Source organism: Cervus canadensis, chromosome 12, assembly GCF_019320065.1.
Source record: "Cervus canadensis isolate Bull #8, Minnesota chromosome 12, ASM1932006v1, whole genome shotgun sequence".
Lineage (NCBI taxonomy): Eukaryota > Metazoa > Chordata > Mammalia > Artiodactyla > Cervidae > Cervus > Cervus canadensis.
Genome location: NC_057397.1, coordinates 66,762,166 through 66,834,254, shown reverse-complemented (window position 1 = coordinate 66,834,254; position 72,089 = coordinate 66,762,166). Strand labels below are relative to the sequence as shown.

Sequence of the window (72,089 nt, the reverse complement as noted above, 5' to 3'; positions counted from 1 at the left end):
AAAATGTAAATGAGATAAGAGCTTTTAGATAAACTGTTAAGAATACTTATGTTTTGAAAATGTCTGTCTCTCCAGATTTTACTAACTTGAAATTTTAGAGTTGCAAACTAAGTGAAGGAAATTTATTGAAAAGCTGGGTCATTCTCAAAGAAAATAAGACACTGAGACATAAATGACTGTACATTGACTTCCTCTTACAAAGAAACTATATACATTATTAAATAGAATTATTAATGTTTGGTGCCATTCTGAGATGTTCTCAATCAAAAAGCAAGTTTTTTGTGTGTGTTTCTTTTTTAGAAATTAGCACTGATGTTTGTTTACCAATCTACAACATACTAATGTAGATGACAGTTCATAATTGCTTACTTCTTAGTTTTCACAAGAATTTAAGGTTTTAAGAGATGAAGATTCTCACTTAAGCATGTGATTAAAGCTAACAGAAATAATAAAAAGCATTCAGGATAAAGAAGAGAAACCATTCTAACATGGGAGGTACAATTAAGCAGTGTATTCCAACAGATTGGACAGTTGTTAGCCACTATGCATCAGTTTGTGTTCCATGGGTCCCCCCCCCCCCTTTCTGGATGCTCCCTAAAATCTCTTCAAAGCAGGAGACTGGGAACTACAGAAATTATGAAAAAGAGCAATGTGTGAGCAGCAGCTTGAATAAAAATGGGAAAGATTCTATGCTCCTCAAGACTGAGGAGTATCAAACAAAAGGCAGGATTGATGCTGAGCAGGGCCCTGGGGGCCTCCTGGACACGGAGGCCTTTTTGTCCCTCATTTCTTATAGGCAGGGGCTTGCCTGGTGGCTCAGCTGGTAAAGAATCTTCCTGCAATGTGGGAGACCTGGGTTCGATCCCTGGGTTGGGAAGATCCCCTGGCGAAGGGAAAGGCTATCCACTCCAGTATCCTGGCCTAGAGAATTCCATGGACTGTATAGTCCATGGGGTCGCAAAGAGTCAAACACGGCTAAGCGACTTTCACTTCACTTCTTATAGGCAAAACCAAGGCTCCATGACATTCCCTCAGTTCCAAACAGCAGAACAGTTCCTAATCAAAGTAAGAACAGCAACTAGACTACCTGGAGATTAAAAGACCAAAGAGGCTCATCAAGATTAAAAGACCAGCTAAGACCCTGCACACACCCTAATCTCAGCAGCAGAAGAAAACACAAGACTGCTACTGCCTTGTTCCTTATCACATACTCCTGCCTGTCTATATACCCTCTCCCTACTGACCAGAGAGGGGGGACACAGTTCTTGAGGTGCTAGCCTACTGAGTTCCCCCTTTGCCTGCCAAGGTACTAAACCACTCATTCCTTCTCTGTAACTCCACCTCCGTTTTTCTGTTTGGCACTGGTGCACAGAGAGCTGAGATTTTGGCAACACTTTGTTTATCTTTTCATCGCTCCAGTTATTAGTGCTAAACATCTTCAGAAAGCCTCTTTGTAAATACTTTTAAAAGGCCAGAGAAATATTAATGTTACTGCCTTAGATGTTCCAGGTACAAGGCCAGCACCCCAGGGGCTTAATAAGCATGTGCATATATAACGTTATAGACATTTTTGAAGAAGTGCCTTTGTAGAGTTATTCTTTCTACCTTTTGGGGTTTTTTTTGAAACATGAGAATACATAGGACAATTTTGAAAATTGGGAAGCAAGAAGCACAGCTCCAGGCATGCTCTGTGGTGCCTGCTTTGTAAGAACTGGGGAACGACCTTGTGCTATTATTTGCAAATAAACCAGCCCATCACGTTTAATAGTTACATGATACAAGTACAAGTGTATTCAAAGCTTACTGAGAAAGTGTTACTTTAAAGCACTGGTACATAGAGAAAAATATGAGTTTTCAAAATTTCTCTCACTGAAAAATAGCCATTCTCTTTGAGAAAGAAGAGGTAGTTTAACAAGTGAATAAAAGGTCGTTCTCTGAGTGAAAGCCATCATTTACTCGGGCAAATTACTTAGCCTCGCTACACTTCAGTCTCCTCATCTGTAAAATGGGAATATGAGTTCTTTTCTCTTAAGGTTGCCAGAAATGTTGAATGAACAAATATATGTAAATATCTGAGACCATATGACTGACTTGTTTTAAATGTCAAGGCGATCCCACAGACAAGCGGAAAATGTCACCTCAGAGAGTTAGGCCCAAGGACTAGGCAGCATTTACCTTGATTATTTCCAAAACTCCAGGGTTTGGTCCTAGCCTAGCAAGCTCAAGAATCTGAACTTAAAAGCTAACATTTATTGAGGCTTTATTATGTGCCAGCTCTTGTGCATTATCTCATTTTATTCTTATGAATACTTTTGGAGGTAGGTACTATTATTTTTCCTATCCTACAAATAACCGAAACTGAGGCATAAAGGATTGCATAGTTTGCCCAAGGTAACATAGATAGTATAAACCAGGAATTGGACCCTAGTGGTTTGTTTCCAGAGAACACTGCCCTAATTCACACTGGGAGAGGTTCTCTCCTCTGAGGCAGGCTTTCTTTTAAAAGCATACAGAAACAGTGCTCCAAAAGTCCATATTGTCAATATTAATTCACAAGAAGAAACACTAGTGTAGTGAACCTGAGCTCATCCCAGGCTGACCAGCACTTTACGGGCTGTGAACACTCTCTGCGTGCGTGCTGAGTTACGTCAGTCGTGTCCGACTCTTTGCAACACTGTGGACTGTAGCCCCCCAGGCTCCTCTGTCCGTGGGATTCTCCAGGCAAGAATACTGGAGTGGGCTGTCACACCCTCCTCCAGGGGATCTTCCTGACCCTGGGATCGAACCCACATGTCTTATGTCTCCTGCATTGGTTGGCAGATTCTTTACCACTAGCACCATAAACATGCTCTGCGTTAGTTGCTCAGTCGTGTCTGACTCTTCACAACTCCATGGAGTGTAGCCTGTAGCCTGCCAGGCTCCTCAGTCGATAGAATTCTCCAGACAAGAATACTGGAGTAGATAGCCATTCCTTTCTCCAGGGGATCTTTCCGATCCAGTGATGGAACCCAGTCCCCTGCATTGCAGGTGGATTCTTTTCCATCTGAGCCACCAGGGAAGCCCAAAACACTTCTTGTATAAAGTCAAAGGATGAGAGGGTTGTTTATGAAGCAAACAAAAGATGCTGTTTATGAAGCATGAAAATAGAACAGGAGTTACCTAATGTCAAAAAGTGTTTTTCAGTTAAGGGTACCTAAGAAAACCTTCTTAACAAAAGTAATGACTGTCATTTAATGAGCGCTTACTGTAAGGCTCATCTGAACAAGTGTGCTTAGATCAGACTCCTTCCCTTGGAGATGCTTAGGCAGGTATTGCCAGCTGTCTTTGCTTTTCAGAGATGACCATCCCCCTTCTATCCACACAGATTTTCTCCAAACAGAACAGTATAGTAATTGCCTGTCTTTTCTAGTCTGCCTTCTGCCTTTCTCTGATGACTGCACCATTACCATCAAAAGAAGAAAATTCCAGAGAAGGTAATTGAGTTTAATACATGGGACTCTGGTTGCTGAACAGTTCCATGAGCCTTTAGTGTATCAACATGAAAACCTAATCATTTTTGAGAACAGAGAGAACAGTTCTGGAACAACAAAACAGAAGAAATTATACCCTGAAACACGGGAACTGCACTGAGGCATGGCCATTCTGGGGCTCTGCCTCGCCAACTAGTCAGCTTTGCTAAGTCAGCTTTGTTGCCGCCATGACAGCTCTCCCTACCCTCCTGCATGATTTTAGCATCAGATAGTTTTCAATTGTCCCTCCTAGCTCTTCAACATCCACAAGAACAGCATTGCATCACTTGGTCTCAGAGTTCCTCCATCTTCTAAACTCCAAGGACCCTCTTGCAAATCCTGACGTCCATGCAATTCTGCCAGCATTTAGTAAGCATGGACTGTGTGTCAGGAATCTTGCCACGGTTCCTGAAAGACAAAGCTGAATAAATCATAGTTCTCTTTTCTCAAAAAGTTCTTACTGTCACAGGAGAGAGAAGCCCACACAGGCAGCCCATCATCACATACAGGAGGACGTGGAGAACCTAGGACTATCAAGGCCATGGCTCTTGGATGAAGCAGATCCAACTCAAAATCCCAGCTCTGCCTCTTCAAGACTGTGGACAGATTCCTTATTCTTCAGCTTCTCCATTTGTAGAGGAAGCTAATAGTACCTTCCATGCAGGGCCAATATGAAATAATGAATGAAATAATTCCTGTATAGCACTTAAGAACAGTCCTTAACACACAGTAAACTCTAGTACATTTGTCCCTCGGTATCCTCAGGGGATTAGTTCCAGGCCCTAATACAGTGATATTCAAGTTCCTTGTATGAAATGGCCTAGTATTTGCATATAACCTATGCACATCTTTCTATATATTTTAAATCATCTGTTCAGTTCAGTTCAGTCACTCAGTTGTGTCCCACTCTTTGTGACCCCATGGACTGCAGCATGCCAGGCCTCCCTGTCCATCACCAACTCCTGAGCTTACTAAAATTCATGTCCCTTGAGTCAGTGATGCCATCCAACCATCTCATCCTCTGTCATCCTCTTCTCCTCCTGCCTTCAATCTTTCCCAGCATCAGGGTCTTTTCCAATGAGTCTGTTCTTCACATCAGGTGGCCAAAGTATTGGAGTTTCAGCTTCAGCATCAGTCCTTCCAATGAATATTCAGAACTGACTTCCTTTAGGATGGACTGGTTAAATCTCCTTGCAGTCCAAGGGACTCTCAAGAGTCTTCTTCAACACCACAGTTCAAAAGCATCAATTCTTCGGCGTTCAGCTGTTTTTTATAGTCTAACTCTCACATCCATACATGACTACTGGAAAAATTATAGCTTTGACTAGATGGACTTTTGTTAGCAAAGTAATGTATCTGCTTTTTAATATGCTGTCTAGGTTGGTCATAGCTTTTCTTCCAAGGAGCAAGCGTCTTTTAATTTCATGGCTGCATCTGCAGTGATTTTGGAGCCCCCAAAAATAAAGTTTCTCACTGTTTCCATTATTTCCCCATCCATTTGCCATGAAGTGATGGGACCAGATGCCATGATCTTAGTTTTCTGAATGTTGAGCTTTAAGCCAACTTTTTCATTCTCCTCTTTCACTGTCATCAAGAGGCTCTTTAGTTCTTCCCTTTCTGCCATAAGGGTGGTACCATCTGTATATCTGAGGTTATTGATATTTTTTCATAATACTTAATACAGTATAAATGCTATGTAAATAGTTGCCATGCATATGTATTCAGTAGCTCAGTCATGTCCCACTCTTTGTGACCCCATGTCACTGTAGCCCACAAGGCTCCTCTGTCCCTAGAATTCTCCAGGCAAGAATATTGGAGTTGCCATTTCCTCCTCCAGGGGATCTTCCCAACCCAGGCATCAAGTCCGAGTCTCCTGCATCTCCTGCTTTGCTGGTGGATTCTTTACCACTGAACCACCAGGGAAGCTAAATAGTTGTCAATATGTGGCAAATTAAAGTTTTGCTTTTTGGAACTTTCTGAAATTTCTCTCCAATTATTTTCAGGCTGCAGTTGGTTGAATCAATGGATGTGAAACCCATGGATACAAAGGGCCAACTATATAACTTAGATATCAAGAAAGTAGGCTCAGAAATCAGAATACCATAGTTCAAAGCCTAAATCCAGCACTTGCTAACTGTATCATTTAAGTTGCTAAACCTCTCTAGTTTCTTCACCCATCAAATGAAGATGACAGTAGTAGAGTAGTTGTGTAAATAAAAGCACCAAGAAAAGCATATAACATGAGATCTTACATGTCACTCTGGTGGCTTGCATGCTCCTTTCCAGTTTGTCCCCTGCAGTTGTTCTCAGAAGCACGTCTACAAAACCTCTAGGGATCACTGGAGCACTGTTTAGACACTACTGATTCCATAAAGGAACTGGCTCAGTTGTGTGTGACCGAAGTCAGATCCAAAAGACTTAACAGAATCAATGGATGATGTGTGGTCAATCAGATTTGAGGAGGACCCCTGCATTATAACTTGGATAACCTCTTACCTGATATAAATGACAGTCTTATCTCCACTGTAGAAATATGGAGGTGACTGAGTTCTGAATAGTCCATAGATGCTATAGCTTAACTCCAAAAGGAGTCATGCAGAACGGGTACTGGATAAAATCTCTGGGTTTTACTGATGAAGCTTCAACCCTGAATCTCACCGTAGAACCTACTTCTAGTGAATAGGCAAAACCATGTGTGAAACAAGATGTCTCATTCTCCTTAGGCTTTCTTCCCCTGGATTCCATCCAGACCTAAGAATGTAAAGCAAAAGGAAGAAGCAAGAGGAAGATCTAAGAGTCTATACTGAAATTCCAAAGAGAGAACATAAGGGGAAAGCCAAAAAATAAAAGCGAGAGAGAGAATCTAGAAGAACTCGCGTTGGAAAAGGCAGTCTCATGGAGCCCCCACTCAGCTGCATAAGAATGGACCTCAGGTCTGGAACGCTTCCTCATCAACTGCTAAAGAGCCCACACAGACTATGTCTGGTTTATTACCTGTGTGGGAAAATCTTTCCTTGTTATAATCTCAATGAGTACTCTCATCTCTGCTTAAAACACATGTGTCACATGGTACCTGGCCAATCCTAACTGTTATGACATCCTCTGAGGTGAGGGAACAGGGTTCCTTTCACTGCAGCGTGAATGGGTGCAGAGCCTGGCGAATTACCTTGTGTTGGCAGCTGGGAGAGACCCGCTAGCTATGGGGTACAGATGCCCACTATTAAAGCTGATCTCGTTCTGCCTCTTCTCTGTGTAAGTAAAATGCTGTCCCAAATAGGGCTTGACTGCATTGTATCTTTTTTTTTGGAAACTCCAGTCAATACCGAGATGCAATGGGCCGAAGTGTTTGGAGTTTTCCCCTAGGATCGATCATCAGGGCACGGTGCTCTGCTTGACACCATGCCGTGTGGACACCAAAAATTCTGGCCCTAAGGACTGTGACCAGAGGCCTGGTGGTCTAGGTCTAACCCACGTCGGTCCTCTGGCCCCTTCCCAGGGGTGAAAGGCGAGGAGAGAGCACTGAGCTCCCTTTAGAGTTTGGAAGGTGACAATAAACCAGAGACTGAGGAAAAGAAGCGAGTTTTGACCCATTTTCAGTTCAACAAACGTGCTTTAAATGCTTATAATGCATGACAAACAATTCCACGAGACAATGGTGAACAAAAATGGACATGGTCATTGCTCTCATGAAGCCTGTAAGCCCAGGAGAAGAGAGGAAAACAAATGAAAGAATTATTCAGCTAAATGTAAATTTACAACAGGGATAAGAGTTATGAAAGGGAAGTACGTGTTGTTCTAAGAGCATTTCATAAGAAGGGCTGGCCTGGTGGTGGAAGGCAGGGAGAGAGGTGGTAGATGAGCTGGAAGAAAAGGATGAGTTAATACGGGAAAGGGAACTCGCTGGGAAGTGGAGAGGAGGAGGGGTGATGCAGGCAGAGAAGTGCACAGGCTCAGTGGCCACAGAGAACCGAGAGAGACCAGTGTGGGCAGAGTGTCCAGGACAATGAGAGGCTGCAGGAAGAGGTCAGGCCCTGCTAGGGGTTGTGGGTCATGGTAAAGACTTTGAGCTTCCCACTGGAAAACCAGTGAACTATTTTCAGTAGAGAGGTGACACTTTAGATTTGCATTTCAAAAGATGACTCCAGCTGAGTTCTGGAGAATGGATTAGACTGTGGCAAGAGTATGTACATGTAGAGAGAGGTTAACAGGTTATTTTGACTTCCAGTTTAAGGTGACTATTTGAACTGTATTTACTTTCACTCCTTTCAGAAGTCCTAATAAAATGTCAGAAAAGGAAGTTTTACAGGGTTTCTGACAAGAATGAAGGAGATAGGGTAGGAGACAGCAGCAATAAAACTTTGCAAGTGGGAAGCAGATGGATAGATTATCATTTCTTTTGTGAATCCAAGAGGATTCTGAATTGACAGTGGAAAAAGTTAAGACGTGACCTGATATTCAGCAAATAAGTTCTCAGAGGCTTAAGAGGCTTCAATACCTTCTGCTGGGGAAGGAAGTGAAAATAGCTGATTGAACATCAATTTATAAAGCACTGAAGACACACTCTTAAGGTTCTTTCCTACAAGAAACCTGTCTCTCCCAGACTATAGCACTAGATCGAAGGTTTATTCTCTGGAGAGAGTAAGACTAGCGGACAATGAGTATAGGTGAGATCAGGGGCTTGATATAGAAAAAAGGATATCATGTCAATGATGAAATTGAATCATGAAACACTCTATTTCCCCACTAAACCTGGCAGACAGACGTAAATCCTTCAGGGAGATTATTTCTGGGGAATTCGATCAGCACACAGGGGTGAAACTACCAAGTGTGGGGGAAGAGTAAAGATGCTTTCAGACATGCAAGTTCTCTAAAATTTACATGTTATGCACCCTCTCAGGAAGCTGGTGAAGTATGTACTTTGCCCAAACAAGGAAGTGAACCAAAAAAGAGAGGATATATATAACCCACTAAACTTGAGATCTCTCTTTTCCTCTTCCAGCTTAATAGATTGCGTATTCTCTTCAGTCTTGGTTTATTCCCTTAAGGAGGGTTCACATAACACAGTGGTTAGAACATGGGATGCCTGAGACACTAAAAGCAAAAATAAACTAGTGAGGCTACATAAAACTAAAAACTCTTCTGCACAACAAAGGGAACCGTGAATAAAATAAAATGAAAAGGCAACCTACCAAATGCAAATCATATATCTAATAAGCTTGCTTCTTGGAAGAAAAGGTATGACAAACCTAGACAATGTATTAAAAAGCAGAGACATTACTTTGCTGACAAAGGTCCGTCTAGTCAAATCTATGGTTTTTCCAATAGTCATGTATGGATGTGAGAGTTGGACCACAAAGTAGGCTAAATGCCAAAGAACTGATGCTTTTGAACTGTGGTGTTGACTCTTGAGAGTCTTGAGACTCTTGAGAGTCCCTTGGATGGCAAGGAGATCAAACCAGTCAATCCTAAAAGAAATCAGTCCTGAATATTCTTTGGAAGGGCTGACGCTGAAGCAGAAGTTCCAATACTTTGGCCATCTGAAGCGAAGAACTGACTCATTAGAAAAGACCCTGATGCTGGGAAAGATTGAAGGCAGGAGAAGGGGACGACAGAGGATGAGATGGTTGGATGGCATCACCAACTAAATGGGCATGAGTTTGAGCAAGCTCTGGGAGATGGTGAAGGACAGGGAAGCCTGGCGTGCTACAGTCCATGGGGTCTCAGAGTCGGGCAGGACTGAGCAACTGAACAACAACAAATATCTAATAATAGTATCTGAAATATATAAAGCACTCATACAATTCAATAGCAACCCCCCCAAAATAATCTGATTTTAAAATGGGTATAAGATCTGAATAGACATTTTTCCAAAGAAGACATACAGGTGGCCAACAGGCAAGTGAAATGGAGCTCAACATCACTAATTATTCAGGAAATCCAAATCAAAATCACAATGGGATAACATCTAATATCTGTGAGAATGCTTATTATCAAAAATACAAGAAGGAAGCATTATCCAGCATATAGAGAAAAGAGAACCCTTGTGCACTGTTGGTGGAAATGTAAATTGGTGAATCATTATGGAAAACAGCATGGAGGTTCCTAAAAAGTTAAAAATAGAACTGTCATATGATCCAGCAACTCTACTTCTGAGTATTTACCTGAAGAAAATGAAAATACTAGTTCAAAAAGATGTATGCACCCCTATGTGCATTGTAGAACTTACAATAGCTAAGATATAAAAAATGACCTAAGCATCCATCAACAGATGAATGGATAATGAAATTGGGAGATAGATATATATTCATTTATTCAAAATGGAATATCACTCAGCCACCAAAAAGACTGAAACTTTGCCATCTGCAATAACATAAATGAATCTTGAAGGCATTATACTAAATGATAAGTCTGACAGAGAATACCACATGATCATATGATTTCAGTTATGTGTGGGATCTTAAAAAAATAAAAATAAAACAGAGATCATAGATACAAAGAGCAAATTGGTGGTTGCCAGAGGCAGGAGGTGAGAAAACAGGGTGGAAGGCTTCAAAAGGTACAAACTTTCATTATAAAATAACTCATGGGGATATAATGTATAGCATTGTGTGTGTGTGTTAGTCACTCAGTTGTATCCGACTCTTTGTGACCCCATGGACTGCAGCCCACCTAGCTCCTCTGTCCATGGGATTCTCCAGGCAAGAACACTGGAGTGGGTTGCCATTCCCTTCTCCAATAGCATTGTGAATATAATTAATAATACTGTAATGTATATTTGAAAGTTGTTAAAGAGAGTAGATCTTAAAAGTTTTCATCACAAGAAAAAAATTGTACCTTTGTGTGGTGACAGACACCACACCTAATCACACCTAGAGCCAGACATCCTGGAATGTGAAGTCAAGTGGGCCTTAGGAAGCATCACTACGAACAAAGCTAGTGGAGGTGATGGAATTCCAGTTGAGCTATTTCAAATCCTGAAAGATGGTGTTGTGAAAGTGCTGCACTCAATATGCCAGCAAATGTGGAAAACTCAGCAGTGGCCACAGGACTGGAAAAGGTCAGTTTTCATTCCAATCCCAAAGAAAGACAATGCCAAAGAATGCTCAAATTGCTCAAATTTTCAAAAAGAATGCTCAAAGAATGCTCACACAATTGCACTCATCTCACACGCTAGTAAAATGATGCTTAAAACTCTCCAAGCCAGGCTTCAGCAATACGTAAACCGTGAACTTCCAGATGTTCAAGCTGGTTTTAGAAAAGAAAGAGGAACCAGAGATCAAATTGCCAACATCCGCTGGATCATCGAAAAAGCGAGAGTTCCAGAAAAACATCTATTTCTGCTTTATTGACTATGCCAAAGCCTTTGACTGTGTGGATCACAACAAACTGGAAAATTCTTAAAGAGATGGGAATACCAGACCACCTGACCTGCCTCTTGAGAAATCTGTATGCAGGTCAGGAAGCAACAGTTAGAACTGGACATGGAACAACAGACTGGTTCCAAATAGGGAAAGGAGTGTGTCAAGGATGTTTATTGTCACCCTGCTTATTTAACTTATATGCAGAGTACATCACGAGAAACGCCGGGCTGGAAGAAACACAGGCTGGAATCAAGATTGCTGGGAGAAATATCAATAACCTCAGATATGCAGAGGACACCACCCTCATGGCAGAAAGGGAAGAACTAAAGAGCCTATTGAAGAAAGTGAAAGAAGAGAGTGAAAAAGTTGGCTTAAAGCTCAACATTCAGAAAACTAAGATCATGGCATCTGGTCCCACCACTTCATGGCAAATAGATGGAGAAACAGTGGAAACAGTGGCTGACTTTATTTTTCTTGGCTCCAAAATCACTGCAGATGGTAATTGCAGTCATGAAATTAAAAGACGCTTACTCCTTGGACGGAAAGTTATGACCAACCTAGATAGCATATTAAAAAGCAGAGACATTACTTTGCCAGCAAAGGTCCATCTAGTCAAGGCTATGGTTTTCCCAGTGGTCATGTATGGATGTGAGGGTTGGACTGTAAAGAAAGCTGAGCACCAGAGAATTGATGTTTTTGAATTGTGTTGTTGGAGAAGACTCTTGAGAGGCCCTTGGACTGCAAGGAGATCCAACCAGTCCATCCTAAAGGAGATCAGTCCTGGATGTTCATTGGAAGGACTGATGCTGAAGCTGAAACTCCAAGACTTTGGCCACCTGATGTGAAGAGCTGACTCATTGGAAAAGACCCTGATGCTGGGAGGCATTGGGGGCAGGAAGAGAAGGGGACGACAGAGGATGAGATGGTTGGATGGCATCACCGACTCAATGGACATGGGTTTGGGTGGACTCTGGGAGTTGGTGATGGACAGGGAGGTCTGGCGGGCTGCAATTCACGGGGTCACAAAGAGTCAGACACGACTGAGCAATTGAACTGAACAGAACTGTGGTGACAGACGTTAACTAAACTTATGGTGGTGATCATATTGCAATATATACAAATATTGAATCCTTATGTTGTACACCTGAAACTAATCTAAGATTATGTGTCAGTTATACCTCAATAAAAGTAAATAAATAAATAAAATTAAGTATTTTCCTTAAAAAAGAAAAGGAATATAGTTGCCTGGATCCTAATATAAGTTCTTATTGGCTTGCTCTGTTCCTAAATTTCCTCATTTATAAGTTGGGTATAACAAGACCTACTTCAAAGGGCTACTATTAAAGATCAAAACCACTGGAGGAGAATGTGGCACATAGTAAATGTACTGAATATACTTAAAGGAGAATCATAGTTCTAAGGAAGAATTGAGGACTTTTTAATGATAGCACAAGATAATTAAAGAAACAAAGAAAACACTTATTCAAATAAGAGAATGGTAATAATTATGGTATGGTAAGTGAAGTGAAGTCACTTAGTCATGTCCGACTCTTTGTGACCCCATGGACTGTAGCCCACCAGGCTCCTCTGTCATGGGATTGTCCAGGCAAGAGTAATGGAGTGCATTGCCATTTCCTTCTCCAGGGGGTCTTCCTGACCCAGGGATCGAACCTGGGTCTCTTGCATTGCAGGCAGAGGCTTTACTGTCTGAGCCACGAGGGAAGCCCTGGTATGGTACATGACTCAAATGTGACTAGCATTTAAACAGTAGTGTAAAAAATGATTACTACTCCAACTGAAAATGTAAAATAAATAATATATATTAGAAAGATGAAGAGGTCCAGAAAATGTGATAAAAAGCAAATCTTCATCTTTCATAGCAGGCAGACAATGGATAATGCCTACAGCTGAAAAATTAAGTTTAAAATAGGCTGCTGCAGTAATTTAGAGGAGGGAAAGGTTGTACTTTGGGTGCCAGTGATGATAGAGACTAAGAAAAGTAAGATTTCAAAGGATATTTGTGCAATAAATTCAAGAGATATTTAGAAGATAAAAACCAAGAAGTCTTGCCAGTGGGCTGATATGCTAAGTTAAAGGAAAGTAAAGCATCAAAAGCTATCCCTGGATTTTTGGCTTTTTTCATGGTTTTATGACTGCCATTACCTGGAATGGAGTACACTTAGAAGAGGGCACGTTTGGGGAGTGTGGAACAGGCTGGAGGCCATGAGCTGCTTTTGGACACTTGGATTGAAAGATGCTTCATTCCACCCAAATGGAGTTTTTCAGGAAAACAGTGTAAATACTGATTCAGAGCTCAGAAAATTTATTTTACCTGAATTTACATACATATGTGAGTCATCTGCAAAAAGTAGTCAATGAAGTCATGGACATGACTTTCCCCATGAGGGGAAAATCAAAGAATGAGAGGAGTCAAAAGTCTAGGGCTGAGATCCTAGGGATTCCATATCTCATGGCTAGGTAACGGGGTCAGAGCGCAGGAATGACCGGAAGGTTTATTCTGGGTATAACCTGGAGGAAAACCGGAAGAGTGTTCTCTCATGGAAGTCAAGTTCCGTTTAGAACAGACTGAATACGAAGCAGCAGTTGTTTATATCTAGTTGTTTATAAGTCAGAGTCTGGAGACTGGGAAAGGGTGCGGGACTCACCACACAAAGGTGCCCCAACTGAGGGATCTTGACCTAATTCCTCTTTTGACCACAACCTCCACTTTTGCACTTTGAATTTGGCCTTCACATTCTTTGCAATATTTTAATTTCTTAATCCCCTCATGGACTCACTTGCCTTTTCCTTTTATTTATTAATGCCCAGGAAAGCACATCCAGGGATTCAGGAGCATGAGTACAGAATCAGGGTTAAAAGCAGGTCAGTTGCCAGGGTTAGAATCATGATGTGAGTGTGACCCTAGAAAGTCACAGATGCTTTCTATGCCTTGGTTTTCCCATCTGTAAAGTAAAGGTGACGATAATGGTCCCAATTTAGTATTAAATGAGATACTGCAGTGCTGGCACATTGAAAGCAAGCAATTAATATCAATTATTTCAATTATTATCCATGGTCCTAACTCCCACCAACATCCTAGAAGATTCCTGTAAATTGAATTTCTACTTTAATTTTTTTTTAATTTGGTGAAAAGTCTTTATCTGCCCCAAGTATTTGCAATGTTCCTTTATTGTCACCATCCACCCAGCCACCTAAATCAGGAAACCTGGGAATGATCCTTGCTCCTGTTTCTTTACTTATTCCATCCAAGTCTAAAATTCTCACAGTTCTTCCTCCTAAAACAGCTCTTTCATTTATCTTCTCCTGCTTCTCCCTTCTTCCCCTGCCCTTAGACCCTAGATTTCTGCTTTAACTTTCCAAGGCATCTCTACCTCTAGAGGTTTCAACATGCTTTTTTTCTAGGATATTTTCTAAAATGCAAATCTGATCAACCGTAGAAGACAAATAATAAGCATTTAAGAACCTTCATTTTTATTTCTTTTTACCTTTCTAGCCTCATCTCCTGCCACTGACCACACACACCCCACACCTCAGGGATGCTGAGATACGTGTCATTTGCCCATGTGCCTGCTCCCTCATGCCTCTGGTTCTGCTCTGGTGGAGCCACGACCTGTCCTGTCCTTTGAATCTTCACTGATCTCCCGCCTGCCCACTAAGGCAGGGGTAATAACATCTGCCAGTTACACAGTCTCAATGACAGCATTTGTCTCAAAGTAATTGTTTCTATGTCTGTTTCTCTACAAGATTATGAAGCCGCTGAGCAAAAGCACCAGAGATAGCTCTTGTCTCCAGCAAGTGTCTACTCATGTATGTGTATGCTCAGTCACTTAGTTGTGTCCGGTTCTATGTGACCCCGTGGACTGTAGCCCGCTAGGCCCCTCTGTCCATAGAATTTTTCCAGGCAAGTATACTGGAGTGGGTAGCTATTTCCTCCTCCAGGAGATCTTCCTGACCCAGGGATCCAAGAAGTGCTCAATACATGTTTGGAAAATTCTCCACCAAAGATGAGCTGCCTTCTGACTTCTCACCTCAGGTTCTCTTCTTCCCTTGCGATTCTGCCTCTCTTAACTCCGTTTAGGAATTCAAATACACAATAGTCTTTGGGATACTCAAAATGATTTCCATTTCTGGTTCCAAACTCTTCATCAAGCCCGAGACCGTCACATCCATTTTTGTTATACCTCTCTACCTGAGTAGGCAACTTGCTCGACATAATCAAACTATACCCATCTTCTCCATAAACTGTTCATTTTGACCCTAGAACCTTCCTAACCTACCCTCCATCTGCTCCCACTCCAACATGATTCAGCCTTGTAGGTAAGATCTAGACTTGCTGCCAACTTTCAACTCTAGATGATTTTCCTTCCAATTATCTACTCTATCTTTTCAAAGAATTTACTTTTACGTATGTTCTTTACTTAGAAAACTGATCTTACTCAACTTCTCTGATACCTAGTTCAAGATTTCTGGATGGCTTCACTTACCTTTCTCTTTTCTTCTAGTCTGAGAAAGAATGACTCTCTTCCCCTTAGGTGGTCCTTCTCCCAGTGTTACATCCAAGTCTTTGACCCCTTCCCAGAGGCTCAAGAGAGAGTCAATTATTCCTTCTTTATTTTGAATCTCTCTTCTACTACTCCTTTCCTTTTCTCTCCATTTATAGCCGTATTATTCTTATCCTAAGAAAAAATAAAAATTCTTTTAGCTCAGTCCCTTCTTTTGTTTTCTTTTCAATGTCAAAATAATCTACATCTGTTGGTTACTCTTTCTTAGTACTGCTCTGTGACTTACTTCTACCCTTATCGCTGTAATAACTGCACTGTAAAAGATAACTAATGATCCCCTAATTGCCAAATCCAAAGACTTTTCCTCCATCCTCAGCCCCTTGCCTTTTTGTAGCATTTATATTGTTAGGACACACAGCATTGTGGCTAAGAAGCCCTAAGAGTTAAACTGCCATAATTTAAAGTTACTTCTGTAAATTGAAATCTTTGTATTTTGGTAAGTGTGAAAAACCTCCTTGTTGCTCCATTAATCATCTATAAAAAGAAATGAGAATAACGGTATAGGTTTCATAAGGTTGTTGAGTGGATGATAGTTTTGGTAACACATGTTGCAGTGCCTATCTCATAGATACTCAATAAGCATTTACAATTGTGTTTGAGCCCACCCTTTCACTTTTGGGGGGTAAAGTTCTTCCTAAGCTTATTTAAACCATGTTCTTCTTCTCATCCACTTCTATGTATAACTCTTTAACTTCTTAGCTGGGTGATATTGGGCAAGTCTTTAAGCCTGATAAATGGAGAATACTACTTATTCATAAAAAGATTGAAATGATGCATGTAAGAAGTTTAACTTTAGCATAACATCTGGCATTAAGAAAATACTTGCTTTCCTGACTAAAGAGACAGAGAAAACATCTCTGATTCAGTAACTTTCCTTCTTCTTGTCTTAAACCTGAATGTTGATTTCTGATAGAAGGCAATCACATGGCAACTAGGAGAGAAAAACCAAGAGAACTGCAGAGATGACCATCTGATATCGTTGAATAAACGTCAGCAGCCCCTATGTCAGAATTTTCATGTTTGCTTTTGTTAAGCCATTGTAAACTGGCTTAAACTATGTGATTTTCTATTACGTGCAGTGAAAATATTCCTAATGATACAGTCCCAGTTTATGCTTCACGGTTTTAGCTGACAGTCTTTCTGTTATCCTTCTAGGCAGTTTATAAAGATGAACCCAGAGTATCCACAGTTATTTCAAATTTAACTACATCTATTTTGAATACTTCTGCTACAAATAAACTCTCTATTTAGCTCTTTGGGAAAGATTTTTTTTAGGTGCAATGCTGGAAGGTCTTAGACAACCATAGTTCCCCTGCCTGTGGTGTAAAATGGCAGTATCATCTTGTTAACTAAAGACAACAGGTTTGTCCTGCATATACAATATGCCAGATTTTTTTTTTCCAAACTATTCCGCAAAGAAGTCACTTAGTAGATTGAAAAGATAACAGGTTTAGGAGTTGGTCAGATGGAGATAAAGTTTGATTTCACCACTTCCTAAAATGTAACTTTTTTGATCTTCAGTTTCTTTGATTATAAAGTACCCAAAAAAGGGGGGAAAGTATTCCTGCAGAAGGTTATTATGAAGAGTTAACGTTAATGCTGCCAAATGCCTAGCACAGTACACAGTGTGGAACACAAATAACCTGCTCTTTTACTGCTTCAATTATATAGTAGACAGTGAGTAAATATTACCACCCTGAAGCCTCTCACAGAGCATTAAAAAAGATGAGTTAAAATTCACCCATAAGAAGCTTTTGTAGATTAATCTCAACTATTCTGACCATACCCTTTCTGAGCTCCTATTAACATTTGTACAGTCATATGTTCTTCAAAAATTTTTTCAGATAAATAACTTCTACTTCAAATTATAGACTTTAACAACATGGTAATTACTCAAAAACATCTTTTATAATGCCTGTTTAAGGAAGAGTTTTCAGAATATACACCTCTTTCTGTCATAGACATTAGCAACAGAATGAACGCTGGTCTTTTGCAGATGGTCACATGACAAATACTAGGCCTAAATATGGTTAATAAATTTATCTAAATTTCTTAGATGTATTTTCCCACACATACTGAAGATATTATGTGTGTGTGTGTGTGTGTGTGTTCTCCTTAATAGTAATAAGCCATCATTTTCATTACGAAGTTTGTGGTTTTGGGGGGAAGCTGAAAGTCATTTCAAGATATACTGATGAATAAGGTGGTTTCAAAATATGCCAGTTTTATTGGGGAGGAAGGACAAAATAAAACAATAAAACAAACAGAATACAACAAAAGAGGAGATGAAATTTAAATATTAAGAAACAGAAACTGGCTTTGAAGGTAATTCTAAAATGTTTCGGGCCCAACAGCCTCTAAGAGTGCCCATTTTGAAAGAGAACAATCATGTATGTGTATATTTGACTTAAAAAATAGATTCCTTCTTTATTTACAACTGGACTAAAGATCTCATTTTATGAACATGATTTCTATGCTCAAAACAAAGAACATAGAAACACAAAAAAAGGTCTGTCAGGAAAGATCTTTTTTCAGTGAAGTGAAAGTCACTCAGTCGTGTCCCACTCTTTGCAATCCCATGGAGTGTAGCCCACCAGGCTTCTCCGTCCACAGGATTTTCCTGGCAAGAGTACTGGAGCCGGTTTCACCCCCAGCAGCCGGTTTCATCCCCAGCAGCCGGTTTCATCCCCAGCAGCCGGTTTCTCTGGGGATCTTCCTGATCCAGGGATTGAACCTGGGTCTCCGGCATTGCAGGCAGATTCTTTACCATCTAAGCTACCAGGGAAGCCCTCTTTTTCAGTGTTCGAGCCAATCATCCAACATTGCATATTTCAAATCAGTGTTGTTTTTTTCCCCTACTTTTTGGACAAGTGTATTTGGACAAATACATTGTTGGGCTGTGTCCTTTAACATGAAAATGACCATAAGTTTTAATGTAAGTATCATTTAAAGACTTAATGAAACAATACTTTTAATTTGTGTGGTAAAATCAGATATTTTCTTGGCTGCGGTTACCTATTTTGCGACTTCTGAAATTGATTTCACGTCCGGCAAACGGGTCGCTTCCTAGAGTCTGAAATCTGGCCGTGCCTGCCAGGCTCCAGGGTTAGCTTGCCTCTAATTGATGCTTTTGAATTGTAGTGTTGGAGAAGACTCTTGAGAGTCTCTTGGACTGCAAGGAGATCCAACCAGTCCACCCTAAAGGAAATCAGTCCTGAATATTCAATGGAAGGACTGATGCTGAAGCAGAAGCTCCAATACTTTGGCAACCTGATGCGAAGAACTGACTCATTGGAAAAGACCCTGATGCTGGGAATGATTGAAGGCGGCAGAAGGGGACGACAGAGGATGAGATGGTTGGATGGCATCACCGACTCAATGGACATGAGTTTGTGTAAACTCCGGGAGTTGGTGATGGACAGGGAGGCCTGGCATGCTGCAGTCCATGGGGTCGCAAAGAGTCTGACACGACTGAGCGACAGAACTGAACTGAACCGAACCCATCCTTTCCAGATCGCCAGCTTCCCGCGGCTTTTGGTAACCTAGCAACCAGGAGAAGCAGGCAGACACTTCCGGAACACCGTGGCGCCGCGATCCAATCAGCTCTGCAGAGTCGCCGCTGAGGCTGACGGGCCGCCGGCGACTGTCTGGCCGCCGGCGTCTGTACCATGGCGACGGGCGGCCGCGGGCCTGTGGTGGCGATGGCCGCTGGGTCCACCCTCTCGGCTGCGAGTGTGCCTCTGTTCCTCTTGCTGGTGCTCCCTCGCGTCTCACAAGCTCAGACCTTCTTTCTCCCTTTCCGGCAGCCGGAGACGTGCGGCCACAACCAATACTTCGATATCTCGGCGCTCTCCTGTGTGGCGTGTGGCGCCAATCAGAGGCAGGATGCCCGAGGTGAGACGGCTCGGGACGGGCCCTGGCCGAAGGAGCAGTCCCCGCTTGGTGCCGTGCCCAGATCCCGGCGTCGCTGAAACATCTTTTTCTTTTTTTTTCCCCCTGCGGAAAGAATGTTTCAGAAAGGTTAACTGCCTGCGCCTCAGAGGAGGGTCTCCTCGGAGGATTGAAGCTTAAACACACAACGAATGAGGTTGGGGAAACCTTGAGTCCGCTACCCCGAAGGCCTCGTAATGAATTTATTGTCTCCAGGCCCCTACCCCTCATCAGGGGGCCTTTAGGGAGGCCCCTGGAAAGCTGACTACGGAAGAAAGAGAAATGAAGTAATCTTTAGGGTCGCAGAGAGTCGGACTGAGTGAACAACAACCAGGATAATCTGAGGTGCTAAGAGCAGGTGACAAGGACCTGTTTGGGAGGGAATGCTAATTAGCGCTTGGAAACTTTGGTAGTTTTTTTTTTTTTTTTAATCTTAAATCCAGAAATGTAGAGCTGGTTGGGACCTTAACCATTTATGGTCCAGCCTTCTCACTTTAGGGCTAAAGAAATGGAAGTCCGGATGAGGTCGTCAAGCCTTCTTTGTCCTGTAAATTGGAGACAGGAAGAATTCGTTTATCTCTTTGCCGTCTGTCTTGACCTTTGTGTTTCCTCTGTACAAAACGTCCATAATAATATAGATTTCCGAAGGACTTAGCCCTTTCTTTGTTGAATATTACTTATTCCCTCCAAAGTCTCTTTAGGTTAAACTTTTTTTTTTTCTTGAGATGTTCATCATTTGGTCCTAGTTGTCTCTGAAACTGCTCAGGATAAGACTTTTCCCATATTCTAAAGTCTAGGATGTTTTTAATCTCAATTTGGTCACCCATGGTATTAACTTTCTGCCATCTTGAAATTTGATTTAAGTCATTGTGTAGGACAAGTCAGGCTTCTCAGGTTAGGAAGTAAGAAGAAAGCATTCCCAGACTCATTCTATAAAGTGTAAGGTTCATAGTCATGCACCCTGATATCATAAGCATTCTACTACATGGATTCCTATTAAGTGTCCACTTAATGCCTTCTTAGAGAATACTGTCCTTACCTCTCCAGCAAGTTGAATAGTGATTATCTTATAAAGTTACTTCAGTCTTTCCAAACAGAGGAAAACAGTGATTTATTTGAATCAAGATAACTTTCCTAATAAGATTTTGTTTTGACAAAATTTGAATTCAGTGAGTATATGTGTATGGTTGGGTGAAATAGACTTGTAAAATCTCCCATAGTGGTTAGTCAGTAGTTTGGTTATTAGTTTAATATTTATAATTTAATAATTTATTTATGTTTGCACTTAAAATTGTAGCAAACACAGTACCTAGTGTATGCCAGACACATTGTAAGATGTAAATAGAGCACTTTCTATATGCTTATAATGACTAATTTAGTACTCATATTAACCACACAAGGTAGGTACTGTTGTTCCCATTTTACCTAATTGGAAGCAAAGGCACAGAACAGTTCCTTGCCCAGGGTCACAAAACTAAGTGGCAGAATCAAGATTAGAACCCAGGCAGTACTCGCTTCACCGTCTTGCTCTTAGGTCCTGCTTCTCAAGATCTTAAGAGTTATTAAAATTTTCCTATCTTGGAATTTTATTTATCAAGGTCAAAATTGGCTCTTCTTTTTAGGAACTTCATGTGTGTGTCTGCCAGGATTTCAGATGATCTCTAATAATGGAGGACCTGATGTTATTTGTAAAAAGTGCCCAGAACACATGGTATGGAGTATTTATTATTTTTTAATCTTACTGTAAAAAATAGCAAATATCATTTTTTAAACTGCAATTTAATGCTGTACTCTAATATTTTCCCACAGACTTTAAAATTATTAAGCCAGCTTTGTTTTTACTAAACTATGGGAGATCAGTGAAATTTTGCAAATTTGGGAAAAAACAAAAAGGTATTTTTAAAATCTGAAATTAAAAAAAAAAGCTATAATTTGTCTTTATTTCTATTTCATAGAGAAACTGATTTATAAAGGAAAATAGATGAATGATATATACTGAGTGAATATAATAATGTCAACAGTTTTATATAATGATTCATGTTCATAAGTGATAAGTTCATCAAATGCCAATTTCATCACTAAATAGATTAAATAATATCTGATGCTGTTTTATTAATCATTTCATTGTATCATAATTTTTGGAAAATTCGTGTATTAATAGTAACTATATATGATGATTCTTGATTAACAGAAATGTATCTTCCAATCATTTTGAATAATGAAGAGTCTTAGTGTGGCAGTTCTAACTTTCATAGTAATGTTTCTTCACATTTTTGTTTTAAAATGCAATGTTATGTCTTCTCATTATTGTATTTTAAAAAAATTTAATCTGGGAATTTAATATTTACCATTTGTCCTGATTTATGACTAGTACTTATAGGTTTGATGAATCATTTTGATACTTTATATTTTTGGAAATAGTGACCCTAGCTGAATTAGGATGAGAAAAAGGTGCTAATATGAAATGGTGCCAAAGCAGACTAATTTTTCAGTGATGTTACTAAGCTAGTGGGGCTTCCCTGATGGCTCAAGTGGTAAAAACCCACCTACAATACAGGAGACACAGGAGATGCAGGTTCTATCCCTGGGCCGGGAATATCCCCTGGAGTAAGAAATGGAAACCCTCTCCAGTATTCTTGCCTGGAAAATCCCATGGACGGAGGAGCCTGGTGGACTACAGTCCATTGGGTCACAAAGAATCAGATATGACGAAGCACACACACACACAACTAAGCTATCATACTTTTTAAATAGCCCTATATGTGTAAATGTATGAAATACAGGGGCATTTCTTCATATATCCATTCTTTTTGGCCAAAACTTAACATAATTTGTGTCATTGTTTTATTATTACCATTGTTTTCTATTTATTTTGTTTATATCCATGTTTGTAATAAAATTACTGTATTTTTACCACAGGTTTTTTTCTAAATCATATAAGTTCAGTTTTGGATGGTGTCATATTTTATCAGAAATCTTTACCAGTACAAACTATTAGTGGATTAAAAAAGATCTCATAATTTAAACAACTTTAAGTATATTTATTTACCATAAGATTCATCCATTTTGGATCATAACTTAATTGCTGAAAGCTAATATATTTGAATTTTTAAAAATTAGAATAATTATTTTAGAACAGGTAAGGCTAAACTATTAATTGGCTGTTTGTTGATTCAATACCGTTGAATTTTGTTGCATTTTATCTTGGTAAATTGAAAAACTGGATGACCATATTAATCATGGTAATAAAAGCTCATTTGAATTGAAAATCACAAAGAACTATTGCCTTTAGTTCTTAGTAGTTAATAGTAGTCAGTGCATAGTAATAATGTGTAGCGCAATGTTTGAATATAAGCACAAATTGTCTTTCCAGGAAATTTTTATGTAGCTCATATATGTATAATTTATTTACATATTGTCTACAAATTATACCTTATTGTGACTTTTTAAACTCACATGGTCATTTTAAGAAGGAGAACATTAATTAAAGAAAGGGGAAATAATTTATTTATTTATTTATTAATTTAGAAAGGTGTTACTGAAGATGGCTGGAACTGTATTTCTTGCCCTAGTGGTTTAACTGCAGAAGGAAAATGCCACTGTCCCACTGGCCATATTTTAGGTGAGAAGTAGAGTCTAGAATGTGTCCTCTAGACTCTTTTTTTTTTCTTTCTGTTTTTAATGTATACATTGTACTTTGTATACATTGTAACCACAGGAAATATAAGTGGTATTTTTTATGTAGCTATTTCATAGGCTGTTCTCTAGCATGTTCTTTTCAGTTAATGGTATGATCTACCTCATTCTTTTTAATCCACTCCATGGTGTTTTATAACTTTTTGTTGTTTTAAATATTTAGATTGTTTTCAAACTAGTAATGTTTTGATGAATATTTTTATATACATAGTCAAGTGTTTCTGTAGGTTAGGTATCTAAAAATGAAGTTTTAGTATTATGTATTATAGAGTATGTGAATTTATAGTTTTAATACATACCACCAAAAGCCCTCTCAAGTTGAGAAACTTAACAGAAGTCTGTGAAAATACTTGCTTCCCCAAACTTAGTGTAACAGGAATATGCAGGTAAGAGGAAAGAAAATTTTTAAGGAAAATATATTAATTTATTATGATGATGATGATTTGGAAATTTCTGTATTTTTTTTTTAATGTGGGAATGGGGAAGGCTTCACTTTTCAAACTTTATGTAAAGTATTGACATATGTTTTGTTCTAACAAGGTGTTTTGAGAATTATTAGAATAATTACAAGTGGGTTTTACTAAATGTATAGAAGCTTGTATATTGATTATGAATTACGTCTTATTGTCTCTAAATTGTTTAGTGGAAAGAAATGTTAATGGAACATTGTTGTCTCAAGCAACTTGTGAGCTCTGTGATAAAAGTGAAAACTCTTTTATGGTAGCAAGTGCTTTAGGAAACAGGTAAGCAGTATGCTGAGTGTTGTCTTCATTAATATCTTATTTACATAGAATTTGTGTCTTTCGTGTCATATTCCTTAGGCTAGGAGAAGGCATTACAGGTAAAGAAGCTGAGGTCCAGAGAATGAGACAGAATAGGATTTAAATGGGCTTTCCTGGTGGCTCAGCTGGTTGAGAATCCGCCTGCATTGTGGGAGACCTGGGTTCAATCCCTGGGCGGGGATGATCCCCTGGAGAAGGGAAAGGCCACCCACTCCAGTATTCTGGTCTGGAGAATTCCATGGAATATATAGTCCATGGGGTCACAAAGAAGATTTAAATCTTGTTTCTGTCTCTTGCTGGTTGTTTGACCTTTGTTTAAGCTAGTGTTCTTGTCTTCAGAAAGGGGACATACCATCACTTCATAGGCTGTTATCACAGCTCAGAAACATACTTTACATACCTAAAGAAGTACTATAGAGTAAGTGCTTAGTAAAAGGTAGCTATTTGTAGCTATTTTGTTTTATTATTGATGTTATGTAACTTTTATTTGCAATCTACTTAGTATTTTCTAGGTACTATATTTATATATATTATTGATTTTATTTATATGGTGCCTTATAATACAAAGAGTAGTGTATACTTTAGATATGTTCGCTTTATTGCAAGTAATTACTTAGTTGAATGAACCTATTCTAATCTATTAAGTTAGAAAGACAAGCTCTCAATTAGAGACATTAATTTTTTATAATTAAAAATTATAATTAATTAATTAATGTTTTAAAAATAATTTTTGTTGTATTGACAGGTGTGTCCGATGTGAACCAACATTCATTAATACCAACAGGTCCTGTGCATGTTCAGAACCTAACATTTTAGTAAGGCTAATTACATTGATAATGTATATATTTTTAAATTGAATTGCTGATATTCTTACATAAACTGTTTTTTTTTTTTTTTTTTTTTTTTTATGAAGACAGGGGGATTATGTTTCAGCAGCACAGGGAATTTTCCTCTACGTATGATTTCAACTGCACGTTATGGAGAGCTTGTGAGTATGCTTCAGTTTTTTTGTTCTAGTGTTTAAGGATATTTCTGCTTTTCTTCCTTTGGTAATTTGGGGCTAAAATGAGCTCAGTCCATTGTTGCTCAAATTTTCATAGGTTTGGCCATTAGAAGCCCTTTGAGTTTGTTCCTATGTCTTTTGGACATAACTGTATCTTTCTTGGAGCATTTCCTGTCTGGCAGGAAAGATTTCCAGGCTTATCTTATACTTTTCCTGCTTCTTTCCTGGAAACAACTAAATCTCTAAGAAGCTCTTAAGGATAATATTTAGAAACAAAGATTACCATGCTTAGTATGCCCTCATTAGCAGGCATAGCTAGAAAACATACACACACATTATGTATAAACATGTGTGTGAGTGTGTGCTCAGCTGCTCAGTCGTGTCTGACTCTTTGCGACCCCGTGGACTTAAGCCCACCAGGTTCCTCTGTTCATGGAATTTTCCAAGCAAGAATACTGGATTGGATTGCCATTTCTTACTCCAGGGGATCTTCCTGACCTAGGAATTGAACCCACTGCTCTTGTGTCTGCCACATTGGCAGGCAGATTCTTTATCACTGCACCACCTGGGAAGGCCAGGCATATGCATACACACATCTATAACTATTTCTTTGTTTATCTTATTGTTTTATGTAATTTGTGAGAGAGACATCCAATCCTCTGTAGTAATATATCAGACAGTCAATAAAGAATTTCCAAATATTTGAGTCAGTGTCTTCACATTCCCTTTCCCCAAAGACAATGAGCTTACATCTTGGTTTGCTTTCCCAACTTTAATTTTGAAAAATTTTTATTGCAGAAAAGTTAACAAAGAAAAAAAAAAAACAATGACTGTGCATGTATCTTTTACTAGTTTAACCAATTATTAATGTTTCGCCACATTTGCTTTCTCTTTCTCTCTGTGAATGTAAACATGCATACACACACATACATTCGTAATTTTTTCTGAACCATTTGAAAATAAGTTGTAGCTATGTAATGTTTTACTCCTAAATATTTTGTAGCTCCTAAGGAAAATGGCATTTTTCTGATATCATACCTCAAAAGATTAGTAGAATTATTTGATACACTGTTCATATCCAAATTTGCCTACTTGTTTCAATAAAGTCTTTTATCCCTGCCCACTTTTTTGGCAAAGGGACCCAGGATCAGTGAAAGATCCCACATTGAAATTAAATCTCTTTAGTCCCCTTTAATTTAGAACAGAGATTCTTATCCTGTTTTTCTTTTTGGATTTTTTTTTCTTTTTTTTTTTCTTTTATGGTCATTGACTCTTGCAGAGTCAGGGCCAGCTTTCTTGTAGAGCATCCCAGAGTCTTCATTTTTCTCATGTTTTTCTTATGATTAGACTCTGTGAAACATGTTTTTGGAAAAATATGACGTGGGTGCTGTGTATAGCCCATTGTATCATAACATGGAGCACATAATGTCAGAATATCCAGTTATTGGTGATGCTAATTTTGACTGCCTGGGCATGGTGCTGTCTGCCATTTCTCTCCCTTGTAAGGGTACTGTGACTAATAAGTTAGTCTGAGATTTTACTTTGAGACCATGTACATATCCTTTTTAGCAGTCATTGATGAACCTTATCTGAATTAGTTATTAAATTGTTATATCAAAATGGTTTCACAATTTTATTGTTCCTTTTTATATTTTTAAGTTGACAATCCTCTATAGAGTGTGTTCTTTTCTCTCTGTGCTTTTTTTCTCTTTAGCTTTACTGTAAACCCCTGGTATCATGAGTATGTTATGAACTGTCACTGTTATTCTTCTTTTCAAAGTGTAGTTCTGTTCAGTTCAGTTGCTCAGTCGTGCCCGACTCTTTGCAATCCCATGGACTGCAGCACGCCAGGCCTCCCTGTCCATCACCAACTCCCAGAGCTTACTCAAACTCATGTCCATCGAGTCGGTGATGCCATCCAACCATCTCATTCTCTGTCGTCCTCTTCTCCTGCCTTCAATCTTTCCCAGCATCAGGGTCTCTTCCAATGAGTCAGTTCTTTGCGTCAGGTGGCCAAAGTATTGGAGCTTGCACTTGAGCATCAGTCCTTCCAGTGAATATTCAGAACTGATTTCCTTTAGGATTGATTGGTTTGATGTCCTTGCAGTCCAAGGGACTCTCAAGAGTCTTCTCCAACACCACAGTTCAAAAACATCAATTCTTCAGTACTCAGCTTTCCTTATAGTCCAACTCTCACATCCATACATGACCACTGGGAAAACCATAGCTTTGAGTAGATGGTCCTTTGTCAGCAAAGTAATGTGCTGTCTAGGTTGGTCATAGCATTTCTTCCAAGGAGCAAGTGTCTTTTAATTTCATGGCTGCAGCCACCATCCACAATGATTTTGGAGCCCAAAAAAATAAAGTCTGTCACTGTTTCCATTGTTTCCCCGTCTATTTGCCATGAAATGATGGGACCAGATGCCATGATCTAAGTTTTCTGAATGTTGAGTTTTAAGCCAGCTTCTTCACTGTCGTCTTTGACTTTCATTAAGAGGCTCTTTAGTTCTTTGCTTTCTTCCTTAAGAGTGGTATCATCTGCGTATTTGAAGTTATTGATATTTCTCCTGGCAATCTTGATTCCAGCTTGTGCTTCATCCAGCCCAGCATTTTACATGACAAGCTCTGCATAGAAGTTAAATAAGCAAAAAAAAAAAAAAAGAAGAAATTAAATAAGCACAGTGACAATATACAGCCTTGGAGTACTCCTTTCCCAATTTGGAACCAGTCTGTTGTTCCATGTCCGGTTCTAAATGTTGCTTCTTGACCTGCATACAGATTTCTCAGGAGGCAGGTCAGATGGTCTGGTAGTCCCATTTCTTGAAGAATTTTCCACAGTTTGTTGTGATCCACACAGTCAAAGGCTTTGGCATAGTCAATAAAGCAGAAACAGATGTTTGTCTGGAACTCTCTTGCTTTTTTGATGATCCAGAAGACGTCGGCAATTTGGTCTCTGGTTCCTCTGCTTTTTCTAAATCCAGCTTGAACACCTGGAAGTTCATGGTTCACAGACTGTTGAAGCCTGGCTTGGAGAATTTTTGAGCGTTACTTTGCTAGTGTGTGAGATGAGTGCAATTGTGTAGTAGTTTGAACATTGTTTGGCATTGCCTTTCTTTGGGATTGGAATGAAAACTGACCTTTTCCAGTCCTGTGACCACTACTGAGATTTCCAGATTTGCTCAGCAGTGGCCAAAATTTTTTTTTTTTTTAGTGGCCAAATTTTGAAAGCTCAAATTGTCCCAAATTTGGACTTCCCTTTGGTATAGCTCCTGTGTTATTTTATTTTATTTTTTATTTTTTTCATTTATTTTTATTAGTTGGAGGCTAATTACTTTACAATATTGAAGTGGGTTTTGTCATACATTGACATGAATCAGCCATGGATTTACATGTATTCCCTATCCCGATCCCCCCTCCCACCTCCCTCTCCACCCGATTCCTCTGGGTCTTCCCAGTGCATCAGGCCCGAGCACTTGTCTCATGCATCCAGCCTGGGCTGGTGATCTGTTTGACCCTAGATAATATATCATGTTTCGGTGCTGTTCTCTCAAAACATCCCACCCTCGCCTTCTCCCACAGAGTCCAAAATTCTGTTCTTTACATCTGTGTCTCTTTTTCTGTTTTGCATAGAGGGTTATCGTTACCATCTTACTAAATTCCATATATATGCGTTAGTATACTGTATTGGTCTTTATCTTTCTGGCTTACTTCGCTCTGTATAATGGGCTCCAGTTTCATCCATCTCATTAGAACTGATTCAAATGAATTCTTTTTAATGGCTGATTAGTATTCCATGGTGTATATGTACCACAGCTTCCTTATCCATTTGTCTGCTGATGGACATCCAGGTTGCTTCCATGTCCTGGCTATTATAAACAGTGCTGTGATGAGCATTGGGGTGCACGTGTCTCTTTCAGATCTGGTTTCCTCAGTGTGTATGCCCAGAAGTGGGATTGCTGGGTCATATGGCAGTTCTATTTCCAGTTTTTTAAGAAATCTCCACACTGTTCTCCATAGCAGCTGCACTAGTTTGCATTCCCACCAACAGTGTAAGAGGGTTCCCTTTTCTCCACACCCTCTCCAGCATTTATTGCTTGTAGACTTTTGGATAGCAGCCATCCTGACTGGCGTGTAATGGTACCTCACTGTGGTTTTGATTTGCATTTCTCTGATAATGAGTTCCTGTGTTATTTTAACATGTCTCCTTCAGTCTTCAGGCACTACCTTGGTTTCTCTATACCATGTTCCAGTCTCAACCAATAATTATAATTTTAAATTGTCACATAATACTCTAGTTTATGCGTTGAGATTCACGTAATTGTATGTCTATTGAATATTTAGGTTTTTTGTTATTAATAATATTGCTGTCAACCATTTTATGCCCATAGATGTGTTTTTCCTTTTGAAGAGATTATTGACTTAAGGCACATGTCCTAAGTGTTTCTGAATTCCTGGGTTAAAGTATGTGGATATTGTTTTATAAAGGATCATGCAACTTTATCCCTGGCATTTGTCTGTGGCTTCATTTTACATGCATTTGCCAATACTGTTGTCAATACTTTCCATTTTTACTAGGTTTTTTTGTGTGTGTTAGCCAACATTCTACACATATGTTTTTTTCTTACAAAATGAGAATTTTTGCTTATTGAAGAGATGAAAATGGTGACTCATAATAATTTTATTTTAGATTTCTTGAACAGTTATGGTGCCATATTTCATATAATTTGGTTTTATCACCCTTGTTCACGTTCAGAGAATTTACCACAGATGGAGTTTCTCGGTGTCTCACTTTTAGCAGGACGTGCAGATGAGCTTTGCAGCAGTGGTTCTTAACTAGAGGGAGGCCTGTGTCTGCGGTTTTCAGGGGATGTGTGTGCCTTGTCTCATTCTAGAGATTCTGATTCATTTGGTTTAGAATGAAGCCAGGCATTTTCTGTTTTCAGGAAATTCCACAGTTGATTCTGATATTCATCATTGTTTGAGAATCACCACTTTGGAGATTTTAAATGTTAGTTTCTCTGTGTATCCCCAATCTCCTGTTGCTTAGAAATCATTCACAAATATTTCTTTTTTATTACTTGCAATTTAATACAGTGTAATAATCCGAAATCACCAAATATTAACCAAATCTAAGTCAAGATCTAATTTTTCTTTTATTCTTTTGCACTTTGATTTTCATTTTAGTGAAATGGGCATAATAGTTTTTTTCTTATTATAAACATAGGTTATTTCCTTGTATCTTTTGTCTGAGCAATGTGATTTTGTAATTCAGTCCTACTTGTAATTACTGACATTGGTTGGAATTAATTCTTTTCTTCTTATTCAAGTCTATTTTTCTGATAACACTGGGAAAGTAATATTAGTTATTTCCCACTCAGCAATGTGCATAGTAATGTCTTCCTAATAGTGTAGAGTTAAGGAATTTCTATTTAAACGTAAAACTAGCATTCATCTTTTTGTTTACAGGGCGTATCTTTCACTTCAGAATGGTTTGCAAAGTATTTGCAGTCATCAGCATCTGCTTGTAGGGTATGTTTGAATTTCTAGAAAGTAGTTTTTATTTCATTTCAAAGAAACTGTGGTACCATTTTTTTCCCCAGTTAATAAAACTTTCTAAGTAGATATGTCTCCTTGGTCATATTCTATTAAAACCCTTTCTAAGTGAACTGAAAGAGACTAATAAAGAAAATGTTATTCATTTCACATTTATTATACATAAATTAAATATGTCCAAACTTACTTAGCTGAAATTGAATGTTAGGGGAGACTTAATTTGTACTATCATTTAGTAAATGTTTGTTGATGACCTACTGTATGTCAGGCCCTGTTCTGAAATCTCTTCAGTTATCTATTTTAGGAAAAGACAGAAAAATCCCGTGTGGAATTGTAAGTAATTGTGAGGTTATGCCAAGTGCTATAAAGACAAGCAAATCGGGATAAAGAGCATAGAGAGTAGAAGTGGTCCTAACTTATGGAGGGTGGTCAGGACAGGCGTCTCTGAGAGTATGATATTTGAACAAGAAGTGAGCCATGAAAATATCTAGGGGAAGAGAATTCTAAGCAGAGACCACAGCAAGTGCAGAGGTCCCAAAGCAGGGGTTCTCTGGCATGTTCATGCTAAAGAAACAGGAGGGAGACCTAAGTGGCCAGAGCAGTGAGCAGGGAAAGTGGAGAAATGAGTTCAAGGATGAAGACTGTGAGACCTAGAATTTACTGGAACGGATGTAGAGGGTTTTGTGCAAAAGGAAGACAGTGGTCGGCCTCAGGTTTTGAAAAAGATCATTCTAGCATGGAAAGTAGGTTTTGTTGGGGCAAAGACAAGCAGGGGGACCAATTAGGAGGTTATTAGAGTAATCCAAGTGAGAGAAAAATGGACCTTTGGACAAGGGTGGTACCATGGAAATGAAAGAAGTGTTTAGCTTCTGGATATATATGTTTAAAATTGAGCCAACCAGACTTAGTGATGAGTTGGATTTGAGAAGGGAGAGAAGATTACTGCAATGATTTTTATTTGAATAACTGTAAAAATGAAGTGGTCTTTTCCTGAAAGGGAAAATTGAGAAAGAAGTTTGAGGGTCAAACTCAACAGATGATATTTTGTTGTTCATAAAACCAGTTGCTTAAAATAGATTAGATTTATATGCAATAGATATAAAATAGATTAAATAAAATATAAGTAGGTTAGATTTCTATTCTAATATTAGGAACCAATTATTATTATTTCAAATATAATTATTTCATGTAATAGTTTTTTTAAATGTCATGCTGTAAGTTTTTAGTTCTTCTTCTTTCAGTTGCTTGTCTTTATATCTTCACCTAAAATTTCAGGTAAAATTTATAAATTATTAACCTGCCATATGGAAAGTTCTTTTCTACTTTAGTTAGAGGAAAGGTATTAAAAGCAAAAGAATATCCAAAAAAAGAATTTGCAGAATTCAAATTCTAAGCATAATTAAATTAAAACTAGGCACAGTTTTTGTATCAACTTTTGTTTAGGATATTAAAGTCCATATATTTCTTTGTCATTGTTTTCCTGTAGGTGTATGGCAATCTAACATCTTGCCAAGCTCTCGGAAATATGTGTGTAATGAACATGAATTCTTATGACTCCTCTACTTTTGATGCATGTGGATTGTTTCAGGTTATCTTTGAAAATACTGCTGCACTGGGCACTGTTCATTCTGTTTCCTTTTGGTAAGGTTATTCTAATTAATGAACCATCATTTTGACCAAATTCAGTGCAATTACTTTCACAAATATGTACTAAGACCGTTCCCCCTTTATTAAAACAATTGTGATTGTTTATAGGAGACAGAATCTTCCATGGCTGTTCTATGGAGACCAGCTAGGATTAGCACCTCAAATACTTAGTACTACACCTCTTCCTACAAATTTCAGTTTTAAAGGGGAAAACCAGGTACAAATCTCTATATTGTTGAAGGTTAACTACATTTTGATTTATAATTTTGAAAGGTAATAAGAATATTACTAGACATAATTCTTGATAGATTTTTAAAAATTTTAATGACTAAATTAAATCTAGATATTAGCTGCTGAGGAACTAAACAATATCGAGTTTAGTTTTCTTACTTGAGAGTGTGGATACCTCTGGATTGTGTGTTATTGTAGCAAGAAGTATTTGTGGTTTGGGAAGGTTGTCATCACCAACGCAAAGCCTTCTCTGCCCTAGATCTCCACATTTTAAAAAGGGCTGCCAAAGATTGAGTGGGATTCTATGCGTTTCCTCAGCATGTCACAGGTCCAAATTCTTACCTTCATTTTTTTGACCTTCTAGAATGAAAGAATAGATTATTTCCTCCTCTATTCATCCCCCATTCACGTACACACACACTAATTTAACAGGTTTGAAAAGAAGTTATCTGTCACTGCCTCTCAATTCTGAAGTAATAGTTATTGTGCAAAAACCCAGTCCATTTATTTATATTAAGTGTGTTTAATCAGAGAGATACACTGATTAATTTTGCCTCAAAGTAATGATCGATGAATTCAGTATTTGATCTCTAGAAAAAGAAAAGATCAATTGACAATGAAAAAATTTATATAGACTATTGTATATACTCTGAAAGCCTAAACTCTGAAAGTCTTTATAGACCATTATATATATTTATAGACTTTCAGAGTACATGACATTATTTTATTCTTGTTTTCTTTAAGCAGAATACAAAACTGAAGTTTGTTGCTGCTTCCTATGATGTGAGAGGAAATTTTCTCAAGTGGCAAACTTTAGAAGGAGGAGTTTTACAGGTGAATATGATTCTAGAGAGAATCCCTAACGTGTCTTATTTTTGACTGAGGCGAAGATGAAGAAAAAACTAGATTATCGCTTGAATAGAGCATCAGTTTGCTTACTAGAGTTGATTTTTCTTGTTTTGTTTTAAATTGGAATTTCTTAAAACTACTTTAAGTTATAACAGAGATACCCCCTTAACTTTTCACTCCCTTGATAACCTTAAATAAGTATTATATAAAGTATATATCCATGTTAAGTCTTGAGAACCCTTGACTATAAGCAAAGAAAAGATTCATGAGAGATATTTATCAGTTGTGTTCTTTTGTTGTAGCTTTGTCCAGACACAGAGACGAGACTAAATGCTGCTTATTCTTTTGGAACAACCTATCAACAAAGTGTAAGTTGGAACTATTTTAGACAGTCTACATTTTGGCTTCATTTTTCACATCAGCAATAATTGGAATAATTATTGAATTTTTGAAATTAGTAATTTTTTGTGAAAAGAAAGTGGAAGTGAAGTCGTTCAGTTGTGTCTGACTCTTTGCAACCCCATGGACTATAGCCCACCAGGCTCCTCCATCCATGGAATTTTCTAGGCAAGAGGACTAGAGTGGGTTGCCATTTCCTTCTCCAGGGCATCTTCCTGACCCAGGCATCAAACCTGGGTCTCCCGCATTGCGGGCTAATGAATAATTTATGGATGATTTTTATTAATATAATCAGCATGAAAACAGTACCTTGTCATCCATAGAGTCTTAAACATCATAATTGTGTATTTGCTTCTGGCATATAGGTCTTAAAAATAATCTCTACTTTTGAGCATTTTAGAATGAAGTAGAAGTACTTCATTTTTAATAAAGTGTTATCACTGCCTCCTCCCTCCACCCTCCAGTAACAAAATGCTTCCTTTTCTCTCTCTCCATGCTCACCTCCCTCCCTCCCTGACCTTCCTTCCTTTGGTAGTGCATTTTAAAACTACAGTATGGGACAAAGCAACATTATGAGCCGTTAAACATTTGAAAGACCTTCAATAGTCTACAAAAATACTTCTTGATAAAATGCATGTACACACACCACAGAACAAAACTGTGATTCCAGCTTTGTTAAAATAACAAAAAGCACCATTGGGGAAAACAGATGAGAAAAAGAAACATTTTTAACAGTGGTTATCTCTGGATGGTGGGATTACAGATTATTTTCTTTCTTTTTCATATTTTCTATCATGAACTTGAATTTGCTTTTATTATCAGAAATGACTTCTGTGTTACTTTAAAAAACTGTTGCGTGTTGTACTTTGGGCCAGAATAATCAATACCTGTTAAATGCCCACTGCTCTGTCCTCAGCATTTTATCATTTTTATCTCATCTGATCCCTGAAATAGCTTTGTAAAATACATACCAGTTGTATTTTATGGATGAGGAAATGTTGCTCAGTAAGATTAGGTAATTTGTTGAAATTCTTTCATCAAGTAAATGTTCTGTTAGGCTTTAACCGTGGTTTTTTCCATCAAACCCAGTTGCCTCTCAGGGAGTTCACAGCCTAGTAAAGAAAACAGCTGTATAGACAAAGAATTGAAAAGAATGTGATGTGTTGGTCTATAGATATGAACAAGGAACCATGTTGGTCCAAAGAAGGGTCCTTAACGGTTCCTCGGGAAGTTCAGAAAGGCTTTACACAGTGAGTGACACTTGAGCCTGCAGAATGAATATGAGTTTACCAGGGAGCACAGTGGGGAAGGGGATACCAGGCAGGAATACCATTTGCAGTGTCAGAGAGATGTAGAATAGCATAGCATATTTAGGGACTATAAGTAGGTTAGTGTGACTGAACCACAGACAAAGAGGAAGCAGTGGGAGATAAACCTGGCACTATTAAGGGGAGTCACATCATAAACAGTGTATATCAGGAGAAAGAGTTGGGACCTCATCCCACAGGATAGGAGTTTTTAAACCTTTTTATTGCTGTACAGTTACAGTTGAGAATGAATATATAGCCTCTCCAGCTGGGTTGTAGGACAAGATTCAGGTGGTTCTTTACTTTTAGTTATTTTGGCCCTTATAAAAGAGTTCATATATAGTATTCATGTTTTAAAAGACGTATGAAAATGTGTATAAACAGTATAGTTGGAAGATACTTTCTTTTACAATGACAAATCTTTTAAAGATAATAAATATGCTTTCCAACTTTCAATTTGGGTACTTTTAATTTTATTTTTCAGTGTGAGATTCCTATCCCTAAGATCTTAACTGACTTTCCTAATCCTACATTTTATGATGTGTACCTTGAATATACTGATGAGAATCAACACCAATATATCTGGGCTGTGCCTGTGTTAAACTTAAATCTTCAGCACAAGAAAATGTTTGTGAACCAAGGTAAGGCATCTATACACACCACTCTTTCTCTGAGCTGAAATCAATAAATAAGTCAACCAACACAGCTTAATAAACCACAGATTATAAGAAAAGTCATGGATTCTCTATGATTGTAAGCTTGTTTGTTTTTTTAAAATATTTATCTATTTGACTGCACCAGGTCTTAGTTGCACCATGTGGGGTCTAGTTCCCTGACGACGGATCGAACCTGGGCCCCTGCCTTGGGAGCACGGTGCCTTAGCCACTGGGCCACCAGGGAAGTCCCTGATTGTAAGGTTTTATATAGCATGCCCCACAGTAAAACAGTAAGGTTGTTGGTATATTTACTCAATGTGCTTAGTCACTCAGTCATATCAGACTGCGATGCCATGGGCTGTAGCCCGCCAGTCTCCTCTGTCCATGGGATTCTCCAAGCAAGAATACTGGAGTGGGTTGCCCTTCCTTTCTCCAGGGGATCTTCCCCACCCAGGGATCAAATCCAGGTCTCCTGCATTGCAGGCAGATTCTTTACTGTCTAAACCACCGGGGAAGCCTTATTTACTAAATATATCAGGCTTTTTATTAAGAAATTTTATCATTCCTGAAAGTTTATCCTGAGAAAAACGGTAGAACTGTAAAGTCAGGGCTTCTTCAAACCATTGAGCTGCTTTGTGGACAAATTAGTTTCTTTTGTTGTTTCTCATTTTATAAAATCCTATTTATTCAGGTAATTTGCAGGGAAAATCCTTCCAAACTGATGAAAAGTCCAAACAATCAGAAAACATTCAAGTGCGGTGGGGAAGGCTGTTACTAGGAATTTCTTACAGCGGGAGTTGTTTTTGCAGCCATCTTTTTAAAAGAAAGTGTACTAATTTTATGTTTTAAAATTGTCCAGTAATCTTCACTTTGTGCCACCTTGAATAATTGAAAGTATTTTTTAAAACCCATCTTTTTTTTTTTTTTTTTATAAAAGACAGTAGTTCGGGCAAGTGGCTTCTGACTCGGCGCATTTTCTTAGTGGATGCGCTAAGTGGACGGGAAAATGACTTAGGAAGCCAGCCAAGTTTTATTAGAGTCGCCACCCAAATATCACTGAGGTAAACAAACATCTAATTTACTGAATGAGGCTTGGACTATATGGGAAAATGTCATAGTGAAAGTGTTGACTTGTAATTATCAGATTAAAACAGTAAGAACACCTCAACTGGAATGATACATAATGTGTTCTCAGATGTCTATATACATTGGGATAGACTAATAGAGGGGATAATTACTTCAGAAGGGCTTAAAGAGTTTGCCAAAATTCGTATCCTAAGCCCCACTCTAGACTTGCCAAGCTAGAGTGAGTTGAGAGGTGGGGAGCGGTGAAGATCAGCGGGCTGACGCGGGTGTGTTAGAGCCTGCCAGGTGATTGCAGCAGGCGGGCCTTCTGTGGCTCCATCTCCTTCAGCACGCTCTGCTCTAGGTTGGCCCTCACTAGTTATCAACACCTCACTCTTGCTCAGATACTTTGATGATGGCCCTGCCTTAGTGCCATGCAGCCCTCACCATCTCTCCTCCGCTGTGAGATTCCTATCTCTAACCTTATCTGGCTTTTCTACTCTAGTATCTTATGATGTGCACCTTGAATACACTGATGAAAGCCAATGCCATCATCTTTATGGCATTTCAACATACACTGTTTTTTCATTTTGATTTTCACGATAACCTTGCATGAGGTAGGCAGTACAGAAGCTTTGTCATATACCTTTCTGAAATCTACCTGTACTGTTTTTAGCATTCCCTCAATCTGCCAATGTAGATTCCCCAATGTAGTGAAAATGAAGTTGAAACTAGCCAGGCCTGACTTTATCTTGATGAAACCATGTTGGCCAGTGGTACTTGGCATTTTCCTTTCTGAGTTTACAAACGGTATGTTACTAATGTGTTGAATTCAGCAAAATGTACCCTATTATGTGCCATAGATAGTACTAGATATGCCACGTTATCTTTGTTTAAGAATTCATCTTTTTTTAATATTTATTTTTATTTTATTTATTTATTTGGCTGTGCCGGATCTTAGTTGTGGCACGTAGAATCATTAGTTGTGGCATGTGGGATCTGGTTCCCTGATCAGGGATTGAATCTGGGCCCCTGCGTTGGGTGTGTGGAGTCTTAGCCACTGGACCACCAGGGATGTCACCAAGAATTCATCTTTTTTCCAAAATCAGGATATTATCTGCCTTTCTCTAGGTGTTACTCTTGAGTATTCCTCAAAAGTGGTACATAGTACTTCATTGATTTTATTTGTAAACTTTGTAGGACCTAGATCAAGAAGCATTTTTTGAGGGTGTATTTTAATCTAAAGTTTTGACCACTTCAGCTAGCCTGTGTTGTTACCATTAGTTTATGTTTAACCTTCTCTAGTTTTTAATAACTGGTGGTTCTGAGATCACCAAGACTATTCATATCACATTCAGAGGAAACAGTAAGTTATATGTATGCTTAAGGGCCTCAGTGTATTTTTAACTAAAAATGAATTTTCTTTTAAACAGCATCCACCTTGTACCCAACACAAAAAATGGAAACATTTACCCTCCCTTAATTACCATTGCCTACAGTGACATTGATGTCAAAGATCCCAACAGCCAGTCTGTGAAGGTGAGTTCCTTCTTGGTCATTGCCTCTCTATGTGTTAGTGTAAAACTGATAGAGTTTGCATTATGGTCCAGAGACTGTTAGTCCTTTTCAGAGTTTTAAATAGTCAAGACAGTTGTTTTTTACTAATGGTGGTAAGAGGTGAGTTCTTATGGATTCTGCACATAAAAAGGCAAGAACTAAGTTTGCCAGCAGATAGTGTCACCAGCCGCTGGGCCTCCCTGTTCTGGATGCCAGGACATTTCTCGTTCTCTTTGGCCACCTTGCTTCCGTTAAGATTTGTCTCCTTGCCTGACTAAACCAGGGACTCAAACCTTTAGTGGGCATATGTGTTTCTCTTCTCACCAGTCTTGCCCACTTGATAGAGGCATACTTAAACAGGCAGAAAGAGAATCAAATTATTAGCTTTATAACTAGTAGAACTAGTTATAACTAGTTTATAGTTATAGTTTATGAAATAGTTTATAACTATTTCACTAAAGTGAAATAGAGAATGCAGTTTGGACCCACAACCAATTAGTCTTCTGACAGTTTCCCAACTCAGTTAAACTTCACCCCAGAACCCGAGTCCTCCCCTGCCTGGAAGGGCCTGAGTGTGGAAGTGAGACCGTGCACACGCTGAGAGCAGGCCACTCCAAAGAAGGAGCCTGGCAGAGGCCGAGCTCTGCCTCGCCAGGCGACTGAAGTGTCCCTGCCTGAGGAGGATGGAGATCGGGACCAGAGCTCACCCTTCTAGACTTCTCCCTCATCCCCTCTCTCCTCCGGAAGCATGACAGTTGGAAGGTGCACATTCCCTGCCTCTAAGACTCACTAAAGCTTTACATTTCCACTGTCTCACTTTGCTGACGTTTCGTGCTCTAGTTCTTCCGCCAGTGTCCTGGGCCTCGCTGCTGTGCTCGCACCTCTGCTCAGCTGCTGTTGGATTCAGGCTCTCATAAAGCGAAAAGCAGGCACCTGATCGGACGTTTCTCTGAAAGAGTGCACATCCTCAGTTTTATTACCTGATTTGATGTTAAATTTGTTTCTGTTGCCTGAATTTATATACACTGTAATGAGAGGAGAAAATCCAGGAACAGCTTAGTAACAACAAAAGACTGCCTTGTTTAGATTTTCCTGGAATGTCATTTTTGGGTAGTTAAGAATATATTTATCTTAATGTAAAACACTTCTGGATGTTTTCTTTAAATATTTTTCATGTCCAAAATATATCTAAGCTGTTTTGACAAATTGGAAAATAAGAGGTAGGAAAAAAGTTGAGAGAATCATAAAACTATACTGAGGAAGCCCACCTCAATTCATTCTAATTATAGAATGCACACTTTTCATCATTTCTTAATTTCTCATGACAGCTATTGTAAAAATTCTACATTCATTTTGAGCAGCTGTATCTCTGCTGTCTTACCATCTCTGCAAGTAACCTAATCTTCCTGTTTTTCTGAGCAGATCAAAACCATCCAATATGAATTCCCTCAATTTCCTCTTTAATACTTCAGTATCTCTGTTTCATTATCTTTCTCGACTCCGGTTCCTATTTCTAAGAATAAAGGACTCTTCCCACTTTCTTAAGCGAATTTTAAACCCATACTTGTTTAGGGTGTTTTCTCCTATTTAATTTTACATATTTTATTATAACATATTAATGTGTATTTTCTCCTGTTTCACCCCCATCCCTTTATTCGGCCAGTTTCTCTGCTGGTTCCTTTCCTTTCAGGTTGCCCTATCTTAAAAACAAATTAGCACAACCAAACCATAAAATCTTCTGTCAGTTCTGTCAACAATTCAGCTTGCTATCATGTGTCTTTCCTTGATTTCCCAACCATTTATTCTTTCATCATTTGCAGTTTGGGTCCTGCCATTTTGCTTCTTTGAAAACCTCTTGAATGAAGTCAGTGAGGTAGTCCACATACGCTGGCTTTATTTCTTTAACTTGCCACTTAAACAGTTGCCCCTTGAAGAACATAGATTTGAACTGCATGGTTCTGCTTATATGTGGACTTTAAAAAATTTTTTTAACTAAATATGTACTGCAGCAGTCTGCAAAGTTGGTCGAATTCATGGATGTGGAGGACCAACTCTAAAGTTCTGTCTGGATTTTTGACTGCATCGGAATTGATGCCCCAACCCCTGTATTGTTCAGGGGTCAGTTGTGCAACATTTGACTCTACTCGTGACCCCCTCCTCCTCGAAGTTCCCTGTTCTGTGACCCTGGTAAGACTTAGGTGTCTTCCCTCTCCTATTTCTCATGCTACTGTTTCTCTTAATCCTTTATGATTCATCTCTCTCCTATCTCTGTATAATTGTGTCCCTAAGATTCTTGTTTACACCTTTGATTAATCTGCCTTCTTCCTATGTGATTGTTTAGCCAGTTGCTGAACTCTTGATACACAGGATAGGTCACATGCCTCAGTTACAGAAACCTATCAGAAAATGAAATACGATTAGTTTGACTTGACTGCCGTTAATGAACCTAATCTACCTTCTAATGAAACCCTCTTTCTTTAATATGTACTCTAAATGGATAATTAAAGTAGTGTGGGTAATTCCCCAAAGTGTATTTATTTATGTATAAGTAAAAGTCAACTCTAGCAATATTGATAATTTAAAAGTATGATATTTTTGGTAAAATTCAACTGTGAATGTATTTTTATAGTAAAAATAGGTTTGTATCATATAACCAGTATGGCTAATTTGCTTTCTTTTAAATATCAGGTTTCTTTCTCAGTCACATATGAAATGGATCAAGGAGAAGCACATGTCCAGACAGATGTGAGTTTCTTTTAACCTGTCAAAATACTTTCAGTATATTGTTTAATTAAAACAAAATTTTTTTACATGTTCAGGAAAGTTGTCAAAATAAAGAGATTTGCCATATATCCCTCACCAAGTCTCCCTTAGGGTTAACATCTTACATAACTGTAGTTATTGTTATTCATTCGTTGGTCGTGTCCACCTCTTTGCGACTCCCATGGACTGCAGCACGCCAGTCTGCATACTGTAGTACAGTGGTCATAATCAGGAAATTAATATTGATGTAGTCCTGTTAACTAATCTGGGCTTTCCTGGTGGCTCAGTGGTAAAGAACCCACCTGCCAATGCAAAGACGCAGGTTCGATTCCTGGGTCGGGAAGATCACTTGAAGAAGGTAATGATAACCCACTCTAGTATTCTTACTTGGGAAATCCCATGGACAGAGGAGCCTGGTGGGCTGCAGTCCAAGGGGTCACGAAGAGTTGGACATGATTTAGTGACTAAACAACAACAAATTAACTAATGTAAATACTCTTTGGATTTTACGGATTTTTTTCACTATCCTTTTTCTGTTTTAGGACCCAACCATCGTGTGTCTCCTTAGTCTCCTTAGGTCTGTGACAGGTCGACAGTCATTCTTTGTCTCATGACTGACCCTAACACTGGTATTTTGTCCTTCAGTTGGTTTTATCTGGTATTTTCCCATGATTAAATGTAGTTTTAGCATACATACCATGAAAGTGATGTTATACCCTTCTCAGTGAGTCGTATCAGAAGACACTTGGTGTCAGTATATCTTATTAATGGACTTCCCAGGTAGCGCTAGTGGTAAAGACCCTCCTGCCAATGCAGGAGAGATAAGAGACCCGGCTTCGATCCCTGGGTCAGGAAGATCCCCTGGAAGAGGACAGGGCAACTCATTCCAGTATTCTTGTCTAGAGAATCCCATGGACAGAGAAGTCTGGCAGGCTACGGTCCATAGATTGCAAAGAGTCAGATATGACCGAAGCTACTTAGCACACACATATGTTGTTAACGTTGATGTCAACTTCGATCGTATGGCTAAGATGATATCTTCAGAGTTCTCCATTGTCATTTTCTACTTATAATTAATAAGTGTCTTGTGGGAAAATACTTGACATTGTGCAAATCTCCTGCTCCTTTTTATTCTTTTGCCCTCTAATTTTAGCATCCATTAATAATTCTTGGCCAGTAAAAAATATTACTGTGATATTTGTCTGGTGGTGGTTGTGTTTTTCCATCATTTCTTCTATATTGATTAGAATTCTGTAAATAGGAACTCTCCCTTTGTCCACGTGGATTTATTTATTCATTTATTATTAAGTCAGTATGGACTCATGAATATTTATTTATTCTAGCAATTTTAATTCGTTACCTTCATTTTCTTGCTCAAATTGTCCCAGATTTGTCCATTGGGAGTTTCTTCAGTTTGGCGCGAGTTTCTTCAGTTTGGCGCCTATGTCCTTTTAGTGTACCTTCTAATTTTTGAGCCCTTTTTTAAGTACTTTGTTACTTTTTATTTACAGTATCTTTGAACTTTGATGAAATTGCATTATGAAATTACATAAATCTCAATTTTTTTTTTTACTTTAGATTGCTTTAGGTGTGTTGGGTGGACTCGCTATTTTATCATCTCTTTTGAAGACAGCAGGTTGGAAGAGACGCATTGGGAGTCCCATGATTGACTTACAGGTATAATCACAGGGCTTTTTAAAGTATATTTTTATCTTTTGGCTATTTTATATCCTTCTAATAAGACACAGCTAGCGGATGAGTAAAAAGTTGCCTTGAGTTTCTCTGGGGTACCTGACTAGGAGACGTTCATGAGTAGGAAATGTACCCTCGTTTCCCCTCCAGCGTGCAGCACGGCTGGTGGCCAGTCTGCACCCACCAGCCGTGCTCTTCTTGTTTCCTTGAATCCTCAGCAACACTTGCTGTTTTCCCACCCTTTCCCATTTTTTGCCGATCTGGTGGGATGAGTAGTTTGTCATCAATTTCCATTTCTTTGATTACTCTTCATATACTTTATTAATCATTTGGGCTTCCCCTTCTGTGAACTTCTTATTTATATCACTTGCTCATTTTTCTGTTGTTTCCAGTTTTTCTTATTTATTTAAACAAATTTTTTATATTTTATTTTATTTCGTTTTTTTGTATTTTCTAAATATAAATCTTCTTTTGGTTTTTGACATTGAAGTTTCTTCTCCAAGGGTAAATCCATCTGTTATTTTACCTATATGTTACTTTGTTTAGTAGAAACTCTTGATTTTAATACTGTCAAATCTGAATAGGTTTTCATATTATGGTGTGTGCTTTTAGGATCTTGTTTAAGATATCCTCCCCTATCAAAAAGATACTCTCCCATATTTTATTCTATTAACTTTATGGCTTCATTTCTCATTTAATTGTTTTTACATTTGTTCTTGTTTTTATTTTCATCTGTCATTTATTGAATATTACTGTAAGCCAGGCACTTTTTAAACCTTGAGACGTGTAATTCATTTAGTCCTCACAATAGCTCTATGAAGTTAGGTATCGTGATCATTCCCATTTTATACATGCTGAAATTGTAGAGATTAAGTAAATGTCCTATTCATTTAATGTTTACCATATCAAAATGTAGGTAGTATTTCCAGTTAGCTGATTAAGAACATAAGAAAGGCAGCACAGTAAACTGGTTTGTGTTGGGTTATCTTCCTGTCTCCAGAGCTAATGTGCCTGGAAATCAGAGGAGGGGGGCTTGATTTACTGTTTGGGAGGGTCAAGAAAGGCATCCAAGAGAAGTGAAGTTTAAGCTGGATTATCTATGCATTATCTGAATTTGAGCACACTCCTGGAGATAGTGAAGGACAGGGAAGCCCGGCACGCTGCAGTTCATGGGGTTGCAAAAAGTCAGACACAACTTAGCAACGGAACAGCAGCAACGATCTTCGCATTCCACAAATAGTCACTGATGGTCTGCTGTCTGAGTGCCAGATACTCTACGAGGTGCTGGGAGATGTGGTAATGGGCACAGGGAGACGTGGTCTCTGCCCCCAGAGCTCTAGAGAGTTTGCCAGAGCGAAGAAGAGAAGAATATGTTGAAATAATACTCATTTCATTCCCCAAAACACTTGGGATGGATGTGTGGAGTGGTTAATTATTGAGCAAGTTGTTGGAACGGACAGATGAGGCTAAAATTTAATTTTGGCCTAGGTTGTAAAGGACCTTGTGGATCAGGAATTTACATTTTAATGAGGCATCACTGTACATTTTTAAGAAAGAGAGTGACACAGTCCAATTTACATTTTAGAAAGCCAACTCTGATGGTGGTATGGAGGGTACGTTGGGGAGAAGGATTCCAAAGTTGAAGAAAATTAGAAAGCGGTTCTAAAGTTCTTGGTTGGTGAAAGATGAGAAGAGTTGAATAAGATAGAAGTTATTGGGAATGGATCAAAAGGTTAGGACCCAAAAGGTATCTAGGAAGTGGCTGCAGTCAGTCCTGACTGATTCATGGATACATGAAATAAGACTTCAAGCTTGAGAAACTGGGTTGATAATAATGTTATTAATAATAATATGTTATAAAGTAGTATAAATAGATTGAGTCTATAACAGCTGTGATTCTCTTTTTAAATTGCAGACAGTTACGAAATTCTTGGTTTACTATGCTGGTGATCTGGCCAATGTTTTCTTTATCATCACTGTAGGAACAGGTCTTTACTGGCTTATTTTCTTTAAAGTAAGTGATTTTCTGGATTTAACCTTAGTGCCACAACCTGAATAAATTGTAAGCTCTCTTTATAAAGCAACTGTTTTTACTTGAGGGTGTTTCTAATCAAGAATATTGGGGCAAGTGCTAAACTCACCGTAACCTAAGTGTGTTGTGTTTATTTTATGCTTTCTTTGGGTTATAAACTGTGCCTAGTAAAAACCTTGTGTGGTCATACTTAGTGTAATTTTCATCACAGGCGCAGAAATCTGTCTCTGTTTTGCTACCAGTGCCAGCTCAAGAAGAACGTTTTGTTACTTATGTGGGATGTGGTTTTGCTCTGAAGGTAAGTTTCAAAGCATAGGTTACTGAATTTTAAAACTCTGCTTAAAAAAAAAAAGGTCTGCTAATAAACATGTAAGTCTTCAGAGTTAAAACGCTTTCAAAATCTTTGGTGTAAAATTTAGTTTAATTTTAGAAGAAAGTATGAATTGTTTAATTTTACTAGGAAGTCTGCATTTATTTATAATAGGTGTCTCATTCTGAAGCTCTACCTTAAATACTTTTTTATTCTTTAATGTAGACTGTTAGTTGAGAGTGAACGGTACCACACTGGATAAAGTGCTGAACTCAGCCTTGGTTCTCTCTGCTTCCACTTTCCTTTCCTCCTCTTCCCATGGCAGCCCCCTCCCTGCTTCACTGTTCTTTCAGTGGACATGATGCTCTTTACATGCCTCTGCCGTACATCTCATCCAGTTGTGTTGTGATTATTAAGTGACTGCTATTCCCACTGATCTGTGAGCCCCAGGAAGAGAGGAATCATCCCATACTTAGATTTTTAACCTTTGTTTGATCAATAATGCACCTTCGCAGAAGAATCCTCAGTTTAAACATATTCTGAAATGAAAAGGATTTTTTTCATCAGAAATCTTAATAGCAGAAATAGAGAAAAAGACAGTAAGAACATCCTAAAACTTTCATTAGGACAAACAAATTACAGTTGGTAATACCTTTCCTTATGAAGAAGTTAAAGGCTTTTGGAAACCTTGGGAAAGAGTCAATTACTCAAGATCCCTGTGTGAGGAGGGAGGTAGTATGTCTCCTTTCATATTCCTATTTCAAAGAAAGAAGAAGGGAAGGTGAATTAATATGTGTGTAAAAAGTCTATGAATTTGGTGATTGTTAGTTGATGAGGTTCTGGTGAGCCCCTAATGGTATTATGACTTTGTCACTTGTGAAACTTACAGTGAAAATGTTAGTCACTCTGACTCTTTGACTCTTTGCGACCCGATGGACCGTAGCCTGCCAGGCTTCCCTGTCCATGGGATTCTCTGCAAGAATACTGGAGTGGGTTGCCATTCCCTTCTCCAGGGGATCTTCCTGACCCAGGGGTTGAACCTGGGTCTCCCCCATTGCAGGCAGCTTGTTTACCATTTGAGCACCGAGAAGCCCCATATATCTTCTTGTGATTGCAGATGTTCGTTTCTTAAAGAATCAGCGTTGGTTTCATAAGCAGGGTTGATGCCAGTACTTTAAGGTGTTTTGTTTGTCATTCTCAGGCTCTGCAATTTTTGCATAAGCTCATCTCCCAGATTACCATAGACATATTCTTTATCGATTGGGAGCGGCCTAAAGGAAAGGTTCTTAAAGCTGTTGAAGGTAATGAAAGTAACCATTTGCACCAAATTTCTTTTGCCACCGTTGTAAAGCAAAGAAGGTGAAACATTTTACTCATTTTATCTCCCCAACCAGGTGAGGGTGGTGTTCGGAGTGCTACTGTTCCTGTAAGCATATGGAGAACTTATTTTGTGGCAAATGAATGGAACGAAATTCAGACTGTGAGAAAAATTAACCCACTTTTCCAAGTACTTACTGTCCTCTTCCTTTTGGAGGTATAAACTATTTGATATAATTGTATTCAATTTATGGGTGCCTCATAAATGTTAATTTAATTCCAACTAGATTTTCCTATCAGTGGGAGAAGTTTAAAATATTGTTACCGAGCCATTAAAAAATACACATAACATGAAATTTACCATCTTAATCATTTTAAGTGTACAGTTCAGTACTGTTAGGTGCACTCCTGTTGTTGTACAGTCCATCGCTAGATCTCTTCATCTTGCAGAAGTAAAACTCTGTGCCCGTCTTCTTCCCTCTCCCCAGACCTGGAACCCCCATTCTACTTTCTGTCCTTGAACACCTACTAAGGGCCATGTCCTGTGTTAGGATTTGGGGCTACAGCCTAACAGGACACACTCAGTGGGTACATGCTTATGATCCCTTTACAGTTATTTGATGGACCTGGGTAGAATTATCAAAGGAAATATTCAGTACTGAATATGAGACTGAAATACGGAAACTATATGAGTAACATTTTCTGTAGAACTAGCTGCTTAAGTAAGGTTTGATATAAATTTTGTCAGACTCCTTTGTTTGTCTGCCTTCCTTTTTCCTTCTTTCTTGCCTTTCTCCTTCCTTTCCTTTTTTGAACCTAGAAGAACGTGTGTGTCTCTGGGACATAAGAACACTGTCTCAAAAACTTACTTATAGTCCTGTTTTTTAAAGCTTAAAAGGGATTGTGTGAGAAAGTAGTTTTATAATCAAGTAAGTTTGGAAAATACTGTATTCCATAAAGTCATGTAACTTCTTTACCATAAAACTTTCCAGAGCCTTTAATGTATGAGAGTAGAAGGCATAGAGGTGAGTATAACATGATATCTTCCTCAAAAGGCATTTTGGAAAATAGTGTTTTAAAGTATAAAAAGTATTTTGCGTAGTGCCTGGCATAGATTGCTGGTTGTTCATTGGTAGTTTACTGAAAGTGAAAAGTGAAAGTGAAAATCGCTCAGTTGTGTCCGACTCTTTGCGACTCCGTGGACTATAGTCTATGGAATTCTCTAGGCCAGGATACTGGAGTAGGTAGCCTTTCCCTTCTCCAGGGAATCTTCCCAACTCAGGGATCGAACCCAGGTCTCCTGCATTGCAAGCGGATTCTTTACCAGCTGAGCCACAACTTTATTTTTTTGATAGAAATTTTTAAGCTTTGTCAGTATATATGATAATAAGGTTATATTTGGCCTTGAGTCGAAGGGGATGACAGAGGATGAGATGGTTGAATGGCATTACTGACTTGATGGACTTGAGTTTGAGCAAGCTCCAGGAGTTGGTGATGAACAGGGAAGCCTGGTGTGCTGCAGTCGTTGGGGTCACAAAGAGTCAGACACGACTGAGCAACTGAACTGAACTGGCCTTGAGCCATATTGAAGAGACTACCTAATGAACTAGCTAAAATTTTGTATTCAATACTTTGTAATTAAAATACTGGATAATTATTTTTATCTAGATTTTCTACTGTTTGTACAAACTTGAATACTTCAGTTTTTCAAGGGAAGGAGTAGAGAGAGGTGTCTCATTTTCAGACTACAGGAGTTTTCTTTATCCGTATCTTTTAAAATTATTTTTTCTTTTTATTTAAGGTTGTGGGATTCAAGAACTTAGCATTAATGGACTCATCCTCTAGTCTTTCCAGAAGCCCACGTAGCTACATAGCTCCTTACAGCCGCATTTTGAGATATGCTGTGTCTTCTGCTCTTTGGCTGGTCATTGGAATTATACAGGTAACAGGAGATTATACTTTGAAGCAACATTACCTCTCTATATTTTTAACTCTGTTTATATACTGATCTTCAGCTCTTGAACACAACAGGGTTTCTATAGTATAAAGAAGGTGACAAGAACAATAATAAAGATAGCTAATAGCTAATTCTTACATAGTATGCTAATCTAGGCACTGTGTTAATTGCATTACACAAAGGAACTTACTTAATCTTTATAGTAGCCCTCAGAGATAGATTCTTTTAAATATCCTCATTTTATAGATGAGGATGTGGTGGCACAGAAAGGTTAAATATTTGCCCAAATATGATATTAGAAATCTATTAGAAATGAGCAGAACTGGAATTTGAGCCCAGAACAATTAGAAATCAGCAGAACAAAAACAGAAAAAGAAATCAGCAGAACAGAAATTTGAACTCAGGCAATCTGATTTCAGATTTCATTTCTTATCAATAGTGGGGCTCTGAAGGGTCTTTCAGAGTCTGCAGGATTTAGTTTATATATAATGATAGGAATTGCTAAGGTACCCTCAATCTTTGCTTTAAAACTAACATATTGTTTACATTCATTTGCATATCATTAAATCTCACTCAAATTACCAGTACCCCTGCTGAAATTTTCTTTGAAGTATTAATTGAAATAGCTGACACTAAAAATAAATCTGAGGACCCAGGGCTCTAGCAGAGGATCTTTGCTATGCTTATTTCCTTTATCTTCTTATAGCTAAAAGAAAATAAAAAGAATGAAAGGAAAAAGAGAGAGAGAAGCAGGAGCTACAGCGCTTAACTAACTCTAGTCTCTGCATTTCTTTCTCTTGCTTACAGACACTCCCATGAGTGGGAAAAGCCTTTCAGTTTGATTAAGATTTCTTTAACTTTTAAATAAGCAAAGGAAGGTGGGACTTCCTATAAACTGGAGAGCTTATATTTGCCTTAAAAACGAAATTTTAAAAGATTTTGGAATTGAAGTCCCCAAATTCCTACAGAATTGGATCTAGGTGTCATTCTGTGACCTGAGACTACTGTTTAAATTTGTATTTATTTTAAATTGTTAAGACTTGTGCAAACTTAGAGCTGTAGAATAGAGCTAGTGAGGGATAGTTTGACAATCACAGGAGAGAGACAAACAAATTAGGATTTGAAGTAAAATTAGATTAAAATAATATGGGGTTTGATTTTTTTTCCCGTTTCAGTTTTATTGAGCTATAACTGACGTGAAAGTGAAAGTTGCTCAGTCGTGTCTGACTCTTTGTGATTCCATGGACTCAGGCCAGAATACTGGAGTGGGTAGCCGCTCCCTTCACCCGGGTCTCCTGCATCGCAGGCAGACTCTTCACCAGCTGCGCCACCGGGGGAGCCCCGGTGACAGCCGACAGTGACAGTGACTGTCGTTTGTCGCTGTAGGTCACCAATGCAGCGACATGCAGCGCTGTGTTAGTATAAGGTGTCAGTGGTTTAACTTACATGTGTTATGAAACGATCACCACCATAAGTTTAGTGAACGTCCATCACCTCATATAAATGCAAAACTAAAGAAATAGAAAAATACTTTTCCCTTGTGATGAGACCTCTTAGAATTTATTCTCTTTTACATATAACATACAATAATGTTAATTATATTTACAATGTTATACATTATATCTTTAGTACTTACTTATGTTATAACTGGAAGTTTGTACTTTTTGATTGTCTTTATCAAATTCTACCCATTTCCCCCTCCAGCCACCACCTCTGGTAACCAGGAATCTGATCTGTTTTTCAAGAGTTTGTTCATTAGTCTGTTTTTCAAGTGTAATTGACAGCACAGTGCTAGTTCCTCGCACACAGCATAGTGATTTGATATTTCTATACATTTCAAAGTGATCGTCATGTTGATCTAGTTACTCTGTCATAATACTCTGGAGTTTGATATTTATCATCAGTATAATAGTAAGTAAATATTTATATTTACTTATACCAGTATAAGTTTTTGTGAACAGATCAGATTTTTCTGGATGTAGAGAACTTAAAGGAATACCATCTGAAGCTTTTCATATTGGTTGAGTACAACAACTAAAAAAAAATAAGCCACACTGACAGGCCTGAAATAAAAGTAGCTTTTCTCTGTCTCATGAGAAAGAGAGTAGGGGTAAGCAGTGCAGGGCCAGCAGGGTGGCTGCCGTCAGACCTGGAGGCCTGTTGTTCTGCTTTGCCCCTCAGGACTTCACCTCTAACGTCACCTCGTGGGCCATAATGGCTGATGGGGTTGCAGGTGTGAACCAGGGGAGGAGACCTCACCCTTTCCTCTTTTTTTTTTTTCTTTCCACTATGAATTTTAATTGAAAACATTACAACAGCTTAACTACCCATAATGAAATATGAAACTTCAGTAGTTAAATTATTATTATCATTTATGAGGCATTTATTCTTCCTTATTTTATAGACCAGCAGGAAACTTTGCATACTTGTATTTTCTGTTCTCCATTTCAGAGGAAGATTGTGAAGAGAAAGTCTAAAAGTTTTATAAATCAAAACCTAATTGAGAAGTAAAACACAGGGAGAACAAAATCTGTGTATAGCTGAGTGTAGGTGGTTTTTAGCTCATATTTTAGGTATGAAAACAGTTTAGCTCATTTCACATGAAACAAGCAGGTGAAGTAGTAAAGCTGAACTGTGAAAACCCCTATTAATTATTTTTGGCATGCTTCTTAATTTTCTTTTTCCCCTGGTTTCTTGTCTTCTGTGCTGGAGTCTTGAACAGGTAACCCCTTGAAGGGGGTGTTGGTGATAAATGGGCCATGAAGGAAACATCAGCAAACCCAATAAGGCAAATCCTGCTATAACTATGTAGCCCACCCTGGCTGTTTAGCCACATGCACATATATAAATCCAAGTGCTGTAGAAAAGAGTCACCTCCTGAAACATCTGTTCAGCTAGCGCCTGGCCCTTGTAATCCTTGAGTGTGAGCAGTGAGTCCGGATGCTCTGTGAGCAGGCGGGCATGGGGCAAGGACCCCAGCTCAGGGGCCATACGGGCCGGGGGCTGGTCCTCCCTGCAGACTGGAGGGTGGGCTGAGTCGGGGAGTGTGATGACCACTCACCCCTTTCTCCTTGAGAGCCTTTTCAGAGGTGTCTTCCACCTCTCCTTGGCCAGAACTTGATCACGTGCCCGCCCCCCACCCGCCCCCCGTCTGCAGGGCAACAGCGTGCCCACACAAGGGTCTGTCCCTAGGAGAGGGGACAGGCTTGTAGGAGCAGCAGCTAGCCGCTCTGGGCACTACCGTCTGACCTCGTTTGTTTCTCACTCTGCTGTCGTTTGATAGAGACGGATGTCTCCATGGTCGCATCCTCAGATTATCAGTGTTTATGCATCCTTAAGAGTTCCTTTAACCTGTAGCAGTTCGATAAATTTGTCTCTACAAACTGTTCTTGATTCTCATAACGTTAGGTTTTATTATTCACTCCCCAGCCCAGCTTCTTCAATTTTTAAGTGGTATCTCTTAGTTTTTAAACTTTGTTACTGTTTTTCATGTCATTTAAAGGAGCTTTAAAATACGTACGTGGTGTTTTTAGGAAAGGGTTTTCAGTATTCAGCTGCTGCAGATTCATTTAAGTATTCATTCCCATATCTGAGTGTATTTTATGTGGGAGGCACTGGCGAGCCCAAAGATAGGCTCTAACAGGAATAAGTTACAACTTGTGACAAGTGCTGTGAAGGGCGTCAGCAGGCAGATGAGACAGCAAGTAGAGGGAGGTAAGGGGAAGGAAAGTTAGGAGTGGGGACAGCTTTGAATAGGGTGGTTAGGAAGTGTTGTCTTTCTCTGAAGGGTATCTAAGGTCTATAGTGTAAGCTCTTCTCTTCTGATTTGTGTAACTCCCCTTTGCAGTATTATTAAATCTGTCTAAGAAAACACTTGAAACCATTTCATTTGAATGTTTAACACATTATCTGTAGTTGAAACAGAATACTTGACATATGCTTTTTATATGCTACTCTTATCAGAGAAGATTAATTTGAAAAACATGCAGTTTCTCTAGTAGACTTTGGGATTTAGGAGATGAGCAGAATTGTAGAACTAGACCTAAACTGGCCATAATGCATTGGTTTATCCTAAGGTTTTCAAAGCCCCTTACTTCCTCTCCCTGTGTTTGTCCTATCTTATTTTAATGACACAGAAAAGTTTTTAAATTCAAAATAAGCCCCCTCAGTGAATCTTAACAGAATTCCAAAACACTCTTCCTTTAACAGAAGAATAGGAAATGCTAAGTAGGATTTTATCCCACAAGAATCATTATTGGCCCCTATGTTCTTGTTTGGAACTTAGTTTTTCTTAATATAGTATACTGTGGCTATAAAAGAAAATTAAATCCTAAAATCTAATAAGCATGAACTTGGCTTAATGTTTCAGATTGTGTTCTTTGCTGTCTTCTATGAGAGATTTATAGAAGATAAAATTCGACAGTTTGTTGATTTGTGCTGTATGAGTAATGTAAGTACTTTCTGACTTTATCTTGAAACTGTTATTTCTCCCTTTTTAAAGGTCATGAGTACATTAAAAGAGGCTTTAAAAGTGATTTTCTATGATTGGATTTTTAGTCTGATTTCCACTGGTGGTTAATTCCAGAGATGGTTATAATGAGCTACAAGTTAATATTTGCTGCCTGAAATTTTCCTTCTTTATTTGCAACTTCTTAATTGTAAATCCCTTATGCTGCCAAATAGTTGACTCAGCCTGAAATCCCTGAAAGGTTTTCATATATCAGTCCTGTTTCTTCTTTTCTTGGAAGTGTCTTCAGTCTCTTTTCCATCTACTTTTTAAAATACCTCATTATCCTTTATTACCTTATTATTCCCTTTATATATTTTCTAAGAATTCAACTCTCATTATTTTGAGAGGAAGGAAGCAATTTCAAGAAGAACTTAATTTTTATTGTTTTGCAGATGAATTGCTAACTGGTCTTTCTCTTTTTATAGATATCAGTGTTTCTGTTATCCCACAGATGTTTCGGCTACTACATTCATGGTAGATCAGTACATGGGCATGCTGATACTAATATGGAAGAAATGAATATGAATCTTAAAAGAGAAGCGGTATGTTTTACATCTTTTTATTTTTTTAAGCTGAGAGGTTCTCATAATCTGGGATTTGTAGTAGTATTTTTTAAAAATCCTCATTGATTACTTTTAAAAGTTGCTACAATATCAACTCACTAGCCTGAACATTAAAAGGGAACGAATCACATATCATCCTGCAGTTCCTTTATGGAGTGTATTTCAAGGTAAACTGAATAATTCATGAGGGAAAGATCTTCCTAATGGAAGCAAATAAAAGAATTCTAAGTTAGAAAATCACCATTTTGTATTGACTAATGAATTAATGCATATAGGCTACAATCATCAGTGGATGCCAAAACAATTAAGTGAAAGATAACAGGGAACTTTATAATCAGGTTGACATTATCTGAACACACTAGCTCAATCTTAGAACATGTAAAAATTAGGAAGACTGACATTACGTACAACCTGTTAGGTTATAATCAGGTTGACATTATCTGAACACACTAGCTCAATCTTAGAACATGTAAAATCAGGAAGACTGACATTACGTACTTCCTATTATGGTGCAGTGAGGAAGTACATAGTATCACCCATGGAATACTCTTGCCTGAGAAAATTGAGCCTGAATGTAATCAAGCCTCTAGCTCTAACAGGGAATCAAGTCTCTAGTTTGCAGTAAATAGCGGGGATAGAGAGACAAAATAAGTAATACCACAGAAGCGTTTAGCCAGATGCAGAATGTTAGGATATCTCATAGGACAAATGACCCAGTGCCCCCAACAAATTAGAGGCATGAAAAGAAAAGAAGTGATGGTGGTGGTAGAAGAAAGTTGTTAGATGTTAATTTTAAGGAAAAAAAAATCAAATACAACGTGTAGACTTTGGATCCTGATTCAAAGAACCAACTATCAAGTAAAAAAAAACCTTTGGAAAAAATCTTGGCAATTTAATGGGCTAAATATTCAATTATATTAAGGAAAGATCAGATTTATTAGGTGTGAAAATGGCATTTTTTGAAGGTCTTATTGGTTAGAGATACTAATTTGCAAATGAAATGACATGGTATCTGGGGTTTGCTTTAAAAGAAAAAAGTTGGGAAGATAGATGAAACAAAATTGGTAAAATGGTAGTTGTTGAAGTTGAGTGTCAGACGGTTCTCTCTACTATATGTTTTAGGAAACTTCCATGAGAAAATTTAAAAAAGAAAAATATGTACCTGAGAGGAAAAACCAAGAGGATTTATTGATTAAGGGACCATACCTGTGACTCACAAGAATTTAATACATGGTCACAACATCTCAGAGAGGAACAATTTATTTAATACATTGAACTGAATCAGTTGGTTAACTGTGAGAACTTATACCTGGATTGAAGGGTTAAATTTTAAAAATGAAACTATGAAAACCTAGAAAAGAATATCTCAGTTTGGGAGATGACAAAATACAGAAAGTATCAAAAAAAGTATTATTTATTAATTTTATTTTCTTAATGTATAGAACATTTATGTAGCCACAATTATATAGATAAAAGACATATGGTAAAATTTCCATAGTAAATATGACACAAAGATATTGATCACAGTACTTAAAATCATAGAAATCAATAAGCAAACTAAGTTAAAAGCTTAACAGAGGGAATTCCCCGGCAATCCAGTGGTTAAGACTCCATGCTTCCTTCGCAGGGGGACTGGTTGGCCCTGGCTGGGAAGCTAAGATTCCGCTTGTCACAGGAGCACAGCCAAGAAAAGGAAAAAACCACGCCAAAAAAAAACCCTTCAATGACAAAAAGATTTTTTAAAACAAGTAAATAAACAGAATAGACTAAAAACCTCTAAAAATATTAAACTCACGAATCATGGAGGAAATGAATGTAAAAATAACATATTTACTTTCTTCAAATTACAAAATTTTAATTTAAAAAGCTAATACTTAGTAGCATCAAGGACAGGGTGTAATGGTCACTGATCTTAGGATACATTTTCATAAACCTGCTAGAAAGCATTTGACAGTATATACCAAGAGCTTTCTGAGAGTTCATTATCTTCGACTTACTGATTCTATGAATCTGACTAACTCAAGGAAATAATTAACAATGTGAATAACTGATTATGTTCAGGATCTTAATCACAGGGGTTATTTATAAGGACAAAGAATACATAAAAATGAGAGAATATTAAGTAAACTGGTTTATCTAAACAGTGAAACATTAGGTAAACATTAAAACTCATGTTTTGTAGAACATTTAATGGTACTAAGAGTTGCTCAGGATATAATGTTACATGAAAAAGAAATCAGTATGATCCAGATTTTATACCATCTCTATGTATATGCGTAGACCGCAAGTAATGAAATACCTTAAAATACTGGCATCTCTTGGTGTTGCAATTATAGAAGATTTTTTTCATTTTGTATTTCTCTGTATTTTATAAATTCTTTATAATCAGAATTTTTTTTTAATAAAGAAATTCACTACACATAGACGCCTTTAAGTCAGTAGAAAACCAAGTGTCATATTTGTAGCTTAGGTTTAGACAAAGGAGAAGAATGTTAAGCTCCAGAGTAGACAAATAAAGTTAAGAATGGAGGCAAGAATACTTATGCTGAACCTTGAAGCATCTGTGAGAATTGGCTAGGTCAGGGGTAGGGTAAAATGTTACAGACACATGGTTCTCAGGAATCAGGTTGTGTCAGAGAGACTTGCAGTAGACATCTGGTCTGTAACATTAACCATTGGGTGATGTATCACTACCTTTTTAGTGAAATTAATCAAGGAAGTGTATTCAGAGTGTTTAGAGAACAAAAAACAACCATTTATAAAAGTTGCTAATTCTAAGACCAGACTTTTTATCATTTATTAAAGAGCAATAAATTGATTATAAAGAAAGCAAAGAATATCAATATATGGTGAAACTAGTATGAGGTTTTTTTGTTTTTTGTTTTTTTTAAAGTAGGGAGAAGTAAAGCCACCTGCACAGAGGTATGATGAAGTAGAAATTAGTAAGACCTGGAGGGTAGTGGCAACCTTGGATACTATTAAAATTGCTTTGTCTCAGATAGAGTTCCAGTACAACTTCAGTTGGCTTCCAAGTCTTATAATATTAAATATTGCATTTTCTTTTTAAGATAGGCAGAATTTTCATTATCTTGATCTTAACATGAATTTTTTTAACTTTTCAGGAAAATTTGTGTAGCCAAAGAGGTTTGGTACCTAACACAGATGGTCAGACTTTTCAGATTGCAATTTCTAGTCAGATGAGGCAACACTATGACAGAATTCATGAGACACTAACAAGGGTTTGTATAACTACAATTCAGATATATTTTCTCAATATTTCGTGTTATTTAGATACCAAGAACGTAAGGCATGTTTCATTTACCCTTGTCTCTTTTTCACATTAGAAAAATGGCCCTGCTAGACTATTGAGTTCATCAGGAAGTACTTTTGAGCAGAGTGTAAAAGCATATCATACTATGAATAAATTTCTTGGCTCTTTCATCGATCATGTATGTATCATCATTTATTTTTAAGTTAGAGTCAAAATGCAGTATTTAAAAGGTTAGCCAGGAATGTCAATTATTTCTTCAGTCAACTAAGTCAATGAACTTAGAACCCTTGTGGGGTTGGTTGGTTGGTTGGTTGTTTTTGCTGAAAAAATTAATACTTCGTGGATGGAGTTAGGTTATGTAAAAGCAAAATGAGATTTTTATACGTCTATTAGCATGATGATTAGCTTAAAATATGTCTATACTGGAATTTTGTTAGTTACCAAATATTATCAGTTATTTATTATAGAAATATGCTGTGGTTGTATTCATGAAAAGCTCGTTATAAACTTATTTTCAGTACATCTAGCCCTAAGTACTACTAACAGCATTTAAAACTTAAAACATTCTTAAAGAGAATTTTGTTATAAAGTCCATTGTAATAAATTGTCTTTGAAGAACCAAACCCAAAGATTTTCTTTGGGTACTTTCATTTTTCTTTTTCTCTCCTTTTGATTTTATAAAAATTGGGAAGCATATATTTCACTGCTATGTTTCAAATGACTCTTATTTTTTATATTAGGTTCATAAGGAAATGGACTACTTTATAAAAGATAAATTGCTTCTTGAAAGAATTCTTGGAATGGAATTCATGGAACCAATGGAAAAAAGCATCTTTTACAATGGTATTCTTCAAATGCCTTTGCTGAACTTGATTATTTTCCAAGCTTGAAGAACATAATTGTAGTTATTGTCTTTTGATTTTATACTTTTATCGAGGAAACTTAGTAAACTTCAAGGAATTATAGTAGTTTTCTAAATCCCATTTTATTATACGTCATGTAGGAAGAAACATATATACGAAATAATTATTCTACAAAAAAGTAAAAAATGAAGCTGAATTTTAAAATCAATTGTACACATGGAAGAGATAGTAAAACAAATACATAAAAGTTTATGTATTGAAATATTATTGAAATATTCATTCAGTGGCACACTTTTAAAACATTTAAAGAAGAATAATGTTCATGATTTATCTTTAAGTTTTCATTTTATCCTACTTCTTAAAAATGGCACATATCTATGACAGGAATAGTGACTAAATGGTTTTTTATCATTAAGAAGAAAGGATACATGTCACTTTTAATATATATGTTAATAACCTCTGTGTGGCTTGGGAAGACTGGAAATGGTACGCTATACCCAGTGCCCTGGCCTGGATGTCACTCGCTGTGTCTTACTGAGAACCGCATGCCGTGCCAGCCCCGGGATACACAGACCGACGGTCCCTCCCTTGGGCATCTTGATAGCAGACTGTGGAAGGCAGGCATGTGACGGATGAGTGGAGTGATGCTGGGATAGAAGTGTGTGCAGACACAAGTTAAACTGGGTGTGGAAAGGAAACTTAACTAGACAGAGTGAAGCCAGAGAGACAACGTGGTGAAGTTTGAGCTGTGTCTTAAAAATAAGTCAAACAGGAGGGTCCAGGGAAGAGAGGTGAAGACATTTGTGCAGAGGGGGAAAGGGCATTATGCACTTACGAGCTTTATGATTGAAGCCTGGAATGGAGTGAGAGTGCATGCATGATAAAGAGGGCAGAGACCGAATCCCGAAGGCCTTGTCTGACACCTTAAGGAGTTTTGCTTTATTTTATTCTGTAGAGCACTTGTTTTCAAAGACATTTTTTAAAAATGTTTTGTCCTACAAGACATGCACTGGGTGCTCCATGAAGGTATGAGAAGAAAATATTAAAATGTCTGTTTGCAATTCCACCATTCTTAATTTATATATATTTAAAATTATATGTAGTAGTAATTCATAAACTATGCCTATTATGAGATGCACATTCAGCATTTTATTCTGATAGGGATACATGATCAGAATAATTTGGAAACCGCTTCTAATAAACATGGGTGTCATAAGAAAGCCTTCATATCTGATTCATAAATTGGAAGAATTATTTTGGCAGGAGTTAAACAGATGCAGGACTATAATAATATAATTTAGTCATTAAGAATATAGCTTTCAGAGTCTTCTGTTCTTGGGTTTGAAATCTGCTACTAGTTTTGTGAACTTGAGAAAGTTGTTTTCCTTTCTGAACTTTAATTATTAAATTTCTGTAAAGTATAACCTTCTAAAGGTTGTTGGGTTTACACACGTGTAATCGTGTAAAGACCCCGGTGTGGGTAGGCACTTAGTAAAGTGATGTTGTTACCATTTCTAATAATAATAATACAGTCATCATCATCATCTTCATCTCTGTTGGGAAAGGAGAATATGGGCAAAGGCAGTAGTGATGGGGATAAAGAGGAAAAGATTGCCAGAAATGTTAAGGAAGAGAAAGGGTAGGAGAGAAAGAGCAGTCAGCAATGATGTGGGCTTACAGCTCGATGAGATGGTTGATGGCCGAGCCACCCCTCACTGAGACACGGAGAGCAGGTGGAGATAGGTGGTGAGGGGAAGAGGATTCGTTCGGTTTTGAATATGTTGTCTTGTGGTACCTTTGGGACATCTCGGAAGAGATGTCCAATCAGCCATTACATGTAAGGGACTGGGGGACTGGATCTGAGGGGAAGGTAAAAGTGCACAGTAAGTGGGAAGTCTCATCAGAGGAGCTCATTGCTGGAGCAACAGCAGTGACAGATTGCCCAGGAGGAGTATACAGAGCTGGCTTGTTTATTTGTTAGAATATGTATATAGTATATGTACAGAAGTGCACATCCTGTAAGGCAATGCTCAGTGAATTCTCACAAACTGAATATATTCCTATAACTAGCATCCTGATCTAAAATAAGTGCTATAAGCAAGCCAGCTGCCCTCTTGTCTAAAGACAAGGGTCCTAACTGGGTGCTGATGGGCCGCTGCATCTCTGAAGAGGCTCTCTGGTCCTCCCTGAAATTGTGTGCGAGAATCATATATTTGTGCTTTCCCCACTGCCTCTTGTGAAAGGGTCTGTACCTTTCATTAGAATCTTAAAAGGGTGTTCACATCCCCAAAAGGATGAACCCACCCCTGCTTGGAGAGTGAAAAGACATCTCAGAACAGAACCTTGCGGAACTGTTTGAGGCATAAATTGTAATACACTATTCTAGTCCTTGTGTTTTGCTTTTTAAACTAACCTATCTTCGAGAATTTTTCAGATTCTTTAAACTTTAGTTATATAAACAAATAGAGAAAGGATATTCATTACCTGGTCATTGAAAAATATAGACTGTATACTTAAATTACTAGCAGTTACCAAGCTTTTGCTGCAAATGTTAAAACTGCTTTCCTTGGTTAACCTTTTAGATTAGCAAATTTAATATCCATTGTTTAATACCCCTTGTTTATTTTTCATAAGTCATGAAGTATTTTTTCTTCTTTTTAAATTCAAGTATAATTGACATGTAATAGTCCTGAAATATTATAGTAACTAGTTGTTTTTAAATATCCAAGTTTTATCACCAGAAATTGATCACATGTTTATTATTCTATTTTTAAATTTCTAATTTATATCTTCTAAATTGCTTTTTTTAAAATAGATGAAGGATATTCTTTCAGCAGTGTTCTGTATTATGGAAATGAAGCTACTCTTCTTATTTATGATCTGATGTTCTTCTGTGTTGTGGATTTGGCTTGCCAAAATTTTATTTTAGCAGCCTTCCTTACATACCTACAACAAGAGGTAAATTTAAGAATTTTTTGTGGATTTCTTTGAAGAGAAATATGTGAGAAGCAGATATTTATTTTTATTTCAGAGAGTAACAATGTCTTCTTTCACTCAGAATTTATAAAGATTTAAAATATGATTAGCCCTGCCAAAAAAAAGGAAAAACATTTCAGCCAAGTTCATTCTACACTCTCCTTCAGAGTTGGTGAAATACCAAGGACTTGTGGAGGGCATAAGTTGCTTGAGCAAATGTGAAAGAAATCCAGTAGGAAGACATTTAAGTTACCCTTCTCTCTTAGATGCCAGCGTTGAGCAGAACTAGAATCCCATTTACCATCTGCACCAGATGTTACCATAACAAAAAGGCAAACTCTGAGATCTAGCTCAGGGCTCAGCCAGTGTAACTTTCAATTCACACATTACCTAGCTGCTTGGATGCAAAAACAGCTGTGTGGATCAGTGTGGAGCCTGAAATGGAGACTTCAAGAAAAGCCAAGTTTTTTCTAGAAATGTTAGCATTCGTATCACCCACATATTCCCCACTTAGGTCAAAGTCATGTATGGGTTAGTGGAATGATGGGTTAGTTCTTGATAGAGATCTAGAATTATGAACAAATTTTGTTCCTAACAGTTCTTTTGATATTTCCATAGATTTTAGAGCCAGGGGAAACTTGTCTTGCCATATATTTAAAAGTATATTCCTACGAACATAAGGGAATTTGTATTAATTTATTAAAACATATTCTGAATAGTGACATACGCTGCTTCAGTATTATGAAAGATGATAGTCTTGAAATAGTTTTGTGTATCACCATGGAATTCAGGTGTCTGATACATGAAAATAAATAGTTGCGAGAATTGGCTAGTTTAATTTAGATATTTTAACTGACATGCACATTTAATTTCCTTTATATGTATTTTCCCTCTGAATTGTTTTTACTTTTTTCTTTCAGATTTTTAGATTTATTCGTAATGCAGTAGGACAGAAGAATTTGGCATCCAAAACACTGGTGGATCAGAGATTCCTGATTTAATTTATTGAATAGATAAAGACAATTATAATCATGGCAAAAAAAAAAGTCATGATTATCAAGTTAGTTTGCCATATTTTTTAAAACTTGTAATACAAATTATTCTATTTTTGTTTTTTAATCTACAGGAAGGTTTATTTTTATAACTCATAGAAACATAAACTTGATTTGTGAATATGTAATATGATGCAATGAAAAATATTGTTTTCCTGTTATGCATGGTATTTAATTCACCAGTTCGTAAACTAGATAGCTCTGACAATGGGACAAAAAAAAGTCTAAATTGCTTTCATCATAACATTTTTTAAATAGTAATCAAAACAGTCCCTATCATTTGTGTCTGTAAGATTATTTTGTAAACTAGATTTGTGTATATTTTCTCACACTGAAAAAAAAAAATTGATTCCAGTTCAAGCCTAGTTTTCAGTTCATTTTGTTTTACATATTTTATGTTTAAATAAATGTTGAAAATATTTTCAAGTTTACTTAGATATTTGAAATTGTATGTGGGCTGACTCAATTGCTCGCTCTGGCAGTGAACTGATTCACTATTGGATTAATAGGCAGTTTGTGAAATGGTACATTCTCATTCCTTTGTTTACCTGCATTATTAGGTCAATATGCTGTTTCCATGAAGTATATTTATATCTATAATATATAAATATCATTTATATTATTGAGCTGTAATATGTGACATTTTCCCCAAGTTAGTTTTTTGTACATTTTGATTACTCAACATTTTAAAAGCACTTCCAAACTTTTGCTTTTCAATTGTGTTTAAAGATTATAAATAACAAATGAACTGTAAGTTATCATGTTATGTGAAAGTGGTTTATTGAAAGCAAACTTAGGCCTGAGCCACGTAGCCAATAATTCTCCATGATATCATTTTTTTTCCAAAATACTCTTTAATAATCCTTTTCATTGTGTACTATGAACTTGAAGGTCACCTTATTCAAGTATAATGGTCATTAATGCCCAAAGCAACATTTCTTTCTGCCTTCTGGTTAATGCTGTGTAAATACTTAAATGTATTGCTATGTAAATATTGTTTATATTACTAAATTGAAAATATAGAATAAAACATTTAGTGTTTCTCTTTCCTGTTTGATTAATATGTATTTTGTGAAATAGCATTTAAGAATACAGCAGTACTGGATCTGGTGTCCCCAGCCATTGCTGGAGTCAAATCCTTTAAAAGCGTTACCAGAACATTGAGGATGACTGAGGAGAAAGAGGGGAAGCTAATAAGTTGAGGATCTCAAACTCTGCTTTCTTAAGGGTCAGCGTACAGAGATGCGTTTCTTAAAGAAGTAAGTAAAAACATATCAGCCTGTATTTGTAAAGCCACCTACTCAGAAGCTTATGAAAAAAATACAACTCTCATTCCACATATGAGAAGTTAATACTCATGTGAATGTAAGTGGAAATTTCAAAAAACAGGTCAGTTGGCTCATCTGCTGATAAATTAAGGCAGAGAAAAGACATTTAAAGTAGTTTTATACAGTATTATTTTTACTTTGGTTAGGTACATAAGAGTGCATTCGGGTTTTCCTGGATTACTGGCTCCTGTGTTCACATTGCAGGATTTAAACTTTGGGATCACATGCTTAATTCTCTGCTAGACCTGTAATCTTTTGTCTGTTTCTGTAACACCAACCCACTGTGTGTGTGTGCTTAGTCGTTCAGTCGTGTCCAGCTCTTTTGCGACCCCATGGACTGCACCCTGCCAGGCTCATCTGTCCACAGGATTATCCAGGCAAGAATACTGGAGTGGGTTGACATTACCTCCTCAAGGGAATCTTCTCAACCCAGGGATTGAGCCTGCGTCTCCTGTGTCTCTTGCATTGGCAGGCAGATTCTTTACCACTGAGCCACCCAGGAAGCTCCCAACCCACTGTACTTTGTATCTTATATCCCTAATTTTTCTGATTACATAGAAACATTTGATAAATCTCTTGGTCATTTCATAATGAAACAACCCTAGGTTCACCTGGAGGTCCTTTACCAGCTGCTGTGTGCTTTACGCTCCTTAGAAATGCACAGGCCCTTAAAATAACTGCAGATCAGTCTCTATTATGTGATGTTTATGTTTGCTTACTTCTCGTACTGCTTCCCTACCAAACTGCCTTTTGAAAAGGTTCTGCTATTTACCTAGATGGAGAAGCATTCAAAGTGCCCATTAATTCAGTGCTTGCAGGCATGAAACAGGAAAACAGGTACTTTTTTGTTGTCTGTAAACATTGACAATAAAAGCTGAGAGGAAGTAAATGTAAATGGAAGAGCAGTGTGGCTTAATGGAAAATGCTTCAAATTTAACAGCAGAAGCTATGAATTTGAATTAAAATGTTGCCCTTTGTCACTCACTAGCTTTGTGACTTTATTATACCAAGTCATTTGGCATCTTTGAGTTTCATTCCACATCTTTACAATGGAAATGATATCCTTTGCTTATCACTTGTTGTGATTCATTAGGATAGACTTATAATAACCATAAACACTGGAATTTTTATATACTTTAGTTTGAAACTTGTGCCGCTTTGCTAATAAATTCTATGATATTAAAACAGGTTACTCATTTCAGTAGTTAACCAGTGAAGATCCTGGGCCTTCTGCTTCAGTCACCCCAGCCTCAGTGAGGAAGAGGCCTCAGGAGGTGTCACAGCCTTTAGTGAAAGGAGGCAAGAAGGAGTTTTGACACCATATTGTAAGCGTGCTTGTGGTACACGTTAGAAAAAAGGAGTAAAGAGTGGAATATCGTCTCTGGAAGGGAGGGTTTCTCTCTCACATGTTCATTCAAGTGACATTGCTTCCCATTCCCACTCCGGAGGTGCTCAGAAGGGTAAGACAATTAGTAGAGGACACAGACATGTTAACCAGTAATTACAGCAATCTGAAAAGGGCTACAGCCACTAGGGTGTGATGCGGGGAAAGCTCTTAGGTATCTGGTCATCAGGGCTTTGACGTGACGAAGTGGTATTTGATCTGAGATTTAGATGAGTGCAGTACAAGCTCTGAGATGAAGCACATGGCCATTGAGTACTATAGGTAGTTTGAATAGGTATATTTATGCTTTTTAGAAATGCTCTGTATATTACATTTTAACATCTTAATTTTTTTTTCCCCCTGGCTAGGGAGAGACTGCCCTATTGGGACTAGCCAATTCTTAGAGGTAGCAAAGGGCTCAGCCAGTAGCAGACCTCTGATAGCAAAACTCACCAATCCAGAGCCATACCTGCACTATCTGGTCCTTATCCCCAGAAAGCAACATCCCTCCGCCGTCATCATCCAGGCAACCAGGGAGCTCCTTCAGCTCAGGGCCTGCTGGGATGATTCGAGCTAGCCAGTCCTAAGTCGTTACCCTGCCCTGCCTTGCCTTTCCTGCAGAATGCGGAAACTGATAGCGGCCAGGGCCCAGGCTCACCCCTCGCTCCTGTCTCTCCGCCTCCTGACCAACGCTGGTGCTTCCCCACGTGGCTCTGCGTGGCGTGGGTGCCTCCTGTTCCTAGGACCTGCGAGTATAATCACCTGTTTTCCTGAGCCTCTCCTGTGTCTCCTCTTGGGGCTGAACCTGACTGAGTCTCCCATAGAAGAACTCAGGACAGCGCATTTGGGGATTTTGGAGGGAGGTGATTGGAAAGGAAAACAGGAGCCATATCTCTAAAGGTCTTTATATCAAGCCCCAGTGTGTGGAGGGTTAGCCAAGCTAAGTTTCCCAGTCTGCCTTCAAATGAATACTCAGCACCCCAGCGAATGAGTGAATAGACGGGGCAAGAGAGGGCCTTCCCCAGTCAGAGTGCTCTGGTATTACTGATGCTCTGGGGCTGGGACGTTGGTGCTCCTGCCCCTCTGTTGCCTGGCTGCGTGTTAACAAGAAAATATATTGCCTAAGAGAGGTGGTAAGGCAGTGAAGGGGTTAGTGGCTGAGTATACAGACTCTAGGGCCTACTGCCTGTGTTCAAGTCCTGCCTCCACCGCTTACTAGTTGGGTGATCTGGGATGGCTTCCTCAGCTGTTGTTGTTCAGTCACTCAGTCATGTCCACCTCTTTGCGACCCAGTGAGCTGCAGTATGCCAGGCTTCCCTATCCTTCATCATCTCTCAAAGCTTGCTCAAACTCATGTCCATTGAGTCCATGATGCCATCCAACCATCTCATTCTCATCTATACCTAGTTCATAGAGCTACTGGGAAGATTAAATGAGTTTAATGTGTGTATAGTGCTTAGAAGAGTACCTGGCACATAGTAAATACTATGTAGTCATAGTTCAGTCAGTTCAGTCACTCGGTCGTGTCCGACTCTTTGCAACCCCATGGACTACATCACGCCAGGCCTCCCTGTCCATCACCAACTCCCAGAGTTTACTCAAACTCATGTCCATTGAGTCAGTGATGCCATCCAACCCTCTCATCCTCTGTCGCCCCTTCTCCACCTGCCCTCAATCTTTCCCAGCATCAGGGTCTTTTCAGATGAGTCAGTTCTTCGCATCAGGTGGCCAAATTATTGCAGTTTCAGCTTCAGCATCAGTCCTTCCAATGAACACCCAGGACTGATTTCCTTTAGGATGGACTGGTTGGATCTCCTTGCAGTCCAAGGGACTCTCAAGAGTCTTCTCCAACACCACAGTTCAAAAGCACCGTTCTTCAGCATTCAGCCTTCTTTACGGTCCAATTCTCACATCCATATATAGCTTTGGAAAAACCATAGTTTGACTATGAGGACCTTTTGTTGGCAAAGTGATGATGTCTCTGCTTTTTAATGCATTGCCCAGGTTTGTCATAACTTTTCTTCCAAGGAGCAAGTGTTTTTAAATTTCATGGCTGCAGTCACCATCTGCAGTGATTTTGGAGCCCCCCAAAATAAAGTCTGTCACTGTTTCCATTGTTTCCCCATCTATTTGCCATGAAGTGATGGGACCAGATGCCATGATCTTAGTTTTCTGAATGTTGAGTTTTAAGCCAAACTTTTCACTGTCCTCTTCCACTTTCATCAAGAGGCTCTTTAGCTCTTTAGTAGTAGTAAGTCCCATTAATATTTAATTCTGAAAGAAAGACCTAGATTAGTCCCTCAGGAATTGCTGGGAATGCTAGAAGTAACAGCAGACAAACTGTCTAACCAAAGCAATCTGTGGATCTTAAAAAGTAACTTTGCTTCTATTATAGTTACATTACAAAAGAAATACCTGTCTGCGGCCCGAGGATAAACAAATGACAGTGGGACGGAGACTAGAAACAGAGCCACAGACACACATACAGTCACTTGATTTAGGACAAGGGCAGCACCGTGAGGAAAGGGTGGTTTCGAAGTGGTCAACTGAATAGTGCAGCAGAAAAAAAGGAATCTTGACCCCAGTGTCACACTTACACAAAATTCAGTTTCAGGTAGATGGTAGATCTAAATGTGGAAGGTTACATGATAAAGCTTCTAGAAAACAGCACTGGAAAAATATGTTCATAACATTGGTGTAGGCCAAGATTTCTTAAACAAGACCCAGAAAAGACTGACCGTGAAGGAAAACACTGATAAGTTGGACTTCACAATTTACAGTGTTTATAATTGTGCGTATTTACAATAAATGTAAATTTTCCATGTACACTGAAATTAGGAACTCTGTTCATCAAAAGATACTGTTATAAGAAGGAAAAGAGAAACTTCCAAGAATGAGGGAAAAAAATTTTTTTAACTTGTATCTGACAAAGTGCTCCCATTCAGAATTAAAGAACTCAAACCAGTAAGGAAAAGACAGACAACCCAGTGGAAGAATTGGTTAAAAAAAAACTGAAGTATGCATCTCCCAAAAGAGGGATTTCAGTGACCAATAGACACATACGAACAGGCCTCAACCTTAGTCATCATGAGAAGGCAAAATAAAATCAAGGAGGTACCACGACTACCAAACCACCAAAATGGTTAAGCCTTAAAATAACAGCACGGTAAGGAGGTGGAGCGAAGGACCGTTGATACTATGTTTATCATATAAAGTGAGAGGATTTGTCTTACTGGGTTGGACTGTTCTCCGTCTCTCAAAGATGTGGAGACTCGACGTCTCTGCCGGTTGACTGAGCCCCGCCGCCCGCAGGTGGCGGCAGAGCGCGCGCTGGGCCGGCCGGCCGCCCTCCGGGCCTGCGGCTGCGCTCCCGCGGGCTGCGCTCCCCGCGGCCGGCTGCGCGACCTCGACCGTGTGGCCGCTCCCCACTTCCACTGTCCCTCCTGTATACGTAACGCTGAGGTTTTTCCCAACCCAGGTTTAGGAACTGAATGCTAAAAATAGAAATGGAAGGAAGAGACTCACAAAAGCAATTATGTTCTGGGGAAGAAAAAGCTCATTAAAAATCCAATGATTGTGGAGTCCCCCTCCCTTCATTTTTAATAAAAAATTACACATTCACATTAAAATCTTAAAATCACACCATCTTCCAGAGTATGTAAGGCCTCTTTTATGCATACAATCTCATCAAATGGGACTCTGTATGGTATTTTCCTTGTATGCTATGATATATGATATATCACAATGTAAAATATGACATATATTAATAATATATGTTATATATTTTAATTGTGGCAACTTTAAACCTTCAGCAAAAGGCAGTATAGTTTCCAGAACTGTGCAGCCCACTGTCTTTACGTGAGGCCCCTATATTAAGCAAGATAATATGCTGCTGCTGCTAAGCCACTTCAGTCATGTCTGACTCACTGTGACCCCATAGACGGCAGCCCACCAGGCTCCCCCGTCCCTGGGATTCTCCAGCCAAGAACACTGGAGTCGGCTGCCATTTCCTTCTCCAAGAGAAGTTTTTCAGTAAGTATGTGGCATGTTGACATGTGTGTGCTTACCCCCTATTTTTTGCTTGTGCAATATTTGTACTTTCTAATACTATTATACTGTTACTTTTCTACTTTATATCTCATATTCTTTTACCTGACAGAATCAGAAAAAAATAATCACACAGTCTTGACCTGACTGAGAGAGCCATGGTCGGTGCTGTCACTGGGCCTGGTCTCTACCAATCTGATCATCTTTAACTTGTACCTGTTTCTTTTCCATGGGGAAAGAATAGTGGAGTTTACATCAGTATATAATTGATATAATTTTACTGCATTCATTAAAATTATATCCTGTAACTGTATGAACTTACAAACAACTTTCTTATATACATCTTCCAATTACAAATCCATGTTTAAATGATGTAGCAAATATAAACAAGCTTTCTCACCAAAGATTTGGACTACCACCCCCCAAAAGTCAGTTATTTTGGCTACTTGGGCACCACCGTGAGACATAAAAGGAAGCTCTTGGGTAGCAAGAGGCACCACTTAAATTCATCTTAAGCGAAAGATCAGGTCTGTTTTGATTACTTTCTTATCCTAATTGTCTGACATTACACCTCAAAAATAATAGCAAATGTGTGAAGGGATGAAAATGGATGGGTGAATGAATGAATGGGTATTCTGGTCAGGGGTATTGTCTACTGTCACAAAGACTGGGGAAGATCTCATGATGCCATTACGGCTTGCCTCTATGGAGCACAATCAATTTTCAAATATTTATCCAGTGCTCATATATGCCAGATACTCGGCTCTGCTTTTATAGAACTTAAAGGTAAACAAAAAAGGCAGAATAACCAAAAAAATGCAACTGTAATAAGTATTCTACTAGTCTCTTATAGCAGCTATAACAAATGACCACAATTTAGTGGCTTAAAACAACATAAACTTTTGGTGTCACAGTTCTAGACAGCAGAAGTCTGAAATGGGTCTCACCAGGCTAAAACAAAGTTGTCAGCAGGGCTGTGTTCCTTGTGGAGACTCAAGCGCACACTCTGCTTCTGTGCCTTTTCCAGCTTCTAGAATGCCACCTGTATTCTTTGCCTCTTGGCTCCTTCCTCTTTCTTCAAGACCAGCAGCATAGCATCTTCAAATCCCTCTAGGACTCTGAATCTCCTGCCTCCTTCTTTCACTTATAAGGACTCCTGTGATTATTGGGCCCACCAGATAATTCCCATCTTAAGGTCCTCAACCTAATCATACCTGCAGAGTCCCTTTTACTATGTGAGGTCATGTATTCAGAGATCCTGGGGATTAGAATGTGACTATCTTTGGAGGCAGAGGGCCTTATTCTGCCTACCACAAACAAATCTATAGGGTACAAGAACAAAGAACTTAAAATACCTGAAATTGTTTTGTAGCCTGGTAAGGCCTTATGTAGGAGGAATAGTTTAACTGAGACATAAACAATAAGCAGGAATCAGCCAGGATGATGGGATGGGAAAGAGGATGAAGATTGGCAGAGAGAAGGAACATGAGCAAAGGACCTGTTGTTCAGTAGCTCAGTTGAGTCTGATTCGTAACCCCGTGGACTGCAGCACGCTAGGCTTCCCTGTCCTTCACTATCTCCCAGAGTTTGCTCAAACTCATGTCCATTGAGTCAGTGATGCCATCCAACCATCTCAACCTCTGTCACCCTCTTCTCCTCCTGCCCTCAGTCCTTCCCAATATCAGGGTCTTTTCCAATGAGTCCTTTCTTCACATCAGGTGGCCAAAAGTATTGAAACTTCAGCATCAGTCCTTCCAATGAATATTCAGGACTGATTTCCTATAGGACTGACTGGTTAGATCTCCTTGCTGTCCAAGGGACTATCAAGAGTCTTCTCCAACACCACAGTTCAAAAGCATCAATTCTTTGGCGCTCAGCCTTCTTTATGGTTCAACTCTCACATGCATACATGACTATTGGAAAAACCATAGCTTTGACCATATGGACCTTCGTCAGCAAAGTAATGTCTCTGCTTTTAAAAAAACTGTCTAGTTTTGTCATAACTTTTCTTCCAAGGAGGAAGTGTCTTTTAATTTCATGGCTTCAATCACTGTCCACAGTGATTTTAGAGCCGAAGAAAATAAAGTCTGTCACTGTTTCCATTTTTTTCCCCACCTATTTGCCATGAAGTGGCGGAACCAGATGACATGATCTTAGTTTACTGAATGTTGAGTTTTAAGACAGCTTTTTCAGTCTCATCACTTTCACCCTCATCAAGGGGCTCTTTTAGTTCCTCTTCACTTTCTGCCATTAGGGTGGTATCATCTGCATATCTGAGTTTGTTTGATATTTCTCCCAGCAGACTTGACTCCAACTTGTGATTCCTCCAGCCCAGCATTTCACATGATGTACTCTGCATAGAAGTTAAATAAGCAGGGTGAAAATATACAGCCTTGACATACTCCCTTCCCAATTTTGAGCCAGTCTGTTTTTTGATGTCCGGTTCTATCTGTTGCTTCTTGTCCTGTATACAAGTTTCTCAGGAGGCAGGTCAGGTGGTCTGGTATTCCTGTCTCTTAAGAATTTTCCACAGTTTGTTGTGATCCACATAGTCAAAGGCTCTAGCATAGTCAATGAAGCAGACGTAGATGTTTTTCTGGAATTCTCTTGCTTTTTCTATGATCTAATGGATGTTGGCAATTTGATCTCTGGTTCCTCTGCCTTTTCCAAAACCAACTTGAACATTTGGAAGTTCTCGTTTCACAACCTATTGAAGCCTTGTTTGAAGAATTCTGAGCATTACCTTGCTAGCATGTGAAATGAGTACAATTGTATGGCAGTTTGAACATTCTTTGGCATTGCCCTTCTTTGGGATTGGAATGAAAACTGACTTTCTATTCCTGTGGTCACTGCTGAGTTTTCCAAATTTGCTGGCGTATTTAGTGCAGCACTTTAACAGTGTCATCCTTTTGGATTTGAAATAGCTCAGTTGGAATTGCATCACCTCCACTAGCTTTGTTTCTAGTAATGATTCCTAAGGCCCACTTGACTTCACACTCCAGGATGTCTGACTCGGTGAGTGACCACACCATCGTGGTTATCCAGGTTAAGAACTTTTCTGTATAGCTCCTTTGTGTATTCTTGCCACCTCTTCTCAATCTCTTCTGCTTTGTTAGGTCCTTGCCCCTTTTCTGTTCTTTATTGTACCCAACTTTGCATGAAATGTTCCCTTGGTATCTCCAATTTTCTTGAAGACATCTCTAGTCTTTCACATTCTATTGTTTTCTTCTGTTTCTTTGCATTGCTCGCTTAAGGCTTCCTTGCTATTCTCAGAAACTGCATTTAGATGGGTGTATCTTTCCTTTTCTCCTTTGCCTTCTGCTTCTCTTCTTTTCTCAGCTATTTGTAGGGCCTCCTCAGACAGCCATTTTGCTTTGTTGCATTTTTTTCCCCCCTTGGAGATGGTTTTTGTTGCCGCCTCCCATACAATGTTACAAACCTTTGTTCATAGTCCTTCAGGCACTCTATCAGATCAAATTCCTTGAATCTATTTGTCAGTTCTACTGTATAATCATAAGGAATTTGATTTAGGTGATACCTGAACGGCCTAGTGGTTTTCCCTACTTTCTATAATTTAAGTCTGAATTTTGCAATAAGAAGCTCATGGTCTGAACCACAGTCAGCTCCCAGTCTTGTTTTTGGTGACAGTATAGAGCTTCAGCAAAGGCCCTGAGGTCGGAGTAACTGTTTACAGACGCTCAGGGTTGGCCATTTGACAGAACTGACCAACTGTAGAGAGAGGATTTGCTTAGAGTCCGAGAAGAAAAAACCAAGTTCTAGAGTCCATCTACTTTCGCATTGCAGAAACCAGCACAAGATTTCAGGTCTTTTGTTTTAGCTAGGTAAATGTGGGTCCACCCACGGGACAGTTCTTCTTTTCTGGAGCCTTTCTTGAA

General features: G+C 38.4%; 1 protein-coding gene and 1 pseudogene across 3 annotated transcripts; one reads left to right on the top strand and one right to left on the bottom strand.

The window, feature by feature from the left end:
* Positions 1-19,097: 19,097 nt before the first annotated feature.
* On the top strand, positions 19,098-62,482 carry TMEM67 (transmembrane protein 67). 3 transcript variants are annotated; one of them, XM_043483886.1, is made up of 28 exons: positions 19,098-19,347; positions 21,006-21,094; positions 22,912-23,005; positions 23,723-23,822; positions 24,607-24,676; positions 24,775-24,849; positions 30,331-30,393; positions 31,904-32,058; positions 32,173-32,281; positions 33,043-33,129; positions 33,447-33,512; positions 35,335-35,491; positions 36,444-36,567; positions 38,005-38,110; positions 40,817-40,873; positions 42,470-42,568; positions 44,499-44,597; positions 44,827-44,913; positions 46,127-46,226; positions 46,320-46,459; positions 48,044-48,184; positions 52,569-52,649; positions 53,135-53,251; positions 56,395-56,511; positions 56,617-56,721; positions 57,284-57,386; positions 60,222-60,364; positions 61,303-62,482. In XM_043483886.1, the coding sequence occupies exons 1-28, from the start codon at positions 19,122-19,124 to the stop codon at positions 61,381-61,383; spliced, it is 2,991 nt and encodes a 996-aa protein (XP_043339821.1). In that variant the 5' UTR covers positions 19,098-19,121; the 3' UTR covers positions 61,384-62,482. The 3 variants fall into 3 exon arrangements, with proteins under 3 accessions (XP_043339821.1, XP_043339820.1, XP_043339822.1); XM_043483885.1 differs by having other exon boundaries at positions 33,040-33,129; XM_043483887.1 differs by lacking the exon at positions 30,331-30,393 and having other exon boundaries at positions 33,040-33,129.
* LOC122451484 lies at positions 50,847-51,190 on the bottom strand (annotated as a pseudogene).
* Positions 62,483-72,089: the final 9,607 nt, after the last annotated feature.

What these genes read in the sequence shown, in the direction of transcription:
- TMEM67 (XM_043483885.1), top strand. Translation starts at nt 19,122, where the DNA reads ATGGCGACGGGCGGCCGCGGGCCTGTGGTGGCGATGGCCGCTGGGTCC. An exon ending in TCCCACTGGCCATATTTTAG is followed by an intron (nt 23,006 to 23,722) that starts GTGAGAAGTAGA and finishes TAAATTGTTTAG; the next exon opens with TGGAAAGAAATGTTAATGGA. An exon ending in TAGAAGGAGGAGTTTTACAG is followed by an intron (nt 33,130 to 33,446) that starts GTGAATATGATT and finishes CTTTTGTTGTAG; the next exon opens with CTTTGTCCAGACACAGAGAC.